This window comes from Equus asinus, chromosome 1 (assembly GCF_041296235.1).
Source record: "Equus asinus isolate D_3611 breed Donkey chromosome 1, EquAss-T2T_v2, whole genome shotgun sequence".
NCBI lineage: Eukaryota > Metazoa > Chordata > Mammalia > Perissodactyla > Equidae > Equus > Equus asinus.
The window spans coordinates 196027732-196099820 of record NC_091790.1 but is presented as its reverse complement, the minus strand read 5'-3'; the positions used below and the strand labels follow the sequence as shown (position 1 = coordinate 196099820).

The 72089-nt window shown below is 40.1% G+C and overlaps 2 protein-coding genes across 2 annotated transcripts; one reads left to right on the top strand and one right to left on the bottom strand.

Moving 5' to 3' along the window:
* Positions 1–48724: 48724 nt before the first annotated feature.
* On the top strand, positions 48725–49672 carry LOC106833895 (olfactory receptor 6V1-like). Its single transcript, XM_014845247.3, has one exon. It carries the CDS (start codon positions 48725–48727, stop codon positions 49670–49672), a length of 948 nt encoding a protein of 315 aa, XP_014700733.3.
* Positions 49673–56542: 6870 nt separating this feature from the next.
* LOC106833894 (olfactory receptor 6V1) lies at positions 56543–57484 on the bottom strand. Its single transcript, XM_014845246.3, has one exon. The coding sequence runs from the start codon at positions 57482–57484 to the stop codon at positions 56543–56545; it is 942 nt and encodes a 313-aa protein (XP_014700732.3).
* Positions 57485–72089: the final 14605 nt, after the last annotated feature.

Below are 72089 nucleotides of genomic sequence, written 5' to 3'. Positions count from 1 at the left end.
AACTAGAAGGACCTACAAACTAGAATATGCAACTATATACTGGGGGGCTTTGGGGAGAAGAATAAGAGAAAAAAAAGAAGAAGATTGGCAACAGATGTTAGCTCAGGTGCCAATCTCTAGGAAAAAAACAAAAAAGAGGAGATGTTGTTCAAAAAATTTCTTAGGGAGCTAGGGTGATCAGGGCTTCCCCTAGGGGCCACCACCAATCATGCGAGGGGGCAACTAGAGATGGGCTGTTCTGGATGATGGAGAAGTGAGGCCATAGTACTAGATGACATGAAAATGTTTGTGATTGTTGAGTCCTCCTTAACTTCAGTGGCAAGGGTAATGTCCTACAGGTGTCAAAGATCCCCAGCTACTCCACAGTTCCCAGTGTGGGGCAATATTTTAACTCTAGACAATTTCTGTAAATAGCTGGCACTCTCAAATCAGACTTCTTGGCACCAAAGAGTCTGCTTATTTCACTATTGACATGGCCACTTTCTTACACTTGTCTTACAGCACAAGGCACATAGGGAGACCCACAATGGGAAGGATTACCCCCATTAGAACAGAACCCAAACCATGTCTAGGAGATTACTCTGGTTCTGCAATTCTCTCCTTGGGATGAAAGGGAGACTCACTCTTGCAGACATTGTGATATTTCTCTTTACTCAACTAAATGTATTCCTTAACCTATGATGTATGACATTGTGGAATTTGTTCCTATCCTTCGCATGACAGATGGCAGCCCAGGAAGATCTCATCTGGCATGAAAGTGAAAATCCGGGTTTTGGGAGTTACCTATGTATGTTGCTATAGGCAGGATTCAGAATTAAAGTCTAAATATGTGCTTCTGATTTCTGAATGTATTTTTCTAAATTGCTTTGCTGCTTATTGTACTCCTGTACTTACCTCCTCGTTCCTTTGAACTTGACATTCATATCACTCCTCACTTATAACTTCAGCTGTTATTGTGATCACATGTTTTCTTCTCTGTTTCCATTCTGTATACTTAAGAACAATGCTTTCATTCCGCCTCACCCTGGTCACAGTAGCCCTCCTTCATAAACATTCTCCCATGTTGTAATTTTGTTTATACCTGCTCTTTCTCTTACTTATTTGCATAATTTTCATTAGAGGGACATGCTACCTGAGATTAATGAAGAAGTAAGGCAAAAGAATCTAGGACGTGTCCACGTGGGAAAAATCCAGGAAGAGCTCTTAGCTGGGGTTTAACTCCCTTTGAAGGCATAGCCCCATCCTTGAGGAGTACCTCCCGCATACTGCCCAAAAGGCAGTGCTCCAAAAGGGCCAGAAGACAATAGGTTGAGAAAATCTATTGAAGGTAAAGACACTGTTCTCTCATAGGTCTTCAGGGAACTGCAGTACTCAGAACCTTCAGTGTACGTGACACATTTTAAGTACTATGCTGGTCACGGCTAGTGCAGTGGTTGATTTTATGTGTCAGCTTCGCTAGGCCATGGTACCTGGTTTTTGGTTAAACACTGGTCTAGATGTCACTATGAAGGTATTTTCAAAAATGAGCTTAACATTTAAACCAATAGATGTTGAGTAAAGATTACTCTACATAATGTAGGTGGGCCTCATCCAAAGCCTTAGAGGAAAGAACTGAGGATCCCCAGGAAGAGAAAATTGACTTGAGACCGCCTTCACACTCAAGCTGCAACATCAACTCTCCCCTGGGTCTTCAGATTTTGAACTTGCCAGCCTCCACAATTATGTTAGTGAATTCCTTAAAATAAATCTCTCCCTTTATATATATGTATGTATGTAGATCCTATTGCTTCTGTTTCTCTTTTGAGAACCCTAATACAGCTGGTGTTTAGGAAGGGACAATAAATGTTGAAAGGGTTGGAATTCATATTGGTTGAAAGCACATTTGAAACCTTGGGGTAAACCAGATTCTAAACCCCTAAAATAGCATGAATTTCAGTTGGGAAGGGCAGATGGGGAGTGAAGAAGATATACTTCCTAGGTATGTTGTGATGAGTTCTGAATGACATTTTTGTTGGACTTCAGGATGTTTCTGTGTGACTTCAATAGGCAGTGAAATTCTGGGATACAAGACAGATTATTGCCTATTGAGCATAATTTTGAGAGGCACTACATGATGATATTTACCTATATATTAGTTTAAAAATCATTATTTTTAAAATGATTATCATATATTCTCAAGAATATAAGGAAAACTCATGGCCATGGAATAATAGAATATGGTGAGGATGCCTTAAGGGCCAGTAGGAATGACCATAATTTATCTTTTACTCTATCATATATGTTGGATTATAGGAATCCTGGGTTTTTTAGCCTGATTTCAATGTTTGTAGATGTTGGTTAAATAATTCTGACTTAAATAGCAATGATTCTAGAAAGTGATGTAGTTTTAGGGCCAATAATCTAGTAAATCACTGCAACATAGTTTCTTCAAGTGCTCCCCAAACTGCATAGAAGAGCTGGAGGGAGATCAACAATGTCAAGCAAACCTTGCAGCAGTGTGTTTTCTTGCATATTTTCACTGAATTTAGCTTAAAATCAGGAACTAGGCAAATCCACCAGGGACAAATCCACGTGTTCCAAATCTGTTCCATAGTTGGCACAGAGACTCAGTCTTCATGGAGCTGACTATATCTGAAAAGATTAATATTTAAGAGGTAAGATAGAATCTAAGTAGCTGCCACACTTTCGTAGATACTACGTAGGAACGTTATCAGTATGTCATTTATGACAAAAGTGAGGATAATGCCACCTTCTTCGCAGTGTTATTGTTCAGAAAACCAATCTAGCAGTTGGCTGATAGGGGGAAAAGTGAAACCCAAATGTCACATCTTTTAAGTTATGAACAAATCTAGTAGGTTTAAGAAACCAAATAGAGGTTAATAAAATCAGATTGTAAACAACTCAGGAGACTCATAGATGAGAATGTGCACAGGTGCGGGGGAAGGGATTAAGGATAAAATAGGAGCTTGCCACAGGCTATATTTGCAAAGAGCAAGGTGATCTTGGCCTGGCAGGGTTCATGAAAGAGGAATATAAAGAATGACCAGAAAGGGGCTTTATAGAAGCTAACACAAATTGAGCACATGTACGTGCATGACACTGTACTAAAGATTTTACATCTGATAACTCAATCTTCAAAACAACCCTATGAAGTAGGTTGCCCAACTTTCTCTCATTTTACAATTGGGGAAATGGGGGCACATAGCACATAAACATATTGAGCCCAGGTCACATAGCCAGTAACTGGTGGAGACAACTTTGGATCCAGGTTTTGTGGAATCTGAAAGTTTTGTTTTACAATTTTGGGAACAGCTTTCAGAAGTAGAATACAAACACTTTCAAATTTGGAATACAGCTACAGGACCTTGGAAGAGGCTGTAAATGAGCAGCCCTGAGGCTTCATGTCAACTTTATGGTGAATACATATTTAGGTGAGCCAGAATTTGAACCAGACATTCTGGTTCTAGAACCTGAGCTTTTAACTCCTCCAGTGCCTACTGGTGAGGACAAGGCTCCAGTGAGGCATGCCCAAACACTGACGGAGAGTCCTAAAGTGGGTAAATACAAGGCCCACTATAAGCATACATTTTATCTTCTATGATTGACCCTTCTAGAGTGTTTTCTCATAAAGTTGATGTGAACAATCTCAGCATTCATCCTTTCTTCTATATATTCATTTCTCCACCCTTCATCCACCCAATCCCTTCGGATAATCCATTCTACAAATATTGATTGAGTGTCTACCATGACAGAGAGGTGATGGGTATACAGAGATGAATAAGACAGAGTATAGGGGGGAGGCAGTCAAAGTAAGAAATTTAATAGGCCATGATAAGCCCTGTAATCAGAGTTTCTATTTACTGAGGACTACTTAGTACTTTGCAGGTTAAGCTAAATGGAGCTGGCAGCCTTTGGACCTGTTTCTGTTCATCCATACATTCTAAAAAACATCCAAATAAACATACCTAAAAATGATAAAATACAAATTTGATTCAAAAGTTTTGAATGGTGTCATAGATCTTTAGTTATTCTTTTAGGGGAGAGGGAGAAGTTTTACACATTGTATTCCACAGACACCTTTCTTAGTGTCTTCCTTGATCCAAATGTTCGTCTCTTAGTGGTAACTGCTGGAGATGCCCCCTTTTCTGTCTCATCAATGTAGTATGCCCACCACCACAGTGTTTCCCCCAGTCTTATCACTTTTTATACACTGAGTCCTTTTGACATATGACCCACTCTCCCACTGTGAAACATCTCAGAAGTAGAGCTCAGCTCTTTTTGCCTGATTTTCTCATGAGAATCACATACCCCAGAATTATTGTGTGGAGCTTCTTCAAATACCAAAAACAACAATAAAGAAGAAATGCTTATAGAGTGCTTACAATGTCAGACTGTATTCTAAGTGCTTAACATATTATTCACTTATTCCTTAAAATGATCCTATAACTTAAGTATTGTCCCCATTTTACAGATGGAGAATTTGAGGCCTAGAGAGAGAAAGTACTTGCTTAAGATTGCAAAGTTAGTAAATGGCAGAGTTGGGGTTCAAAACCAAATAGTCTGATACCAGAGTCTAAGCCTTTAAGCACATTTACTATCTCTTCACGTAACTTTTTACATTTGAGGAAAGGAAGCTCACAGACTTTTAATAACTTGTTCAAATCATACAGCCAACAAATAGCAAAAGTGATATTCAAATCCAGATAGAAGTGAACCTCAGGTTGGCACTCATAATGACTACTTTATATTGCCTCCTAATTAATAAAATGGTGGTCTAGTGGTTAAGATTTGGTGCTCTCACCGCCGTGAGAGCACAGGTTCGTTGCCTGGTCAGGGAATCACACCACCCGTCTGTCTGTTTGTTGTCATACTGTGGCAGCTGCACTTTGCTCTGATGCTGAAAGCCATGCCACCAGTATTTCAAATACCAGCAGAGTCACGCATGGTGGACAGTTTTCAGCAGAGCTTCCAGACTAAGACAGACTGGGAAGAAGGACCTGGCCACCTACTTCCAAAAAATTGGCCATGAAAACCCTAGGAATACCAACAGAGCATTGTCCGATACAGCGCTGGAGGGTGAGAAGATGGCACAAAAAGATCCAGCCAGGGTTCTGCTCTGCTGTACACAGGGTCACTAGGAGTCAGAATTGACTTCACAGCACTAACAACAACAATTAATAAAAGCATGAGTGCTTCAGGATTTGCACAAAAGGCATTTAACTCATAGTGAGTATGTTATCAATTACGAAGAGGAAGTTGCCTCCAAGTTGAGTTCAGAAGTATTTCATTATGAATCAAACCCAGCCTGAGATAAGCATGAGTGTGTGTGTGTGTGTGTGTATGTGCGTGTGTGCATTAGCAACAAGAATGCTAGCTGCCTTAATAGCTTCATCCTAAAATCTTAGTGGCTTAACACAATAGAAGTTTATTTGTAGCTCACATAAAATCTATTGGAGATGACAGAGGGCAGGAGTACGACCCTGCTATTAGAAGCTCTGTCATCTTTAGTGTCATTTCTAAGGTCATCCTGGCTTTTTTTTTAAATGTTCTTTTTTTTTGAGGAAGACTAGCCCTGAGCAAACATCCATGCCCATCTTCCTCTACTTTATATGTGGGACACCTGCTGCAGCATGGCTTGACAAGCAGTGCATAGGTCCACACCTGGGATGTGAACTGGCAAACCCCGGACCACTGAAGTGGAACATGGAAACTTACCCGCTTCATCACCAGGCCAGCCCCGCATCCTGGATTTAATATCCAGCTGGTAAAAGGTGACAGAGAGAATGGAGGGTTATGGAGAGTCTTTTAATGGGCCAGATTTGGAAGTGGCTTATATCATTCATCCTGCATTCCCATGGTGACAGCTTAGTCATATGGTCATGTCAAACTGCAAAGGAGACTGGGAAATGTAGACTAGCTGTGTGCCTAGGAGGGAAAAAAAATGGTTTTGGTGAAATTGCTTTGTGTATTGTATGTGTATCTTCTTTATTAGTAGATAATACCAAAATGTTTTCCAAAGATGATGTACCAATTTGCACACCAGCAAGGTGTAAGAATTCCCATTTCACTACAACCTCAACAATGTTTGGGATTGTCAGTCCTTTTAATCTTGGCTATCCTGATGGATGTGTAGGGGAGCTCATTGTGGTTTTACTTTGAATTTTGGTGATTATCATATGTTTTCTGGATATCTTATATTCCCTTTTGTGAAGCGGCAGTTCGAGGCTCTTGCCCATTTTTCAATTGGGTTACTTGTCTTTTTTTTATTGAATGTAGGATTTCTGTATATATTGCCTTTCACTCTTTTAATCATATCTTTTTATGAACACAAGTTCTTAATTTTAATATTTACCTGTCTCAATATTTTCCTTTATGGTTAATGTTTTGTCTACTCCAAGTTCATGAAAATACTCATTTTTATTATCTTCTAGAAGGTTATTTTTGTTTCTTTAGACATTTAGATCTACTATCCATGTGTATATGACTTTCATATTTGATGTGAGAAGGGATCAAGATTAATTTTTTCCCATATGGATATTCAGGTATATGTTCCATAATGTATTTGTCAGAATTTGTCATAGGGTTAGGTTGGCCTCATAAATTGAGTTGGAAAGTGTTCTTCTAGTTTCTGGAATAATTGTATATAATTGGTATTTCTTCCTGAAATATTTTGTAGAAGTGGTTGGTGAAGCTAATGGGGCTTGGTGTTCTTTTAGCGGGAGGATTTTCAAATATGGTTTCAATATCTTTAATAATTAATTATTGGATTATCCAGCCTATGTCTTTTTCACTTTTTAAAGCTGTATGTTCTTAAGCTGTACCAACAAAAAGAAATTCGTCTATGTGATCTAATTTTTCATATTTTTTGGCATAAAGTTGTACATGATATTCTGATTATATCGTTAATGTCAGTACGATCTGTAATTATATCTCCCACTTGTGCATTTTTTTGTCCTTTTTTATTAGTCTCACCCAGTATTAATCCATTTTATCAGTCTTAAGAAAATACTCCTGACACTGTATATTCTTTTTTTTTTTAGTTTGTGCTTTTATCTTTCTCATTTATTTCTTACTACTTTATATTTAATTTGCTATTATTTTCTAACTTCTTGGGATGGATGCTTAATTGATTTTTGTCTTTTTCTTTTGTAATATATTTATATTTAAAGCTATCAATTTATTTCGAAGCATAGCTTTAGCTGCATCCTATAAGTTGATATGTTGAATTTTAATCATCATTTAGTTTAAAATATTTCCTAATTTCCATTGTGATTTTTTTAGATCTATGTCTTATTTAGAAGTATGCCTTGTTTTCCAAACATAGGATTTTCCTAACAGCTTTATTGAAGTCTAGTTGATATACAGAAAACTACACATACTTAATGTATGCAATTTGATGAGCTTGGATATTTGCATATGCCTGTGAAACCATCACCACAATCAAGGTACTAAGTATAGGATTTTATTATTGATTTTAGCTTATTTATATTGAGCTTGGAGGATATAGTATGTGTGGTAGACAGAATAATGGCACTGTCAATTGTCCATGTCCTAATACTTGGAACCTGTATGTTACCTTATATAGCAAAAAAGACTCTCTAGATACCATTAAGGGTCTTGAGAGGAGAAAATTATCATGGGTGACCTGAGTGGGCCTATCATAATCACAAAAGTTCTTATAAAGGAAAGTGGGAGGCAGGAGAATTAGCGTAAAAGCAGGAGCTATGATGACAGAAGTAGAGGTCAGAGTGATACAAGGAAGGGACCACAAGCCAAGTGATGCAGGTGACTTCTAGAATCTGGAAAAGGAAATAGGCTCTCCCTTAGAACCTCCAGAAGGAACACAGCCCTTCTGGCTCCTTGATTTAGGACTTATGAGCTCTAAAACTATAAGAAAATAAATTTGTGTTGCTTTAATCCACTAAATTTATGGTAATTTGTTACAGCACCAATGGAAACTAATATATGCTGCATAATTTCCATCATTTTATCCATATTGAAATGTAGTTTTTTTTCAGTTTCTATGAAGTTATGTGTGTGCTTGAAAAGAATGTGTATTTTTGACTATCATGTTTTAGATATTATCTAAACTGCATCTATAAATATCTAATAGATCAAGTTTTAAAAAATTGTCATCAAATAGTCTATATTTTACTAAATTTATATTAATTTTTTTCTGTAAATTATTGAGTGTGGTGTGTTGAAATCTGTTTATGATCAAAGCTTTGTAATTTCTCTTATTCTGTAAAAGTTTGCTTTATGTTTTTTGAGCCTGTATTATTAGGTGCAAATAAATTTAAGATTGTTTTATTTTCTATTGAACTGAACTTTTCAATAAAAACTTTGTCTCTTTACTCTAGTATTTCTTTTGGCCATAAAGTCTATTCCGTCTAATAATAGTATAGTGACATTAGCTATATTTTGTTACTTATTATCTGGCAAATCCTCTTGCATGTTTTTGTTTGCAGTATTTTCATACTCTTAAGTTTGAAATGTGCTTTTAATAAACAGCATATAATTGAGTTTTGGAATTTTTATACAGTCTGAAAATACTAACCTTTTAATCTAGGCATTTACTCCATTTATACTTGGCTTAATAATCAATATATTTGGGGTTTAATTACTATAAAACTGTATAATTTATATTTTTCTTGTCTCCTCTATGTTCCTTTTTCTATTCTTTTTGCCTTCTTTAGAATCAATACACTTTTTATTATTAAATTTCTCTTCTATATTAGCTTTTATGTTATATGGTCTATTACTTTTTCTTGGGGTTATGCTAGAAATTTTAATATGTGTATGTCACATGACAGTTAATATTAATTACATCAACTCTCTGAATAATACAAAGTCTTAGGTCATTTTGAGTCCTTTATCCTTACTTCCAACTTTGTATTCCATTATTGCTGTGTATTTCAATTCTCTCTCTATATTTTTAAATGAAATTTTTCTGTATATATTTTTATTGAGTTATAACATACATAAAATGCCAAGATTTTAAGTAGAGCTCAGCAAATTTTTACAAAGAAATATCCCTCTGAAACCACCACTAAAATTAAGATATAGATTATTTCTCTTATACCAGAAACCTCCTTTGTGCCCACTTCACGTCAATATACCCAATGTTAAACTAAAACTCCTTATTTTTATCATCAAAGGTTGTTTTTTTTCATTTTCCTGAGATTCACGTAAGTAGAATCATTACATACACACACACACACACACACACACACACACACACACACTTTTTGGCTTTGGCTTATTTCTGTCAAAACAATTTATGCAGGATTTATGTAGATTGTTGCACTGAGTAGTAATTAAATCATTTCCATTGTTGTTTAATATTATATTATCTAAATGTACCATTATTTATTTTTCCATTCTACTGTTGATGAACATTTGGAATTTTTTTTTCCATTTGTGCTATTTTGAAGAAAACTGTTATTTTCTTTCCATCCAGGCTTTTAGTACAAATATCCACTCATTGATTTTGGATATATAGTCATGAGCCACATAACGACATTTTGGTCAACAACGGACTGCACATACAACAGTGGCCCCGTGAGATTAATACCATACAGCCTAGGTGTGTAGTAGGCTATACTGTCTAGGTTTGTGTAAGTATTCTGTGATGTCTGCACAATGTCAAAATTGCCTAACAACATTTCTCAGGAGGTATCCCTGTCATTAAGTGATGCATGCCTGTATACATGTCTGCTATAATGTGACATATGTGTTCCTAAAAATCACTGTCCTGTGCACAATGTCACAACAAAAACCACAAGCCTTATGAGAAAAATGGGAGTAAGGGCACAACACTTAACAACATTCTCAGTGATACGTAAAATAAAGAGAGGAATCAATTAAAAAATATAGTATAATATCACACATGTCAGATGGTTAAGAAATACATAAACCTTGCAATAAATATGACACTTTACCTTGAAAAAGACATGATGTTAGCTTGTGGAAGTGGGTATGAGAAGGATGGCAGCCTGTGAGTTATTCTGAAATAGTGGGAGAAGCGTTATCTGAAATCAGACAGAAAGTTGTGACACCATGGGTAGGTGTGACTCATTCTTTGCTTTTGTTTTGGCTCCTGATCTTTCACAACCCTTAAATCCTTAGGCATGCTTCTTTTTCCCTTAGATTGAAGGTCCTTCAAGGCTTATGACGGATGCCTGTTTCATCAAAACTGCAATTTTTGATCCGATGTGTAGCCTTCTTCGATTAACTTTAGTATCACTGCTGAAAATTCTTTTGTGGCTTTCTCATCCGCAGTTGTGCTTCCATCTGAGAGCTGAAGGCTTTGGAAATTGTAGTGATGTTTGAAATCACTAAAGTAGCCACTAAAAGCACTAAAAGGAGCCACTTCTGCAGGATTTGGTGATTTCTGTTTAAAGTCTTCACACATAATAGTACTGTCTTTTTTGTTTGGGTTGCTTGGCATTTTGAACCAGGTCACTTGGATGTGTTTGGGATGTTGAGTGTGTGTTTATTTACACAGAAACATTTTAAAATACAAAAGGATAATAAAATACAACTTTGTAGGATAACACACTCAGTGAATTAAGGTTGCTGGCGGATGTTTAAGGCATGTGAGTGTGTCTTGTGTATTCCTACATGAACTGGTTCAGCTTGGTACAGTTTCTATTTTTATCTTGTGTTTCTTGCTGGTGAAACTGTCCACAAGGAAACATGAAATTCTCATGATGCTCAAATTGTTCCCCAATAAATCAATCAAACTGAAACAAATTCAAGTTTTCAAAACAAGTGTTAAAGCCGAATTGACTGCATCTGGGAATGGAATTGCCTGGCCATGAAATATCCAGTATTCATTGGTATCTAGTTGTTCAGCTTTAACTATTTCCAAAAATATTTTCCAGTATTGATCCCGCCAACAATGTGTATGAAGTCCAGTTCCTCCACATACTCACCAGCACTCTGTTTGGTCAGTTTTTTTTTCTTAGCTATTCTGGAATATGTGCAGTTCAATTTCATTGTATTTTTTATTTGTATATACCCAGGGACTAATGATAATGAGGGCATTATCATAAGCTTATTATCCATTTGTATACATCCAATTGTGAAATGCCTATATAAGTCTATTCCACGTTGTTTCATATCCTTATTCATTTGGGAGTAGGCAAAGTAGCAAAGTAGTCAAGAACACAAGTATAAAATCAGTTTAAAGCCTAGCTCTGCCTCTAACTGGTAGTGTGATTCTGTACTAATTTCTTTGCCTGTCATATTAAAGTACTCAAAAATGGTACTTATTACTATTTTTAGTGGAAGCACATGGTTTCATCATATAGCTTTACCATAATTTTCACAAAGAAAGTATATTGGGGGAATTTATCTCAAGTTTGAAACCAGAATAGTTATAATGGCAAGAAGTCTTTTGGAGTCTGTCTCAGATCTGAGTGTTTGGTCAAATATTTAACAGTGTTTGGTGTTACAGGAGCCCAACTGGGGAGGAGTCTGTAGGCCTGAATAGTGCAGAGATGTCTCTAGGTAACAAATTGGAAGTATTTACTTATTTGTCAGTAGAAATTTGTGCTTCGGTGAATATTTTACTAGAATTTCCAAGATTTTTTCTTGTAGGTTTCCTAGAAGACAATAGGCCATCATTCTCAATGCAACCTGACCCACATGGAATGATACATTCCACACAGCTGTCAACTAAGTCCAGGCACTGTTTTGCTTCAAGGATGTATATTTTCCTGAGTGTGACATTGATATTTCAGGACACTCCATGTCTGGCACTGTGGGAGAAAAGGGTACTGTCCTATTCCACAGATTAAGGATGTCTCCTGTGCCTTCTTCAATTGTTAGGAAGCAATTTAAACTGCCAAATGTTGCATTTCAGTTTGGTGTGATTTTAAGTCCTCCTGAACTGTTCTTGGACTAATGACCCATTCAGATGATGTTCCTATTGGGTTAGTGATGCAAGAGTCAGAAGGATTTAACATAAGCCCAGATGCTACTACTTGCCAGAGATGCCATATTCTTTGGCTGGCTAACATTTTCCTCCCTTTGGGCCATTATGCTCACATATATCATTTTGCAATCTTCAAATTCCTCTTGAATTATTATTTTTTTATCATCACCAAGAGATATGGTACTTCAAAGTTGATGTTATTATAGATGTTCTTATATAGCCATGTATTTAATCAACCAGTCAGCAGAGATTTTAGTGCTTGAGGTTGAGAAGATTGCATTCCTTCCTCACATTGAGTTATACAAATGTACCTAGTTCATGGAAGAATGAAAGCTTCAGAGCTACATTCTTGATGTGTCTGGGAACCTGGAGAGTACCCGAGTGAGTGAGACTGGAGCAGAAGGTTGAAGTATAAATAGGACATGAAGGTGGGTGGAGGTCAAATTAGAAGGACTCAGGGTTCAGGGAGCAAGAAGTCTGAATGGCTCAGGTCCAAAAGAACCCAAGTTTGGCAGACTATATTTGTAGCTCAAAGTAGAAGCTGAATACTATGGCCCGTAGGCCAGTGTTGGGCAGGCTGTATCCAAACCTCTAGTATACCTTTAAAAATAAAACAGATTACTGGACTCCAAGCCCATAGGTTTTGATCAAATAATGTCAGGTTTAGTATTTTTGTAAAGCCTTCTAGGAGATTCTGATGTGCCATCAATGATATAGAGAACCTAATATACATAGATTAGGGTCTAGGGCTATATTCTTAGGGAGTTTGAGTGAAACCTGAAAGCTAAAAAGATAGCCAGGAAGATGGACATTTCACAACATGGTCTAAAATAAGCCTAAAGATATTATGACCCTGAACTGAGATTTAATCCATTCTCCCCTGATGATGGTTTTTAAAGAGTTTTTAGTTGTGAATTTGAGCTAAAGCTCTAATAAGTGTGGAGCTTAGGAATTTAGTAGAGCTTGGGTTCTAAAATCCCCATGTAAACAAGAACTGTTTGAGCAGTTAAAAAACAAAAAGCCAATGGAGTGCATCTTAGAAATTGTTGCTAGTGCCGTTGAATTGAATCCCACTTTGAATCAAAATCTCTGGGTATGCAGGACTTTTGCATTCCAAAATTTAGATGATTTTACTTATATTTAAGATAAGTATGTTGCTTGTTAAGGAAGTAGTTTGACATGATTCTTGCACGATTTGGATGACGTTGGAGGAAGCCATGTGGAAGCAAGACTCTGAGCGATGTAGAATTTTTACGTGCTTTTCCCACTATCGCACGTATAGACCCCACCCTCAGGCAACTAGCTTGGATGTTAGAAACAGGTTGTGGATGTGCCATATATTGAATCTATGTTCCAAACAAAAAGAACTTCTGTAATGTCCCGAACATTCCCTGGGACTTACTACATCTGAGATGTGTTGCCTACCCTTGGATTATTTACCCCATGCCCATTTCCACCTATGGGACTCCGATGCTCAAATTCCATCTTCTCCAAAGGGTCTTCTCTGCTTATCTTAGCCAGAGTGACCCCTTTTTCTTCTGGGGTCTCATTGTACTTGAAATTCATTGCAAAATTATAAATGCTCACTGTAGAAAAAATGTAAACAAACAGAAGAAAATAAAAATTAATCATAATTTTACCACTCTATATTAATTGTTGTTGTTATTCCAGTACAGGTGCTTTCAACTGTTTCTGTTTCTCTCCCTCATTCTTCATTGACCAAAATATAAATATAAATTTATAATTCTAAGATATATATATGTATATATAAATACAAATGAGAGAGAATTATATTTTTCTGTGAGAAACACCATTTTTTAATTTCTCTAAATCAGATACATCAGGAACAGCCATATCTACTAGATTTGGAAATTCTCCATTTCAGCCATAAACTTAGATTCCTATTATGTAGGTCCCACCCTTACACTAGGCTCCTTCTTTGGGCTTGCATACCCACCCTATGCACTGATCTTCCACATCTCTGAAAGATAAATTAAGGAACTCAGACTCAGAACACAAAGGCATGTCAGGATGGAAAAGAAATGATATCTCTCACTTATTCCTACAGCAGCAACAGTAACAACAACAATAAAAACCCACAAACCAATATCTCAGTGAGTTGTCCTGGCGTGTGTGTGCTCATGCACACACATACACACATGATTTAATAAGCGCATCCATACTACGTATCTTGTTTTTAATATCATTATTTACTGCATGATAGCTTATAAATATTTGCTCCTACAATTAAATTTCTTCTACATATTTTAAAGCCTACATGACATTACATTGTATAAAAACACAAATGATTTATTTAACCAATTCCTTATTTAAACAGTTAGTTGTTTTCAACTCTAACTCTTTCAACAAATACTGCAATAAGATCCTCACTCGAACATGAGTACCAAAAGGGTGGATTTATATATATACAGTTTTTTTTCTGCTACTATATTCTCAGTGTCTAGAACAGTGCTTGGGATGAAGTCTCGATAAATAGAAGGTGGAGGAAAGAATAAGTAAATTCCTGGAATTGGAATTGCTAGGTAAAAAGTTCCAGTTCCAAACTGTTTGTTCCAAAATGACACCTCCTCTAGCATTGTGTTGCATTGTCAGTTTTCCCACGTTCCTACCAACATCAAGAGTTTTAACTCAAACAACAAATGACATCTTTCTTCCCCTTACCTTATATGATGTTGCTCTTATGCCATGAATTGTGTTCTGACTTTTAGTATTTGCATGATTGTAGTAACTATGTCTCCCTTGCAGATTTTCCCCGCTGTCTCCTTAACCTCTAAATGTTGGATGACCCTCACGCACTAAGATCTTCTATCATAATGGCTTCTAGATGGTAATGATTTCCAAATTTTATCCTCAGCCCTGACCTTCCCTCTGAATTCCAGACTTGTTCATTTTAATAGCCTATATAACAGCTTCGCTGGATGTCATAAGGCATCACAGATTTAACACATTCAAAACTCTTGATTCAAGAATCAAAACTCTTCTTTCCCCACATTCCCAAACAGCTCCTCTCACAGTATTCCACAATTTTAGTAAATGGCATCTCCAAGAACCTAGGTGCTCAGGTCAAAACTTTGGAGTCATCGTTGATGACACTCTCTCTTGCAACTCACATGCAACCTGCCAGCAAATCATGTAGTCTCTACTTTATAAGTATCTAGAATGCTATCGTGTTTGCCATCTCCAATGCCTCCCCCATAGTCAAACCCAAAGTACCTGTCACCTGTACTACCACAACATTTCCTAACTGCTCCCTTTGCCTCCAATTTTGCTCTAATATATTCTACTCTATGGAGAGGAGCCAGAGTGTCATACTTTTAAAAAATAAATCATATTTTGTACTCCCCTCTCCAAGAACATAACAAAACAACACCCTTCCTGATGGCTCTCCATTATACATAGGATAAATTTCAATGCCCCTCCCCTCTCATGGCCTAGGAAGTCCTAGGAGGTCTGGCCACTACAAAATTTTCTCATTTCAGCTCTTATCATTGTTCCTCTTCTTCATTCGACTTCATTTGCCTTGGCTTTCTTGCTCCTCTTTAAACACACCAAATTCCTGCCTCAGGGCCTTTGCACTTGCAGTTTCCTCTGCTTGCCAGCCTCTACCTTAGGTATATGAATAGCTGGCTCACTCTGTTCAAATATTTCCTTTTCAGGGAGTTCTTCTATCATAACCTTGTTTAAATGATCACTTCTGGACTCTTCAATTCTTTTCCTTGCTTTATTTTTCTCTGTAACACTTATTACCTAGCATTTTGCTATGTATTTCTGTAAGATTTGTTTGTCCCTCCAATAGGACGTAACTCTTAGGGGGCAAGGAATTTCTCTCTCTCTTTTCCTGCTTTATGTAGAAGGCATAGAAAAGTAATAATCAAATTTTATACAATCAATAAATATTTGTTTAATGAATAAATGAGTGAATAAACTCTTTCCAGAATTTAAATTTCTTGAGAACTTGGGAATAATTTTCTCAGTTTGGGAGAAAGAATGGGTAAATCTTGAAAATTCAATGTAACCCAGCAGCTTTTTGGCATTTCCCGGTGGTGTCTGCTCAGAACCCCATACACCCTGCAACTTAGGTCCCTCTGGGCCTACTGTTCCCTCGGATTCATGCTTGGGGGTCAGCAACCCCCTTCCCCTCAGCCCAAAATAGCTGAGATCCAGTGAGGCATGAGAGGTATCCCTGACTGACTGCTGAGATGATGACATACCATCTTTACGTCTTGAGTTAACTATATGAGTCTTAGCTGAAAAGTTTCCTGAGAGGGCTTTGAAGGGTGGTGTGTATGTGTGCATGTGTGCACATTTTGTGTGAGGATGTAGGGGGACGTGGCATTTCAGATGATGGAGCATTGTTTGGCATTTGGGGACCTGACACTTAGGAGGGTAACTCACAGACCTCCCAACAGGCAATCTTCTTTAGCATTTATTCACACTATAGGAGGAGGACAGTGAGAAGACATTGAGGCCTAGGAGAGATGGTCAAATGCAAACATGGAAGAACCAGGAAAGCCTTAATTTTCCTACCTTCCCAGCCAGCCCAGAGAAGGGAACCTCCCATCAATCTTGTTCAAGAGACTGGCTCTCCACCTGTGGTAGCTTTATTTATTTCATGCCCACCTCTCTTCCTCAGGCTTCCCTCCTAGAAGAGACTTTTTCCAGCTTTCGTAGGTCAGCAAACTTGGTTAACTCTCTAGGAACCTGTGAAGCAGGTTGTTTCGTATAACGTCTCTTATTTGTTTCCCCTTTGCCCAACAGCAAAGAAGCCAGAGAACCAAATGGAGAAACATGGTTTTCTAGTTCTAGATTCCTCCTTTTTTGGGAGACCTGAGAATTCCTTCCATTTCATAGATTTATGCTGTAAGCTTACATTTCTAAAGAATTTCTTTAAACTTTCACTTCCAGAAGGGTGCTGGCTGTCTACTATGGGAGTCTTTCCCTGGGGACCTTCATGGTTCATGATGAGTTCCTTATGTATGGAGCAAAGTCAGAGGTAAGGATTGAGAGACAGCTGGGAGTGGCTGGAGGATCAAGCAACTTTGGCTCATTTCCATCAAGGGAACTGAGTCCCTGGGATTGGGGAGGGGATCATTTCTGACTCAATTATCCAAACCCAGCAGAGAGAGGATTTTGGAGTGGATATCTCAGAGGTAGAGATAGCTTCATGATCCTCCGGAATTAGAAAGAACAAGCTCCAGCCCCCTTTTTACAATGGGATGGAAACCACCTATTATTTTTGAGCTGGAAGTCTGGAGAGATGGAGAAGTTGAGTGTGTCTGGCCTTGGAATCAGAGCTACAGCACCCAGTTAAAATATAACTACTGAGGAAAGATGGGGAAGAAGAGAGGACTTCTACTCCTGGGGAAGATTCTAAGCCAGAGGGTCATCTGAAGACACACACACACACACACACACACACACACAGTTACACATAGTCATCTACATACAGTCACACACACAGTCCACAGTCACACACAGAGTCATAACACATGGTCACACATATAGTCACACACCCACACACTCAGTTACACACCTAGCCACACACGCAGTCATACACAGAATCACACATGCAGTCACACACAGAGTCACACATAGCCACATACATATAGTCACACACGCACAGGTTGTCAGGCCACTCTGTGGGGGAAGAAGGGAAGTTCCCTTTCTTATATATTGGCATGAGCTTGGTATTTTCATATGAAAATATGCTTGAAATTTTCATGAGGTTATGTTGCTATCTCACAAAACCCTCTATGAGATGCATATTATTAAACCAATGTTATAAGTTAATTTACCCAAGATGACACAGGTAGTAGTAGCCAGACTAAATTAAAGTCTAGGTCTCTCTAATTGCAAAAGCCATCCTCTTCTCATTATACCATGCTGCCTCTTTCAATTTAAAATTACAGTTTAATCTTTGTGGCCAGTCTCTGCTCCCAGAATTCAGGATTAATATCTAACCTGGCAGTTCCGCTAAGCACAGGAAGATGAGCAAGCATTGCCCTGTGGGGTTTCTAAAAGGGTAGGAGGAAGAGGTGGTTTGTGAGTCCCTTCAGGCCAGTTGGCAGGGGTTCCCAACACACCCTCTTAACATTTCAGGATGACCTTTTAGACATATTCTGCTTCTACAGGAGAAGCCAAAAGGTTCTGCACAATGGCACATGTCATGAATATATCCCAGGACAGGAGATAGGCTGTTCTTCCTGATTTTATAGAGCAAATAATTTCCTTGTGTCAGAGGTCAATTTAATCTTCCTGTTTCCACTAGCTTGTCACTTCAACCACTTCAATTAGATGAAACAATTGCTGTTGCCTAATTTCCATTTGCCAGCCTGGCACTGCCCTGATCCAAGCGCCTGCCCTCTCCCTCCAAACCTCTCTTCTGTCTTGTGATATCTGCAGTGATTGGACCCCAGACACTTTCCCTGGTTAGGTCTCTGGGGCTCTGGTTCTACTGGTGAATGGTTGCTGATAAAATCCCCCAGTGAACCAGGAGCTTCATCCACATGGGTTGTACACACAGAGAGCTTACCCACACCTTCCCTATAAATATCTGCTTCCCAGTCCCAGACACATTTTGAGAGAATTTAGAGAAATGTTTGACAACTATGGCATTTCTGCCTGCTTTCTTCATTCCACCCCTTTGGGGGTGACCACCTCACCCTGGTTTGCCCAGAACTGTTTTAGTTTTAACACTAAAAGTCTTGTGTCTTGGGAAATCCCTCAGTCCTGGGAAAACCAGAGCACACGTTGCTCCCCTTCTGTTTCTGGCTCACCATGTCCTTCAGCATTTCCAGGGTTTCTGGGTTGGCCGGGAATGAGGTGGTACCTTGGAAGTATTAAAATAATCCACTCCATAATTGCTGTCTTCCTTTGGGATACAGTACTTCAAATCTTCATTAGAATCTTTGCTATCATGGACTTTCAGCTCAAGATGGCAAAACTGGTCCATTTGTTTGCTTTCCTTCTCTCTGTGAAACAAATGAATAGAGCAAGAAACAAACAACAAAACATACCATAGCAAAAAGCAAGGGATCACTTTATTATAAGGCCTCTCTCTTCTTTTCTGTCTCTTTTTTTCAACCCCAGAAACAAAGACTTTTAAAAATTATTTATGGACATTATCTCTTCTCTATTTATACTTTCCCCTGCTTCGAATATCACTTTGGTGCTAGACTATCTCAATGTCCCGCCCTGACTGCGTTTTGAACTCCTGACTCTCATTCCAATTGTCTGTCATTCACTTCCATCTGGATGTGCCATTAACGCTTTAACTCAGTGTCCCCAAAACATATTCTACTCAAATGATCTCTTCCTCCTCTTGCTGGCATGTTTCTCCAGTTTGAGACTGGTGGCTCTGAGAGCCTGTGACTAGGGGACGATAATACTTCCAACGATCATTTGAATTTCACAGAATGTCAGTCGGTGGAAGGAAGTAGATAAGAATGTATTAGTGCATTTTAATGTAAAACCAGTGAAAGAATAACTAAACAACAACAACAAAGAGGTATGAAATCTAAAGCCTCTTTTCTGAGTACGAAATCTAGAGCCTCTTCTTCATATGGAGCAAGATAGATAGAAAGATGGGTCAATCAGCCATCAACTCTCTTGGAGGCCTTCCTCCACTCGATCTCCACCTTCTCTTCTTTCCTTTCCTTCCGTTAATTCACATACTTAAAACTTTTTACTGCAATTACCAGAATAGCTTTTAACTGCTGTCTCTATATTCTATTTCTTCCAATTCAAATAATCTTAAAAAACGACTGCTAAATTAATCTTTATAAAGGGATGCTCTGATTGGGTCACTTCATTGCTCAGAAATCTACATAACTGTCTTTTCTATTGAGATAAGTAAAAATTTCTCAATCTGGCACTCAGGACCTTCTACCTTGTCACCAACTTGCATTTAAAGGTTCACCTGCTGCACTCCTGGATAGCCCCTATACTGCCCAGCCACAATGGGCTTTTCATTGGTTCCTAAAGAGGCCCTGCTAACAGAGCTTTGCTCATCCTTCCAACTCTCCACAATGCCTCTGCACAGTTCACATTTCCCCCTGCATGTCACCTGCGTTCCTCTGAGGTGTGTTTCACATAATCTTTTCTGTCTGAAATATGTTCTAATCCTTCTAAATTGATGTAATAATACACATCTTAAGCACTCAGTATTTTGAGTCTACCTTTCTTATGGAACCTACTTCACTTTACCCTGAGTTATAGTTATCTGTCTATTGTGTTCATGTTCTAATGACACATAAATCTCTTGGAGGCCTAACCTCTGCAGCACCTAGAGGTATGCAATAAGAAGTTGATCTGTTGAGTATGGAAAGATGGGTAGCATTCAGAAAGGTGGAGAAAACAGAAAGGACCTAGAGGGTAAGATGCTTAAAGATGTGACCAAAGGTTGTGGGGACAGACAAAAGGATAGCTTACCTGAATATGGTGAGAAGACCAATGCTAGAGAAAAGAATTTCAGAAAGAAAATATGGGGAGATGAATGTTAAAAAAGTAAATTGGAGCCAGACTGTAAAAGTGGATTTAGGCTCTCACCAGTCATGTAGAGTACAACGATTTACCATGCTGTTGAGTTGCTGGACAACTCATTTAAATTCTATGACAGTTTTCTCTTTGAAATTTGCCAAAACTGGGTTTCTGAAGCCAATATATTAAGTGAGGAATAGACTTATTCTACTGTGGACCATTTTTTTCTGTTCTATCACTTGCAGGAACAGTATATAGTTATCTGCCCTTTCTTTGACCTTGATTCCGTGGTCAGGAACTACTGATTGGCTAAGTTGCCCAAACTTAGTACTGATGGCTCAGTTACTGATGCTTATAAACACCTGCACCTCAGTAGCAGGTCAGAGTCAAGACATAGAATAGAGCTCAGCATTCTTTGTGGAATAGATGAATATGATTAGGTGATCTGAGAAAACAAAGGGAGCTCTAACATTGAAAGTTTTACAACCTGAGTCACGGAAGACAAAAACACCTGCACCTCAGTAGCAGGTCAGAGTCAAGCACAATTAGAACAGTTTTCTGAAAGGAAGACAATTAAAAATATGTTTTTAAAGCAAAGTAAAACATACACATGTTTAAAAAAATCAAATAGTACTGAAGGTGTGTTTCACATAATCTTTTCTGTCTGAAAAGGCCTGTACTGAAAAACCATAGGCCACCACCCTTTTCTCTCTCCCATACCCAGTCCTTTTTCACAGAGAAAAGCACTTTTAACTTCTCCAGTAATTATTTCCACACCTCTTAACAATAAACTTATCCTGCTATTGACTGATTTATCAATTTTAGATATTTTCTATTCACTTTCTTTTATGATAGATGTGGATTTAACTCTTTGAGACCCCACTTATCTCTCTTATCCTCCCCCAAAGTATTATTATTTTAATTAAATTAGTGACCAGTGACTATATCATTATTATTATGAAAATTTCATTCACTGTAGGGTTAAGTATGATTTTCTTCTTTTTATGGTTTAGATTTTGTATTTTACAAAATAAATATAAAAGCAATGTTTTCCCATTTGCATGCACTTCCATATACCTATTTTAAATTCCTTTCACATATCTTTACATGTCAGGTATCATATCATATCGTCCATGGAAATGTTTTTTTCTGGAGAACTCGGTCCTGGAGTCCTACATCTTCCTGATTTATTCTGAACTGGCTACTCTATCCAAATAGTGAATGTTAGGTTAATTGGGGTGATTAACTGTAAGAACAATTTTCAAGACTAATGAATAGAAGGCAAAGCAGCTGATGATGTTAATATGATTAAGTAAAAGAAGGTGAATATTCCTAATGAAAAGTAATCCAAACTAACTTATCAGAATATGAGCTCAGAACTTCATGTTATACTTGGAATTCCTTGAGGTCAAGGTCTGTGCTATATTCTCCTTTCTATCTCCAGTTTCTGGCATAGAATAGAGCTCAGCATTCTTTGTGGAATAGATGAATATGATTAGGTGATCTGAGAAAACAAAGGGAGCTCTAACATTGAAAGTTTTACAACCTGAGTCATGGAAGACAAAAATCTTTACACTCATCGGGCCACCATGAAGACTCTTGCTGAGTTCTGAGCCTGGGTTCTCTCTCCCTCCAGCCTGGACCTCAGGATAAACTATAGGTGAGCAGTTGTGGAAGGTGGAAAACAAGAGACAGAGAGAGGGTCCTAACTGCAGGTAGCCCATCTGGAACTACACGACTTACCCAGGCTCTGGGGAAAAAGAAAGGTTATTTCAGGGTGTTGTTCAGTGCAATTCCTGAAATTATCCTAGGTGTGGCCTGGCTGTAGCCTCCAGGCATAGGCATGTGACTGATGTCCTGTCAGGTGAACTTGATCTCTGGGAGACCTTGGAGAGGGGTGCAAGGACAGGGCAGAACAGCATGCCTGTCATCACCGCAGCAACTGCCAATTCTTGGAAGCAGAGAGATGAATGGGATGACCTCTGGTAAGTAGGGTGATATGAGAAGAAGGGTGAAAAGAAGAGGTGTCCTGAATTAGGATTCTCAGCCCTCCATAGTGGCCAATGTTTCTATGGTAGCAGGGATGAGAACTTGAGAAAAGAAGTTCTCATCTTTGAAATGTCTGAACCCTGCTTTCTGCCTTCACTGTGTGGGTTCACCTTCAGCTTCTATGCCAGGAGGGGAGCTCCCTCTCTTCCACTAGGTAGACACAAGAGCAGTAGGACTGACCAGCTCATCTCCTAAAAGAAGAACATTTGCTTCTCCAGAGACAAAGGCACCACATCCCTGAACGTATAAGGCAATATGACCTGGATGTATTAGAAATAGATAGCTTTAGTTGCTCACCATATTCCCTTCTGACATGAATTTATGTGAGTATTGCTAACGAGTCACAGGGCAGGGGCGAGGAATGATGTTCTAGTCTGTGTGCATGTGACCTTACCTGTTAGCTGAGTGCCGTTGACCACAGTTTGATGTGCCTGTGCGTGTGTCTGTGTATTGGTATTTCTAATATAAGTCAGCATCTTTACGCACGTGGGTGTGTGAGTTTTAACATATGAGTGATGTACATACGCATCCCCAGAACGGTGTGTCCTCTGCTTTGCCTCATTTCCACATGATGGCTCTGGAAGTCCAAGCCCAGGATAAATATCCGGCTCCTGGCCTGTGCCAAGAAAACTTGGGCTAAATCACTTATGACATTGGGCTAATCCCACAGTGTTGTTTTTGGATTATTCAGGAAACACAAATCTTTGGGATGGAAAATTAACCCCATGACTTCTTGTTATGGAATAGCCTAGGCAGGGCTAAGTCACCCACTAGCTATGGAAGAAGGAACTGTTTCTCTACACTCCTGAGAGGGGTGCTCCAGAAACATATCCCTCCTAGTATTTTTCCAACCAGGCAGATGATCCAGACTACCTGTTTTTCTAATTTTATGACCAAATTAGGGCCTGGGACAGGGTGAGATAAGAAGATGCCCCTCACTGAGCATTGATGGAACTGACTCTGAGTCAAAGAGGGAGAAATACACATGGAAGTGAGGTGGAAGGGAGGAAGGATGTTGTCTGTCAAGGTCAGCTACACCAGGATCACTGCATAAGCCATATAGCTAATGTCAGCACTGGTTAAGAATCCAGGAATTCCAGTGAGAATTTCGCCTATCATACGCCATCCTACTTTTTCCATTAGGTCATTTCCTATTGTATAATCTGGAGTGTCTGTGTTTCTGAAGGGAGGGATATAGTTAAAAGGAAATAAGCTTCTTCCTTCCTTCGAGGCAATACCGTCTGTTTTTGGCAATATATGCCTAAGGTATGGAGGATCAGCTGAGTGTTGTTAGAGAGGATCTGGGTATGTGGCTGATGCTGTTGACCAAAGCCAGAAGGACTGCATTCGTCACTGGCTCAGGAAGCCGATCATCTCTTCTTCCGCAATGTACTAAGAGCAAGTCTCCAGCAAACTTGATGTGAGTGCACAATAAAATCAACTGGGAGCCTCACCTCAGACCGATTAATTATATGAGAGCTTCTGAGGATCGTGCCTGGGAATCAGTATTTTTAAATACATCTTAGAAGTGGTTGTAATATGCAGCCAGGGTTGCAAAACACGGAAATTATGGAACCTCTCAGTCTGGAGACATGAATCCAGAATATTCAACCAGGCACCTAGTTATTGAACAAAGAATAGAAGGGGAGACTATGTCTCCCTTGTCCATATGAGATACTGGGTTTACTGCTCACCATGTGACATGTTTATGATGGTCAGTGGTCATGTCTGAAAATTCAGTTGGGCCAATTGATTTTCTCTCTCAGGAATTTGAAAGGAGATACAAACGCAATGGTGGATGCCTGACCTGAAAGTTCAAGTTAAGTTGGGTCATGGTGGTCATTATGGATCTATGGTCTCACAGATTTATCAGGTAGGAGAGACTCAGAGGAAGTTGGTCAAGAGAGGAAAGAAGATGAAAGAGCAGCTGGAAAAGCAAAAGAGTGACATGGGGGACCCAGAAAGAGGAAGATGGCCAGGCCTGAGAGATGCCTTGATTCCTCACCTTGCTGAGGTCTTTTCCTAGACTGCATTGCAACCAGAAGAACCCTAACTAGAACTCTGATTTAGAACCCTAAGTGAGAAAGATGCTGTTTTCTCTCATGTCTTCAAGCCTGGCATATACCTGTCTCCCTGTCTCAAATGCACTTTCTTTTCCTCTCTGCTGCTCAAACACTTTACACCTTTTTAAAGAACAGTTTGAACATCATTCCTACTTGGCTCCCCCAGAGCAAGCTACAACCCACTCTTTACTCACACGGGATTTTTCTCATAGATTTATCTGTTCCTTTCCACTTTAAATTGTAATTTTTTGTTTACTTGTTTCCTGTACTTGATTTTGAGCTCCTCGAGGATAAAGTTTATGTCTGATTTATATTTTTCACCAGTATCTAAGGTAGTTCTTGGCTTACAGCAGTTGCTGAATTGAAACCTGTTAATTGAATACGTTCTTGAAGATCAAATGGGCCTGAGTTTGTTGAACTTGCTGTCTTTTCACATGCTGAGCCAAGGGTTGATAAATATAAAATCTTTCCATGATTGGATCTGAAGCTTGCAAGTTATTTCCCCCAGTAATTTCTTGTCTAAAATGTCTACTAAAAATCTCTAGCAGAAAATTCTCCTCTTCTACCTTTAAACATAATGCTTTCATAGAAAATTTTAAAAAGAACTAAGACGTAAAAAATAAGATTTATTAAACTGAACATGTTTTGTTATTTAATGGCAATTTACCTTTACAAATTAATTATCCAAACAATTAAAATGAGCCACTTAGCATAACTGTCCCAAACATGGGATTTTGAAATGCATATTTAACTGCTACTGTACTGACACAGCTATTTTCATGTACCATGACTTTCTGAATGGCATCAGCAGTTGTGTAAATACATGACACTGGAGTCAAAACTATATTTTGCATAGCTCCCTGAGCCGATACTGTGATACCTGTCACTATATCTGGAACGCCATGGGCATCATATAAACTGCATTTTATAGAGTAAGTTTTTGGCTGCAACCCTTGAGTTATGACTGGATGCCTTCAATAGGGAGTAATAGCTCCTATGCCATAATCCATGTCTTGTCAGAGAGCCAGTAATGAGCCAAATGTGAAACAACTGAATTGAAAGGGTTTTCTTTAATTAAATTTGTTTTTCCTCTTGACATAATATATCCTTTATCCCCACTCCTCACTCCCATTCTCCTCACCTTCTCTACCAGCCAGCAGTCACTCTAATCTGGTCAGTGTCTATTTTCTTGGAAAACACACTGACATTTTGTGGGCAGGTGCTCTTATTTTATTTATACTTTTAAAAATTTTATTTTAAGAGAATAGCAGATTCACATGACTTTGTAAGAAACAATAGAGAAAGATCTCATGGACCCTTAACCCAGTTTCTGCCAAGGGTAACATCTTGCAAAACTGTGGTACAATACCACAACCAGGATATTGACATTGAAAATTAAGATACAGAGCATTTCCATCACCTCCAGGATCCCTCATGTTGTTTTGGATAGTCGTATCTACTTCTGTCATGCCTCTGCTCCTTCCTTAACCCCTAATCTGTTTTCCATTTCTATAATTTTGTCATTTCAAGAATGTTATATAAATGGAATCATATGACATGCAACCTTTTGTGGTTGGCTTTTTTTTTTTTCGCTCAGCTTAATTATCTGGAGATTCATTCAGGTTGTTGTGTGTGTTGATAGTTCATTCCTTTTTTAATTGCTGGACTATCTTCCACAGTATTGATGTACCACGGTTTGTCTAACCAGTCACTGCTGAAAGACATCTGGTTTCCACTTTTTAGCTATTCTAAGTTCAACCACTATAAACATTTGTGTGCAGTCTTTTGTTGTACATAAGTCTTCATCTCTCTAGGTTAAATACCTAGGAGTGAAATTGCTGAATCATATAGCAGTTGCATGTTTAGTGTTTAAAGAAACTGCTAAACTATTTTCTAGAGTGCCTATACCATTTTACCTTCTCGTCAGCAATGTACGAGTGCACCAGTTTCTCCACATCCTCACCTGCATTTGGTGTTGTCCCAACTTTTATTTTAGATATTCTGATAGGTAACTCTGATAGGTGATATCCCATTGTGATTCCATTTTCCCGATACCTAACGATGTTAAACATCTTTTCATGTGCTCTTTTTCTTCCCATCTGTGTATCCTCTTTGATTAAATGCCTTTTCATGTCTTTTGACCATTTTTCTAATTGGATTGTTTATATTTTTAATGTTTGGTTTTGAGACTTCTTATGTATTCTATATAATAGCCTTTTTTGGGTTATGTACCTTGCAAATATATTTTCCTAGTAGCCTGACTTTGACTTTTCATCCTCTTAAAAGAGTCTTTAGCAGAGTAAAAATTTTAAATTTTGATGAAATCCAATTTATCATTTTTCATTTTATAGATTTTGCTTTTAGTGCAAAGTTTGACTCTTTTTGCCTAACCCTAGCCCCTGAAGATTTTCTCCTATTTTTTTTTTCCTATAGATTTTATAGTCTTATGTCTTACATTTAAGTCTATGAAACATTTTGAGTGATTTTTGTATAAGGTATGGGACTTTGGTCAAGATTCCTTTCTTTTTGGTCTGTGAATGTTCAATTGCTCCACCACCATTTGCTGAAAAAATTATTATTCTTTCATTAAATTTCTTCTGCATCTTTGTGGAAAAAACCGGTTAGGCATATTTGTGTGGATCTATTTCTGGGTTCTCTGTTCTGTTCCATTGATCTATGTGTCTATCTCAATGTCAATACCACACAGTCCTGATTACTCTAGCTACATAATAAGTCTTAGAATTGGGTAGACCGATTCCTCCCATTTTTTCATTTCCAAAATTGTTTGAGCTATTCTAATTCCTTTGCTTTTCTATGAAAACTTTAGAATGATCCTATAGATATCTACAAAAAGTCATGCTGGAAATTTGATAGGACTTGTGTTAAACCTGTATATCAATTTGGGGAGAATTGACATCTTTGCTGTGTTGATATTTCCTGTCCATGAACATGTTATATCTTTTTATTTGTTTAAATATTTTTGATTCTTTTCATCAGTGTTGTGTAGTTTTCAGCACACAAGTCTTATACATATTTTGTTTATTTACACTTATGTATTTAATTTTTTAAGAAATCGTACATGGTATTGGATTTTTAATTTCAGTATCTGTGTACTCATTGATAGCATATAAAAATATAATTAATTTTTGTATGTTTATCTTGTATGCTGCAATCTTGTTAAACTCCCTTACTAGTTCTAGGTGGGTTTTGGGGGTAGATTTCTTAGGATTTATACATAGACTATCATGCCATCTGCAAGGAAGGACATTTTTATTGATTCTTTTCTCATATAAATGCCTCCTATTGCGTTTTTGTATTGGGCAGAACTTCTAGTGCTATGTTTAGTAAGAGTGACGAGAATAGACATATTTGCCTTGTTCCCAACCTTAGGAGGAAAGAATTCCATCTCTAACCATTAAATATAATATTAACTGTAGATTTTTTTGAAGTTTCTCTTTATCAAGTTGAGGTAGTTTCCCTCCATTTCTATTTTACAGTGAGTATTTATTATAAATGAGAGTTGAATTTGTCAAGTGCTTTCTCTACACTGATATGATCATGTGGCTTTTCTTCTTTAGTTTGTTAATGTGGTGGGTTACACTGATTGACTTTCGAATACTGAATCAGCCTAGTATCACTGGAATAATCCCCATTTGGTCATGGTGATGATTATTTTTATATATTGCTGAATTCTGTTTGGTAAGATTTTGTTAAATATTTTTGAGCATATATTCATGAGGGATATTGCTTTGTAGTTTTCTTTTTTCATTGTCTTTACTTGGTTTTGTTATTAGGATAATATTAACTTCATGGAATGATCAAGACATATCTCTGGTACATCTATTTTCTGAAAGAGGTTGTGTAGATTTGGTGTTAATTCTTCTCTAAGTATTTGGTAGAATTATCCAATTAAACCATCTGGGCCTGAAGATTTCTTTTTGGAGAGTTTTAAAATTGTGACTTAAATTTCTTTAATAGTAATTGAGTATTCAAATTACCTTTTTCGTATTGAGTGAGTTGTGCTGGTTTGTGCTTTTTGAGAAAGTGTTCTATTTCGTGTAAGTTGTCAAATTTATGTGTGTAAAGGTGTTCTTAATATTTTCTTTTTATCTTTGTGATGTCTTCAGTGTTTAAGTGATATCTCCTGTTTCATTCCTAATGTTAGTAATTTTTATATTCTTTCTTTTTTGTCCACATTGTTAGAAATTTTCCAATTTTATAGATGTTTTCAAAGAACCAGATCTTTGTTTCATTGATTTTCTCTATTGCTTTTTGTTTTCAATTTTATTTGCTTATGTTCTTGGTTTATTATTTTCTTCCTTCTTTTGCTTTTGGCTTATTTTACTTTCCTTTTTCTAGGTTCCTGAGATGGAAGCTTAGATTGTTGATTTGAGACTTTTCTTCTTTTCTGATATATGCATTTTAGTGCTATAAATTTCCCTCTCAGCACTGCTCTAGCTGTGTCTCACAGCTCTGTTCATCTTTTCCTCTCCATTTTCTTTATTGTCCTACCTTCTAGTTTGCTATTTCTTTCCTCTATCACCTCCATTCTGCTGATGAGCTCATCAGATGAGCCTTTTATTTTGGTTGCTTAATTTTTTTATTTCTAAAAAACTGTTTGTTAAATAAATATTAATTAAATAAAAAATTTCAATGGGAAAATATAGTATCTCTAACTACTACTAAATTGTTTAAGCAATATTAGTAATTAAAAGTAATAAATAGAAATAAATAGTATTTTATTTAGAAATAAAATAAAATTTAATTTTATTTCTAAAATACTATATTTCTAAAATGTCCATTTGGTTCTTCTACAGTGTTTTCCAGGTCGAGTTTTTTTGTCAGGAAGCTAGTACCAGTTCTTGTTCTTCTTTGTAGAAAGAAGAAGTTAAATCTAGTTTGTTAATAGAACAGCATGCTATAACATGGATCTGTTTCTTTTAACATCTCTGGGAGATTTTGAAAAAATAAGGTTATATTTAGAGATACAATTGCAATATCATAACTATCAGCAAAGGACCCTTCTGATAGCTGTCCTCTAGTAATCATGCTGAAGAAGTAACACAGAGCTGTCTTCTCAAAAGGATATAGGAGCTTTCAGAGAAGGTAAAGTTGTAAAGTATATTAGATATATACGCTAGGTGATGCTACAGTAACAAACATAATAAAAATATGAGTGGATTAACACACCAAAAATTTCTCACAATGCAGAGTCTACCTCAAGTCCAGGGCAGTTATCTCCTACCTAGATATGGCTTAACATTCTAGGTGCCTTTCTTGTGCATATCCATACAATTACATGTTTTCTTAGTCAGTGTGGTAGGGGAGTAGAACATGGAGTCTCTTAAATGCTACCACTATGATTGATTCATGACATTTCTATCCATATGTGACTGATCAGAGCAAGTCACATGACCATGCCCAAATTCAAGGCTGTGGGAAGAGTATGTATGTGTGTATGTGAGAGAGAGTGAATCGTAATATATATTATGCACTTTGTTTGGCAATTGTATAGATATTACAGTGCATATTACTTTCAATTTACACAACATCCTTGTGAGGTGTTTCTTATCTCCAATTTTACTGAGAAGAGAATGGGAGATCAAAGAGGTTGCATAAATTGTAAAGATAGGATTTGAACCCATCCAAAGTTTTCTGACTTCAAAACTGACGCTTTCTTTTCAACACGTATAGTGATAAACAGCCTATAAATGCTCAATCCAACATCCTCTCTATTAATTCTGACTTGTTTGAGCATCTGCAATAGGCTAGGGCATGAAAAAAAAATCGTGTTAGATGGAGGCAATAGAGTATAGTAGAAGAATTCAGTTTAAAAACTTTTAGTCAGCTCCTTCTATGTACTAGGCACCAGAAAAGCTCATAGTCTAAAAGAGATATTAGCTGATAGATATCACTTAGTAAGTAATATGGTAGAAATTTACAATGGAGTTGAGAAGATCAAGTCATACCAAAGTGTTGAATGGATTATCCACACAGACATAGAAGTTACCTGGAAGGATGGCATAACTTGGAGTGAAAAAGATAATTCTCAGCCAGATGCCAAAGTCCTCAGTGAGTGAGGGGGACTGTTTGGGAGATCAGTAGGTTACAGGGAAGGTTATGAGGAAGTTGAAGAGAAATTTAGTCTATAATCTGTAATAGCTGTGCCAGAGTTTCAACTCCACTTCACTATGCAACATCTTCCAAGTTGCTTTCTTAGTCCAACCTTAAATGATTCTTGCTCTAGCTAGGTAAAATGGCAAAGGACTACAAAATAAATTATCAAAGAATGAGCAATAATAAAGAGCCAGTCCAAATTTTACAAAATAAAAAAGTTTGTTAAAACAAATAAAAAGTGTGTTTGTGTGTGTGTGTGCGTTTTAAGTTATACCAGACTTCACTAGAGAAGAATGAGGTGAAGTTTACAAAAATGTCTTAGGGCTACATAAACCTAAAACTGAACTGAAAACCTATTCTATTTTTTGATACAACACTTGTAATTAAACAAAAATGAAGAACAATACATTTAGCCCAGAAAAATAGGGTTGTATGTTGAAAGTTGATGCTTTGGAAAAAGTAGATTAATAAATAGAGAATGAGGACAGAGAGGGGAAATTTCCTGATTCTCTGAAAGGATCTTCTGCATATGTCTAAGGGGCTATGGGATAATTCCTCAGATTCTTTGTCATTTCCAATTTGATTCAAAACCTATGAGTTTCCAAATGGTAACTGTCATTTTCTTTGGGCAGATGCATAATAGGTGATTTTTATTTCTACCTTTTGGTAATCAGAAAAAGCCCAAATTATTTCTATAAGAAATTGTTTTTCTTTTTTCTTGTTAGGCTCATTAACTACCACCAGTCTAATAAATCTTGGTCCTGGCTTGGATGGTTTTAGACCAATAGAAAGGCAGTAGAGAGAAGGAGTGTTATCGGAGTCAGAAGTTGGGTCAAATGAAGACCCAGATGTGAATGTGAGAAAGAATGTCTAAGGTCTGTAAGAGGTGAGAGAGGGTAGAGAGGTGGGAGGGAATGATTTGTGGTAGCTCCTCTGTAGAGGGAGAAAATAGGTGGCTGGAAAGATGTTTATCAGATAATTTTTATTTTAGCTCCTGCCCAAGGAGAGATGGATGTGTTAGGGAGGGGTAGGGATAAACAGGCTCATGATGTTTATAAGACATTTGTAAATTTGGTTCACAATCACAGTCTTCTTATCTTATGACTCATATTTTTATTATCTGAACTGAAATTTCTTGAACCAAAGCTACTATTGCCTTATATCATTGAACTTTCCATTTGTATCTAAGTGCATTTCCTGAATAATGCTCAATTATTTTCTCGGAAGCTACAGTCAGACATACATAATTTTGCTGTAATATGTGTTTAGCACCCTTTTGGGAAAGCATAACCCCTCCACTGTGAGCTCACTGTTAGGATGTGTAATATATGGTGATAATGATGCTAAAGTCCTTTAGAAATAGTACCGTGGGCTGAAAACTAAATGCTGAGTGAGGAGCTGCTGAGACCTGCCTCTTCAGGAGGTTCTGCGGGTTGCTTGGGATGAGGAAAATTCTTAGTGAGCACTGTATTCTCATTACAGGGTAATTAAATTTCCTGGATATCTAAGAACAACGGTCTACCAGCTCCTTTATTAATTCTCACCCATTTATAATTTCCTGCTGATTTCATTTTCTTCTTTCATCCCAACATCCATAACGTCTTAAAATGGGTTTGAGGCTGGTGTAATCTAAATCTCTAAGTGCTAAATGGAAGATCAAAATGAAATGACATGGTCACTTAGGATTTTTATGACAATGGAAAGAAACTGTCAAGTTTTTTACTTTTAAAGATTTTATTTTTCCTTTTTCTTCTCAAAGCCCCCAGTACATAGTTGTGTATTTTTAGTTGTGGGTTCATTCTAGTTGTGGCGTGTGGGACACCGCCTCATCATGGCTTGATGAGCCGTGCCATGTCTGCCCCCAGGATCCAAACTGGCCAAACCCTGGGCCACCAAAGTGGAGCACGCAAACCCAACCATTCAGCCACGGGGCCGGCCACAACTGGCAAGTTTTTTATGTGTAGGATGTGAGGTGAGGGAGAATGCTGTGATGCAGCATTTCTAGGAGGAGGAAATGACTAAGCAGCAGTTCCAAGGTGAGAGAACCTGTCATGATAAAGAGGGGAAACTGATTTGCTTGATTAGGGGCAGAGATTTTGTTGGTCTGTGGAATGGGAGCACGGATGAGGGATGTTGTTGGATCAGGCGGTGGTAAGGAGACGGTTCTAACAGAGCTTCTGCCAGAGGGAGGCTTGTGAATTTGATTTTAGGATTAATAAGGAACCCAAATCAGTTTTGATGCTGCTGCTATCTACTTGAAGTTACCTAGAGGACTATGGAGGAAGGACGTTTGATGTCTCAGCCTTGGGCTCAAACCACCCATTGTGAGAAAAAGATCCAGGGCCCCAGGGAGAAAATGGAATCGTGTGTTGTGTGTGTGTGTGTGTGTGTGTGTGTGTGTGTGTGTATGCACTGATGGAAGAGTGCTCACTGGGGGGGATTATTATTTCAGAAAAGGAAGAAATATGCAAAGGATGTTCCATCTCAGATGAGATAATTGCTTCCACATAATTCTTTGGGATGGAAGTCCACTAGAACGTAGTGTAGTTAGCCCTATGAAGGGCAGAACACAGAAACTGTACCCCCACTCACGGCCTCATCTCCACCAGCCCCCAATTGTCCAGAATTCCTGAGATAATGCTCAACCATGACATTGACCCACCTATCATGTATTCCCCTCCAAGGAGGCCAGAGATTGACCAAACCATCCCTAAGCAGCCCCAAAGCCAAGATACTCTCCCAGGCAGATTTTTCACCCCCTTGGCTTTGGGACATTTTTCTATTGCTTACACAGTAGGAAGGGGGAAGACATCAGAAACATGATTTTCTTTTCCTATAGCAATGTCCTGCAATTCCCATCTCTCGCCGTTTCTCTTTTATATGGTTTATCCAACCATCCACCAAGCCATAGGAAGTGCGAAAAGCTCAGAATCTGCTTACAGTCAAAACAGCCTAAGGAAAATGTAGGCAGAGTTTACATCAGTTGAGATAAATTACAGCTGCCTCATCTTTACTCAGCAGAACCTGGAAGCAGTAGCCAGTCACTGGTGTACTCCGTGATTTTAGTCTCCCATCAGCGTGATTTGGTGTCCTATTTTTTTCTGCTTAGGACATCTCTATTGCTTTAACTCTCTTTTTCTAGCCTTCTTCTAAATCTGTGAGAAAAATATTTTTTCTGCCAGAGCTGCAAATCCATCTGTGAACTCTGCCCTTGGACTTTTCCTCAAACTTTTGAGCAGCATCTCTTCAGATTCTGGGCACTCAGAACAGCACTTATGTTCTCTTTGCCAAGCATCCTACCTTGGTCAGCACAGACCAGAATCTCTGGTGGGTTTTCTCCCTTTCTTCTCCCGTCCTGTCTTCTGTGTTTTTCTTGCAGGAGGATTATCACAGCACCTCTACTTCACTCAGCTATTCTAGTGTTCTTGGTGATTACTTTCTAAATCCAGTTTCTTTAAACAGTCCTCACCCCTCCGACTTCTCCCCCTCAGTCTGTCTACCACCATTCCTTCAGTCTCGGATGGGCCACTCATAGCTTCTGGACACACATAACATATGTTACAAAACTGCTTACAAAGAATTTGGGGGTTCAAAGCCACCCTCTATTTTTGTTACACTTTATTGTTTGCACTTTAAAGTGATGATGGTTCTGCCCATCACTATATTTAACATGAACTTAACCTAGTATTTGCATTTACAGCAGGAAAAACTTATTTTTCCTATAAATTGGGAAAAAGGATAAGAAGTCTAGAAAAAGAGAGTGACAAATATCTCACAGAAGCATGACTGTTATATTTCCTTTAAATTCTGCCTTCAGATCTTTTCTTCCAAAGCTTAGAGACATGTTCGTGAAACTCCATCCTGGGATCAATCTTTGAGACAGAGGTACTGTGCCTTTTTTTCTCCCAAAATTTTTATGTAAATTCATTATGCAAATAGAAATTCACCCAGTGTGGGATATTTGCCTCACAGGTATATGGGGAACAAACTCTGTAAACCAGATCTTTGAATGGGAAGATCTATTCCATATCAGATGATGGAGAGTTAAAAAAACAAAAAGATGACTAAGAGATCAAGATAAGAGAAACCAAATGGAAAGTGGGAGAGGTTTGAATAGAGGATGGAGAATGAAGAAGAAAAGTCATGGAGAATGGGAAGCCTGGTAGGGAATTCTAATTATCAACAGTCGATGTCAAAGTATGTTCTAATGAAATGCACTTGTTGTTGTAACACAACAAGTTCACTGTTACAGGCAACTCAAAACCATCTCATTGCCTGTGCATAGGATGTGATATCTAAGTGTAACCATACTGTATCTTCTGGATATGTACACAATCTAACAATGGGAAAGGAGGAGTTTCCTCTTTCATTCCTCCAGGAAGATCCAAGGAATCCTGGAATAAGGGAGGAAATATATCAACAGGGATGTAATTGAGGAAAGTTGGAGAAAGAGAAAATGGAGAAAGAGAATTAAGTAGCATGATGGAAAATACGCTCTGTTTTTGTGATATAATGGAGTTGGACATCCCTACATGACCTCTCAGTGGTTATCCCCAATTCTTGGCGTAGGGCTGAGCGTAGTCTACAATCCTTGTTGGGAGGGTCACAAGCACAGAGCGGCTTTTCTGTGGATATGTCTCAGGTCTTTCCTTCACTCTATACCACAGGTCATCTTTCCATTATTGCCTTAGCCCTCATGTCTACACATTCCCTTTCAAAAAATGTTATTAAACTCCCCTTTTGTTGCATGAGCTCAGAGAAATGTATTCCTGTCTCTCCTTAGTTATGTTCTGATTTCTAACACTTGGGAAGTTAAGGAATAATTGGGGAATTCCTTTCAAAAGCTGCAACCCTGGGCATCTGTTTCTTCTCCTTGGGCCTTACCTGCGTAGCAGTTAGTCCAAATAATAAAAGTTAACAAACTGCTTCAATGACAGAGGAGTTTAGTTGAATACGAGGAGATCTGGGGACAAAGAATAAGCTCAGCTTAGTCCTTGAATCCAATGAGACTTGCCTCAGAATTCAGTGGTTAAGACTTTTGTGGTTCCAGCCACTCTTCTCTCCCATCTTCCCAAGACAGACAGCCTCCCTTCATTCAGGTCTCTACTGAATCACTTTCTTCCTGACGACCCACATTACTCTCCACCCCTTAGTTGGCTTTATTTTCACTCTATTTCTTCTTACTATCTGAAATTCTATTATACATTTGATTATTTGCTTGATACCTGTGACCCTCACTAGATTGCTGGCTCTATGCAGGCAGGAATTTGTGTTTTTCACTGACCTGTGTCTGATACCTAAAATAGTACCTGGTTCATGGTCCAGCTCGACAATTCTTTGTTAATTGAAAGAATGCACCTGGCTACCCTTTATAATGATTTTATGAGACTCTTTTTCTGTTTACTATGCTCTAGTTTTAACCTTTTATTTCAGATAAAAATATTTTAAAATTGTATACATAGTATGAAATGAATAAAACTCATAGTTGGGCCTTTTCTTTCCTTTCAGCACACCTTTAATGTGATGTCTGCTTCCTTTTCTACCTCTTTTGATGGATTTTCCTAAAAAAGACCTCTCTACTCTCAAATTATTTCTAGCTTATCTATTCCTTGTTAGATAATGCAGTTCAGAATTTTAAAAATTGTATTTAATTTTGTCCCTTTTCTCTTATATTTGAAGTTGCAACCAGCCAGCTTAAGTTCAGTGGGCTTTGGATTGAGTCTAAAGATGCTCCACTCTTAATACATCTAATGAACCAACTTTGTTTTATTTGATTACATTTATGAGGCATACTGTTTTCTTTATTACAGGAATCATAAATTTTCAGTTTTCCATTTTCACTTTGTAATATTTTCCATTAAAATGCTTAAATAATTGTAGAGACAAAACTGATCTGTTAGGTGGCAGGGGATGCTATGTTGGATACTTGAAATGTCCATAGACAAGCAGATATATGCATTTGCCATGTGAAAGGTGAATTAGGTATGTCAGTGTAGAGTATGTAAGGTCAGGTGCTACAAATACCTAAAGTACACAGATCAAAGATCATCTGTACAGGAGTGACATCAGCATCATGGTGGAGTGAGTTTTTCCCTCTCTCTCTCCCCTCTAAATTACAACTAAACAGACATCCATTAATCAACAGAGGATTCCCCCTACAGCACAACAGGATGCATGAGAGATCCATGCAGGTATACATGTGAAGGTGGGTGGACTGGATCTCTGGGAGGCAGTGAAACTAGAGGAGTGGCCCCCTTCCTCTCCCTGGTGGATCCTCCCATTGCAACCAGTGTGACAGTGAGTCGGGGTGGTGGCAGCCCAGCCACCAAGCAAATACTTGCAGAGTGGCAGTAGCCAAGTCCACAGGAGCACCCACCCTGTCTTGGCAGCCTCACCCACACGAACACTCCCTACTGAGTAGTTGTGGCTCAGACCACATGAAGGCACCCTGCCCATTGGCTGTGGTCTGGCCTGCTTGAATGCAGAATGACAAAGAAGCACAACTACAAACAGATTGGGGGAAGTGGGAGAACAAACAGCCCCTGTCCACCTCCCCCACCAATGACAGCTGGAACTTGCAATGAGAAGCAACAAGAACCACAGCAGAACTGGTGACCCAGCCTGCAGTGTTGGTAACCATGACGTGAGCTCCACCAGCAGTGGGGAATATATATCCCTAAGTGCCCAGGCCCAGACCAGTGAAAGTGACACCAGTGGACCCAGCATCCCTGGCAGGGGTGCAGCCTACACCCAAGACAACCTGGGAAGAGCAGCACATGGGGTGCATGGGACAGCAGTGTCTGCGTTTGCAGACAGCCAGTGGAGCACCACAAGACCCAGGTGACCAGAACCAAAGTAACCAAATCTGTACTCAAATAAGAAAAAGTGATTACTACCACAAATATGCTGACAGAGGACCAATTCATCAAACACCCTGAAGAATTACAGTAACACTGCAGAACAGAAGATAAATGACAACTTTCCAGAAACCAAACCTGAAGTCACAGAATACTACAGTCTAACTGATAGAGAATTCAAAAAAGCTATCATAAAGAAACTCAATGAGTTATAAGAAAACTCAGACAGACAGTACAATGAGCTCAGGAATGAAATGAGTGAGCAGAAGAAATACTACCCCAATGAGATTGAAGCTCTACCAAAATACCAAAGAGAAATTCTGGATAAGAAAAACACAATTAGGGAGATAAATGATAATGTAGAAAGCATAAAAATTAGAGTAAACCTTATGGAGGAGAGAATCAGTCACCTAAAAGATAGAAACCTACAAATGATTCAGGTGGAAGAGGAGAGAATCAGTCACCTAAAAGATAGAAACCTACAAATGATTCAGGTGGAAGAGGAGAGAAAACTAAGTTTCAAAAAAAATGAAGAAATTTTTCAAGAAATATCCAATTCAATTGTGAAAAGTAATGAAGGTTATAGGTATCTCAGAGGGAGAAGAGATGGAGAAAGGAGCAGAGAGCTTGTTCAAAGAAATGATAGCTAAGAACTTACCAAACCTGGGGAAAAAACTGGACATACAAGTACATAAAACTAATAGAACTCTTAATTACATCCATGAAAAAAGACCTTCACCAAGGTTTATAATATCAAAACTATTAAAAGTCAATGACAAAGAAAAAATATTAAGGGCAGTAAGAGAGAAGAAAATAACCTACAATGGAACCCCCATCAGGATTTCAGGGGATTTCTTTTTTTTTTTTTTTTTTTTTAAAGATTTTATTTTTTCATTTTTCTCCCCAAGGCCCCCCGGTATATAGTTGTGTATTCTTCGTTGTGGGTTCTTCTAGTTGTGGCATGTGGGACGCTGCCTCAGAATGGTCTGACGAGCAGTGCCATGTCCGCGCCCAGGATTCGAACTAACGAAACACTGGGCCGCCTGCAGCGGAGCGCACGAACTTAACCACTCGGCCACGGCGCCAGCCCCTCAGGGGATTTCTCAGCAGAAACATTACAGGCTAGGAGAGAATGGAGTGATATATCAAATGATATATAAAAATACTGAAAGAAAAAACTATCAGCCAAGAATACTGCATCCCAGTGAAATTATCCTTCAGATATTACAGAGAAGTAAAAACTTTCCTAGACAAATGAGCTTAAAGAGTTCATCACCACTAGATGTGCCTTACAAGAAATGATGAAGAGAGCCCTCTTACCTAAAACAAAAAGGGAAAGGTTTACAAAGCTTTGAGCAAGCAGATACAAAGACAGACAAAATCAGAAAATATCAGCTCTATGTCACAATAGGTTAGCAAATGCTAAATTATAAAATAAAAAATAAAGGGAAAGAAAGCATCAATAATAAGTATAACTACTTCAGTTTGGTCACAAACTCACAATACATAAGTGAATAATTTGCAACACATGAAAACATAGCAGGGGACAAGGAAAAGGGTGGAATATGCACAGGCTAATGGAGATAAGAGGCTGTCAGAAAAACGGCTTTCTCATCTATGAGATCTTGTATACAAACCTCTTGGTAATCACAAGACAAAAAATCTGAGCAGAGTCACAAATCATAAATAATAGAAAACTGAGAAAGCCATCACAGAAAACCACCAAACTGAAATGGCAGATAGAAATACAAGGAAAAAGAAACAATAGAAATATAGAACAACCAGAAAGCAAAAGATAAAAAACTGCAGTATTGACCCCTTATATGTCAAGAATCACTCTAAATGTAAATGAATTGAATTCACCAGTCAAAAGACACAGAGTGGCTGGATGGATAAATAAACAAGACCCAACAATATGCTGCCTCCAGGAAACACATCTCAGCTCTAGAGAAAAACATAGGCTCAGAATGAAGGGATGGAAGATGATACTTTAAGCAAAAGGGCAAGCAAAAGAAAGCAGATGTAGCCATACTTGTATCAGGTGAAATAGACTTCAAGATGAAAAAGATAATAAGAAACAAAGATGGGTGTTGCATAATGATAAAAGGACACTTGACCAAGAAGATTTAACACTTACTAATATATATGCACCTAACACAGGAGCACCAAAGTATGTAAAGCAACTCTTAACATAACTAAAGGGAGAATTATCAGAAACACAATAGTAGGAGGGGACCTTTACACCCTACTTACATCAATGGATAGATCATCCAGAGAGAAAGTCTAGAAGGAAACAGTGGCCTTAAAGGAAAACACTAGACTAGATGGACTTAATAGACCTATATAGTAGCTTCCAACCAAAAACAGCAGAAGACACATTCTTCTAAAGTGTACATGAAACTTCTCAAAGATAGACCATATGTTGGGAAACAAAACAAGCCTTAATAAATTTAAGAAGATTGATATCATATCAACCATCTTTTCTGACCACAATGCTATGAAACTAGAAATCAGCTACAAGGAAAAAGCTGGGAAAGTCACAAATATTTCAAGACTAAGTAACATGCTACTGAACAAGTGTTTGATCAATGAGAAATAAAAAATATCTAGAGACAAATGAAAATAAAAATACAACTTACCAAAACTTATGGGATGCAGCAAAAGAGATGGTAAGAGGGAAATTTGTAGCAATACAGGCCTATGTCAACAAACAAGAAAAATCTCTAATACGTAAGCTTGTCCTATACATAAAAGAACTGGAAAAAGAAGAACAAACAAAGCCCAAAGTCAGTAGAAAGAAAGAAATAATAAAAATCAAAGCAGAAATAAATGAAATAGAGACTAAAAAAACAATAAAAGGAATCAATGAAACTAAGAGCTGGTTCTTAGAGAAGATAAACAAAATTGACAAACCCTTAGACAGACACCCTAAGAAAAAAAGAAAAAAAGATTCAAATAAATAAAATGAGAAATTAAAGAGGAGAAATTACAACAAACACCGCAGAACTACAAAGCATTCTAAGAGAATACTATGAACAGCTATATGCCAACAAACTGGATAACTTAGAAGAAATGGATAAAATCTTAGACTCATACAACCTCCCAACACTGAATCAAGAAGAAATAAAGAATGTGAATAGACCAATCACAAGTAAAGAGATTGAAACAGAAATCAACAGCCTCCCAAAAAACAAAAATCCAGGACTAGACAGTGTTTTTGATGAATTCTGCCAAACATTCAAAGAAAATTTAATTCCTATCCTTCTCAAACTTTCCTGAAAAATTGAAGAGGATGAGATGATTCCAATTTCTTTTTATGAAACCAACATTACTCTGATACCAAAACCAGACAAAGACAACACAAAAAAGGAAAATTACAGGCCAATATTGCTGATAACATAGATGAAAAATCTTCAACAAAATATTAGCAAATCGAATACAACAATACATTAAAAGGACCATACACCATGATCAAGTGGGATTTATTCCAGTGATGCAGGGTTGGTTCCACACTCACAAATCAATCAATGTGATACACCACATTGATAAAATGAAGAAAAAAATCACATGATCATCTCAATAGATGCTGAGAAATCATTTGACAGGATCCAACATCTGCTTTTGATAAAAACTCTAAACAAAATGGGTATAGAAGGAGAGTATCTCAACATAATAAAGGCCATATATAACAAACCCAGAACCAGCATCATACTCAATGGCAAAAAACTGAAAGCCCTTCATCTGTGAACAGGAACAAGACAAGGCTGCCCACTCTTGCCACTCTTATTCAACATAGTACAAGTTTTGGCTATAGCATTTATGCAAGAAAAAGAGATAACAGTGATCAAAATTGGAAAGAAAGAAGTTAAACTCTCACTGTTTGTGAATGACAGGATTCTATATATAGAATGCCCTAAAGAACACATTAAAAAACTATTAGAATAGTCAATAACTACAGCAAAGTTTCAAGATGCAACATCAATGTACAAAAATCAGTTGCATTTCTATACACTAATAACAAATTAGCAGAAATAGAAGTCAAGAATACAATACCATTTATAATTGCAAAAAAAAGAATAAAATAGATAGAAATAAAATTAATGAATGAGGTGAAAGACTTATAAACCAAAAACTATGAGACATTATTGGAAGAAATTGAAGAAGACATAAGGAAAAGGAAAGATAGTCCACGGTCATGGATTGGAACAGTAAAAATGGTTAAAATGTCCGTATTACCCAAAGAAATCTACAGATTCAACACAATCCTAATCAGAATCCCAATGACATTCTTCACTGAAATAGAACAAAGAATCCTAAAATTTATATGGAACAACAAAAGATGCTGAACAGCCAAAGCTATGCTGAGAAAAAAGAACAAAGCTGGAAGTCTCACACTCCTTGACTTCAAAATATAGTAGGAAGCTATAGTAATCAAAACAACATAGGACTTGTACAAAAACAAACACATAGATCAATGAAACAGAACTGAGAGCCCAGAAATAAAACCACATGTCTGTGGACAGCTAATCTTTGACAAAGGAGCCAAAAACATACAGTGGAGAAAGGAAAGTCTCCTCAATAAACCGTGTTGGGAAAACTGGACAGCTACATGCAAAAGAATGAAAGTAGGCCATTATCTTACATAATACACAAAAATTAAGGCAAAATGGAGTAAAGACTTGAATTTAAGACCTGAAACCATAAAACTCCTAGAAGAAAATACAGGCAGTACACTCTTTGACATTGGTCTTAGCACTATCTTTTCGAATACCAACTCTTTTCAGACAAAGGAAACAAAAGAAAAAATAAACAAATGGGGCTACATCAGACTAAAAAGCTTCTGTAAGGCAAAGGGAACCAGGAACAAAATGAAAAGGCAACTGGGAGTAAATATTTGCAAATCATATATCCTACAAGGGGCTAATTTCCAAACTATACAAAGAACTCACACGACTCAACAACAAAAAAATTGCAACCGTATCAAAAAATGGGTAGAGGATATGCACAGATATTTTTCCAAACAAGACATATACAGGTGGCCAACAGGCACATGAAAAGATGTTCAATGTCACTAATTATCGGGGAAATGTAAATCAGAACTACAACGAGATAGCACCTTACACCTGTCAGAATAGCTATAATGAACAAGACAATAAATAGCAAATGTTGGAGAGGATGTGGAGAAAAGGAAACCCTCGTACACTGCAGCTGAGAATGCAAACTGATGCAGCCACTATGGAAAACAGTACGGAGAGTTCTCAAAAAATTAAAAATAGAAATGCCATGTGATCCAGCTACTACTGGGTATTTATCCAAAGAACATGAAATCAACAATTCAAAGAGATTTATGCATCCCTATGTTCATTGCAGCATTATTCACAATAGCCAATACATGGAAGAAACCAAGTGCCTATCAATGGATAATAGATAAAGAGGATGTGATATATATATATATACACAGAAAGTCTCAATGCTAGGTTATTAGTGATTCCTTTTTTTCTAAAAGACATGTTTTTACTACTTTGGCATCTCTCTAATTCCTAGTTTATAGGAATAATAGAGAGTTGGACCCTGTTTTTCCCTCCAGGGGAAACAGAGATAAGGAGAATTTTTAGCTCCTTGTCTTTGCTCCTGCATTGTCTGTGTCTAAAGCAACTGGTGCCAAAGTCCTTGCCCCCACTCTCCTTCTCCTCACGCCAGAGCCCAGATCTCAGGGCTGTGATGGCTACACTGAGCTCCATGCCTACAGGACACCGGAGAGAGTGAAAGAGCAGTCCCAGTTCCCAGGAGGCCCATGTAGACTATGAGTTGCCTGCCTGCTCCCTGGAGCACACATTTCCCAAAATGAAGATGATGCTGGGATGTGCCCAAGTCCCCAGTGGAGGCAACTGCTCCCCAGGAACCACTGTTGTGCTCCTAGTCAGCCCTGCTGGAGCACACTGTAAGTGCTGAGAAGAGCTGGAGGCTTCCAATTTTTCCATGCATTTTGGTTTCAGATCTTCCATCAGGAGGTGCTGAGTAGCAGGCGGAAGGGGATTCAGAGAGAAGGACCAAGGCAGGGTGAAGCGTCTCCTTCCTGGGGTTGTGTTCTGTTTGCTGCAGACTGCCCCAGGGATCCCTGGTTTGGGAACTGTGCCTGCAGGGAGTTTGAAACTGACCACTTTGCTCCATTCAACCCATTGCACTTGCCTGTTGTCCACTGGATGAAGGCTACCACCACTGAGTCCTGCATTTGGACCTGGGTGGCAATTTGGAGGCTAACATCCGTGAGTCCCTTACCTTCCACTCAGTCTCTGTCATGCCCCCTTCATTGCCTGCATAGCACTTATCAGTTTGCAATTTCAACTTATTTACTGTCTCTTTTTCCAACTTGACTGTAAGGCCTGGGACTATTTTCCTCACTACTGTGTTCCTTGAGCACCAATAGTATCTGGCAATATCAGTCAAATTTTTATGAATGAATGAATGATTCTAGTTGCCTGTGTCCTCTTGCTCACTATGCTATTACTGATTTTGGGGGCAGCAATGAATCACATCATGATAGGATTTCACTCTCTGCATCGGTCTCATCTTGCTTTCCCTCTTGAGAGAAGCTAAGCGTCTTCTGCCCCACCCCACTCCTTTTGCCCCTTCCTCAGAGACCCAGGTTCAGGGGAAGCTCAGCCCAGGTGTCTTCCCGATGTGTCTCTCTCCTCTCTTGGATCCTTCATAGACCCTTGGCTGCCTAGCACCTGGACTTCTTGCCTCATTCCTTGCCTCGAATTCTTGCTGCCATCTGATCTGCTCAGCTCAGTGTGCTGTTTGCCTCTGTATCCTCCCTCTGTCACTTGCCACTTGCAAAGGCTTGTGGATCATAAGGGGATGTTCAGGTACTTTCCCTGCCCACCCTTCTGTCCCATTCCTCACCCCTGTTCTTCCCTTTACTTGAGAAGCTCTGCATGTCCCGGAACACTGATGATCAAAATCACTGCTACAAACAACCAGGGTGATGGAACTGCTCTCGTAGTTCCCTCCATTTCCATTTAATAATTTCCAATTCTCAGAAAGAGAGTCATTTCTGGTTTAGGAAAGTTGTTCCAAAAGTCAAAAAGCATGAGGATAATTCAGTCAGAAGAATTGAGAGGGTTGATGTGGAGAGAGAAACATGCGTAACAAGGAGGGGGGCTTTCAAATGGATTCCAAGTCACTGGAGGGTTATTATACAGGGACAGGTGAGCTCTCTGCTAGTTGACATTTTCACAAGAGATCTGAACTGCAAAACCTACGGCCTGAAGGATTTGGATAGAGATGAACAGCACCTCTTATCAGCGAGTATCCTTATCATGAATGTGTGAGGGAAACTGAGAACACATCAGGGAGTCCAGATGATCAAGCACAGATAATGTGGGGCCCAGTCCAAAGCGTGTGCTAAATGGCCAACCAAAGCCTTGGTCAGTGGACTTCGTGAGAGCTAAGGCTGCACTTGGCCTGTTTTAATGGGAACTGCATTGTCTCCTGCTTGGAAAAGCTGAGTCTTCCCCGGTTAGGGCCATGCCAGACTCCTGGGCCTGAGAGAGGATCTCTTCTGTAGCAAGGGAGGGGAATTTCTCAAGGCCTGCTGCAAAGGCTGCACTGGGGAAAATCTGGTGTGTAGAAGACCCTGATGCAGAGAAAAGTCAATCCTACATTCAAGTTAAACTTTACCTATTTCAGTTTTGCTTGTATTAAACAATCAGTTTTGACAAATAAAGACTTGGGATGTAAAATTATTCAACAAGTATGGCAGGTCCTAAAATGTACTCCAAGAATGTTGTCATGGGTGGTGGGCTCCAGATTGCTGAGCTATGTCAGGGGAGTGGTGGCTCAGTTTTGAAGCAACAGGCAGGGATAGGCATGCACCACAGACAAAGAGCGGGGCACCAGACATCAGTTCTAAGAAGGGAAGCAACATCTTAAATAGGAGATAAAAATCTAAAAGTGAAAAGTCCAGTAGACTGGAAGCAGGAAGACGAGCTGGGTGGCAGTGAGGGTGTAGTAATGGGGGCTGTGCTGGAGGCCTGTAGAGATTGGCTCCAGCTAGGGTGGGAGAGGCAAGCCTGCTGCACTGCATGGAGGATTCCTGACTCCAGGGTCAGCCCCGGATCAACTCTTTATCCTCTGATTCCAGGACCTCAAATATTTTAGACTGTGGGACCTTAGGACGTGATGTCACACAAACCTGTCAGGTAAGAAATATATTGCTCTCTGGGTAGCAGCGATGGTAAATAAAACATAAAATAGGTCCATGGGTTGAATTCCTCATTCTTGTTCAGGCGTTTATAACACCTGCAGAATGTGATACACATCAATAGGGGGCCGGGGAGGGTGAGATCACAGTCAAGGAAGTGGTAAGTGGGGGAGCAGCAGCCTCCCAGGGGCCCGACTGTGGTGGATTCCCAATGAGGGATGGAAGACTGAGGGCTGAGCTTGTTTGGGGGACTTGTAACTGGTCCTCCAGTAATGTTAGAGACCCAGGTTAGGTCCTTTCCATGCAGGGAAAGGGACTCCCTCCCTGTCCGCTGGGCATCACTGAGAGTCAATAGCCAAACATGGGAATTCACACTTTAATACATTCCTTAATTTACCATCTATTAAATACTTTCTCTACTTGCAGTCCTAAGCAATAGGCTTTGAATTCTGTGTCCGGAGTTTGAAACATGTTTGAAAATTTTGACAATTTCATGTATTTGGCATTTTAACTTCTGTAAACAAATAGGAACTAGAGTTGGAAAACCTCGGGCTCAAATCCCAGCTGTACATTTGTTAACTCTATGACTCGGGATTGAGATCTTTAACATCCTGAGGCTCAGTTTGTATCACCTGTGAAATGGAGATGGTAGCTTTCACGGCTTTGTTGTGACATAAGAACCAGTGCATGGCGGGCCTCGCTGAATAAGGCCTGCCCAGTCAGCACCCCTTATCCACAATTCTGTAATCAAAATGCTTTGACAACCGAAAGTTCTTTTCTAATTTTGTGTCGGAATAACTAGTCAGCTAAACCTGGTCTGAACTTACAAAGTGAGGCTATTTATAGTCTTTATTTATTCCTTTTAGTGTGAATATTTATGTATTATGCTTCAGAATTAGTATTGTATGTGGTCACAGGGTGCTGCCAGGATCCTTCTGGGATTAAATCTGAAACACACCTGGTCTCATCTTATCTTTCTGATACGAAATTATCATGGCATTATTGCCCCATTACCTTCCATTAAAGCCCAAAATGCACACATACACATAATCATTAAAGAAAATGCGAGTTTCCGTGTGGAAAAACCCAATTGATGTACTCCTTCATTCACATACCCAAAATTTACTAAGCCCTTAGACTGTGTAGGACATGTTGCTAGGTATTGTGAGGGCTATAAAGATGAAAAGAGAGTCCTACCACTAAGAAAACAGAAATCTAGTGTTGGGGATAAACTTGGCAGAAGGCTAATTATAATGAAAGGCAGAATGTGCTAATTTCCCTGGTTCGTAATTCCACACAGGACGAGTTCACATCTGGATAGAGGATGCAGCTTCATAAAGAAGGGACACTTGAGACAGTCTCTGAAGGGTGGGTAAGAACTTGCCAGGCAAAGATGGCAGGAGAGGGTATTCCAGGCATAAAGAACAGCAAGGAAAAGGATGTGAAAGCAGGGCAGAATTAACAGATTTGTTGACTAGCGAGTGGTCCAGTTTGGTGGTAACACAAAGGATGTGGTAGGAAGGAGGCGAGAGTAAGGCTAGAGGGATAGATAGGCAAAGCTGTGGAAGGCTGGGATTGCCAAGGCAACTTGGTGTTTGATTCAGCAGACAAGGGAAGGAATAGCCGCTGTTGTTTCAATTTTGTTTTTTTTCTGATCGCTAAAATAATACATGTTCAAATGCAAAGAATTTAGAAAACAAAGAAGACATATATACAGGAAAATATTTACATGCCTATAACCTACACCCAGAGATAGCCATTGTTAATATTTTTAAATGCATCCTTCTAGTGTTTTACTGTATGAAGGTAGATAGATAGCTAGTTTGATTAACTTTTAGAGTAATGTGTAAATTAAGTTACATTGCCTAAAATTATTAAAAAAACAGCTGAAGAACATAATATTTTAGAAAAATAAGTGTAACAGCATATGTGGATAGGTTGGATATAGGGAAATGTATGAATAAGAAAACCATTAAGAATGCTGTTACAATGATCAAGAGGAAATAAATACTTGAAACTGCGTGGTGGCTGTGGAAAAAGACAGGGGGACTGGATGAAAAAAAAACCCCTAAAGATGGCAATCCAAGTGGTCTAGAAGAGAGAAAGAAAAATCAGACACCTTCCAGGTTTCAAACCTGGATGATTTGGGTCATGAACATGATATTGGCTTTGGCGGAGGGGAGGATTGTGTGTTTTTCTATATGTATTGAGTATGTGGTGGTGGTCGTCAGGCAGTTAGAGATGTGTGCTGGGAGGAAAAATGCAGTTCGAGGTTCATTTACATTTTTAAGATTGCTCTGGTTAAGGAAGACAGCGAGATTTCTGAAGGAGAGAATAGAGAGATAAAAGAAGAACGAGAAGAGAAATATGAGGACATCCAGATTTAGAAAGACAAAGAGCCAGATGAGGAATGGTCAGAATAGTCAGAGAACTAAGAGACTGTCCTTGAAGTCACGGGTGGAAGTGGTTTTAAAAACATGTTTTCATAGCCTGCAATGTCACAGAGAAGACAAGGAGGATGAGGATTGAGCACATAAGATGAAAAGAAGTATTGTATAAGGTACCTGGCCCAGTTCCTGGGACATGGAAAGAGCTCAGCTAATAGCAGGTGTTACTATGATTAAAAGACTCTTAAATTGGGCAGTTAGGCAGTGTTTACAGGACCCAGTACAGAGTTGAGGCTTAATAAATGTGTTGAATGAAATAATGAATGAGTAGAAGACAAAAGGGGAAGAGTCTAGGAGTAGTGACAATGTGGGAGTGGCAACTCCTAATCTGTTCATCAGAACCAGTCGTCTCCTTGCCTCTTGGGAACTTCTGCCCTGTAGGAATGTGTCTCCTGGCCATTGAGATTAACCATGCCTAGAGGCTGGTGTGCTTGGGGAGCCAGCGCAGCCATCAGAGAGCACGATCAAGAGAGAGGTTGATGCCCATTTCCGACTAAGAATTCCTGGTTTCTCACAGGTAGTACAGAGAACTGGTGTCAAGTGCAATGGGTAACTTCAGTGTCATCAGGGAATTTGTGCTCCTGGGATTTTCTCATCTCCATGAATTTCAGATCCTCCTGTTTGCTTTGATCCTATTGATATATGTGCTGACAGTGCTGGGGAACCTGGCCATTATCACCCTCACATGCCTCAACTCCCGTCTCCACTCACCCATGTGCTTTTTCCTCTGCAACTTCTCCCTCATGGAGATGTTGGTCACCTGCACTGTGGTTCCTAGGATGCTGGCAGACCTACTGACCACTCACAAGACCATGTCCCTGGCAGAATGCCTGACCCAGTCTTTCTTTTACTTTTCCCTGGGCTCTACCAACTTCCTGATCCTCACAGTAATGGCCTTTGATCGCTACATGGCCATCTGCCACCCTCTGCACTACCCAACCATCATGAATGGTCCAGTCTGTGTGAAGCTGGTGGTGGTCTGCTGGGTGGTCGGGTTCCTCTCCATCATCTCCCCCACCCTGCAGAAAACCCAGCTCTGGTTCTGTGGCCCTAATGTCATTGACCACTACTTCTGTGACTCTGCCCCACTTCTCAAGCTTTCCTGCTCTGACACTCGCCACATTGAGCACATGGACTTCTTCCTGTCCTTGGTCTTTGTGCTGGCCACCATGCTGCTCATTGTGGTCTCCTACATCCTCATCGTGGCTGCAGTGCTGCACATTCCCTCCTCCTCTGGGCGCCAGAAAGCCTTTTCTACTTGTGCTTCGCACCTCACTGTGGTGGTACTGGGTTATGGCAGTGCCATCTTCATCTACGTGAGGCCAGGCAAAGGCCACTCCACACACTTGAAGAAGTCAGTGGCCCTGTTGACTGCAGTGGTGACCCCATTCCTCAACCCCTTCATCTTCACCTTCCGGAATGAGAAGGTCAAGGAGGTCATTGAGGATATGACCGAAAGGATCCTCCTCAGAGACCCAGCAGCTCACAGATGAGAAGGCCAGAGAGCATCTGTGAAGCGTGAAGGAGGAAGCAACTTTTGCTGCAGGTGGACACCCAGGTGCCCATGCTAGAGCTCCTCAGTCTCCTTCTTCTTCGTCTCCCCTGCGCCCTCGCCCCATGGAAGACTCCGTTCACTCACTACAGAGAGCTAATGAGCTCACATCATCTGAGTATCTCAAAGGCAGGTGTCTGTTTGTCTGTTACAGGGAAAAAATGGATAATTTCGGGGAACTATGGAGTGAAAGAGTGAAGACAGTGCGATAATATCAATTAAAAGAGAGAACCCAAGTAAAGATCTTAGTCCAGGGTCTGTTATATAGTAAGAGCTCAGGAAATGTGCCAATTATTATAAAAATGTGCTATTAAAATCCTTCCTCTTCAGTCTGACTCTATCGTTTGTTTACAGTCCTTTACACTTCTTTGTGTGCAACAATTTTTTGGCTGTGTTCCTTTCTCTGGAACTATCTTGGATGGGGTTCTGAAAGTGAGAGATTCTTTGAGAAGGGCAGAGAGGCCTGGCATGCGCCAAATAGAAGAAATTATGGGCCTTCCATTAGCACCCCCTTTATGGGTCTGCTCCTGGAGTAGAAACACCAGTCACACCCAGGCTGCACACTTCTCCTTTCCAAGTTCCCAAACCTCTTACTTTAAACATAAATGACTCTCTTGGGGCCACTTTCCCAACCCCCTTACACAGAAAATTCATGAGGGCCCCATTCCTAGACGTTGTCTTTTTCATGCACTCCAGAAATAAGAGGCAGCTGGGATCACTGCTCCCAGACTTGCTGCCTTGAAGCACCTAGGCCAGGATATTCCTGGGGGTCCTGGGTGGTAAAGGAAAGTTGGCAGAAGCCAGATGAGGTGGAGGAATGAAGTGGGCCTTGTGTTGTGGGTAATGGAGTGAGAGGGTTGATGCGAGAAGTCATTCCTTGGAAATCTGGGAAAGGTTTAGGAAGTCATGGGAACATGGTGGGGGTAGGAACACCTCTAGTGTCTGATTTCTTATACTAGACTGAAGCCTGGGCTGGGATTAGCAAAGCAGGACAAAGAGTAGATGCAATTTTTCTCTTATTGCTGAAGCTAGCTCCATTCACAGGATTTCTGGAGGAGAGGCCCTGGTCCTAATTTGCAGTATCACAGTAGAGGGTCCACCTCTTAGAGCCACAGCAGCAAGAGATAGGTGGTGGTGGGAGGGGAGAGCTTCCTAGCATGTGCACCTAGAGGCATGAGTCTTTTGTTATTGCCAGGTAGCGTGATCTCCAATTAAGATTTTTTTTAAACTACCACAGGACATATTCTTATCTGTGGGCCTCTCCAAGAAAGTGGGTAGATACTTTTGATTCTGCAGTAAATGCCAGCTGGTAAAACATTTTTCTGTCTAAGAACTTTCTCTCCTCTACCCGTCAAGGGACTAATTACTTACCCTCCTTGCAAACTTTGTGAAAAGCTGAAGAGCTAAATGGGAAGCAATTATCTCCTTCTGACATGCAAACACTTTCCTTCAGCTCATCCTGAAATAATCTGCACACAGATCCACTCAGTTTTTCCTCTGGAGAGACTCCCTTCCGCCACTCTCCCATCCCTGCACACATTTGCTTTTAAAACAATTAAAAATAATCAACAGCCTACAGCAGTCTATTGCCTGATTTTACAGTGTTCTCTTAGGAGTGGAATCTCTGTCTGGTCAGTTTGGGGAAGGTATAGCTTGCTCGGGCCTCCACAATAATCAGCCATCAGCCAGCATCACACAGGTGCGACATTCTCAACAAACTTGCCTGTGGTCCCTTACTACTCAAAGGGTGATCCTTGGAACACCACTGGCATCTCCTGAGAGCTTGTTAGAAATTCAGAATCTCAGACTCCACCCCAGACCTACTGAATCAGAATCTGCATTTTAACAGGAATCACCCTGGGTGATTCACATGCACATTAATATCTGAGGAGCCCTGATCTGGGCAATCTGCTGGTGGAAGTTTCAGTCAGGAAATTGTGTAAGAAAGTGCTTGTTCCAGTTTCAACAATGTGAAGGGAACTAGAAGAGGGAATTTGAGGATGTGTTTGCGATTATTGGAGCCATCCTTTCTTAATCACTTTCATCCCTGGTCCTATTTCTAAGGACAGTAACCAGAATTTAGGCCCCCCAGATTTTCATCCTAGTTTGACTTTAAGCTTCTTGAGTGACTTTGGCCAAATGGTGCAGCCTTGGACTCACTGTGAGAATCCTGTGTGGACAGGACCTAGATGTTTTGGTTCCATACGTTTTTCTTGATATGACAGAGACCCTCGGTGTGCAGAATGTCAAATGAGGCTCCTGCTTAGACATAACCTAGAAAATAATTTTAGCATACTTTTTCCCCTTGCCAGAAGGAACCTGGGGATTCCCGTTTAAGACAGTCTGGCTGTATGAAAGTGTCCCCACATTTAGAGTCATGATGTCACTAAATTAGAGCCTCATGGAATCGGAAGGGAGTGTGTAGCTCACCCAGATGCACCTCCTCTGAAGGCAGGCACCCCCACTGCAACACACACCCTTCTCAGGTGAGCGTGGAGCCCCTGCCTGCACCAAGTCTAGGGGATGCAGCACTCACAGCTGGGAGGCAGTCCCCTTCTTTGCTGCAGTGTTCTAAATTTTAGGATGAAACCCTTATATTGAACCTCACTGTGGTCTCTCTAACATTCACTCACCCTGCAATTTTGAGTTACACAGGCAGACTCACAAATAAACAAGGACGGCTACATATTCCCCTACAAAATATTCAGATTTACAAGTGGGATGTTGCCGTTGAACAATTTCTAGACCTCTCACCATCCACATTGCTTCTTCTTGTCCCTGTTGTTATGTGGATCTTGGAACTGGTTGTGCTACTAGTTTAGACAACTAACTAGATAGAGTGCAGTGGGATAACTTTTTCCCGTGCTTTATTTGTCACACTTCTACTGTCACCTAAGATGGCATTCTGTGTTCATTTTATAGTGTTTACTCATGTTCTGAATTCATCTACGAACCCTGTTACTAAAGAAATGGGGGTTTATTCAACTTCTACTGTGTTCTAGGCACAGGAGATACAAAGACATATAAGGTATGGTACCTAACTTGAGTAGCTGAGAATTTATTGTGGTTACAAACTATGCGTTAGTTTCCCTAGTATGCAAAGCACTGTGGGAATACAGGGAGGAAGTGGCTTATTCTCTTTGGTTAAATTGAAGGTCTTTCCAAACACACCGTCATTTGAGTTGAGCTTTGAAGTATGTACAGCAAGTTCGCAGGTCAAGAAGATGAAAAGTGAATTGCAGAGAGAGGCAACTAAATGTATAAAACAATGTAGGCATAAAAATGGCATATTATTTAGGCAACGAAATCCTGGGGAGATGGAATTAATGAATGCGCTCTGGAGAGTGGTCATGGACATTTTCACTAATCAGATCCAGGTCTCATGTGGGACTTGTAGGTGTCCTCTGAAAGATGTTCCACTCTGAAATTACAGGACATATCTGATTACAGTAAACCTTGTAATGGATACAGAGGGCACTGGTGTGGAAAACTTTGCATGCTAGGGCAATTATATTGTATTCACAAAAGGTGTTATTTACCTTCAGTGCTGTAATTTTATTGCCTTCAGTTTTGAAAATGACCTAAGTGAGTTCAGAAAGAGCTTAGGAATAGTTCTGTTAAAGGGTAATTTCATGAGGTTTGCTTCCATGGGGCTTGACACATATCTAACTCCCGGGAAGGAGAATGACAAAGATTCTGGGTTGAATTGGGAAGAGGATCTAAGGAAAACCCAAAGACAGAATGCTCTGGAGCGCTTCTCTGGAGGCCTCTTGAGAGCTACTTGTTAAATGATCAGGAATTAAATATAGCCATTATTAACAATTAAATAATAGAAACGTATAACCAAATAGATTATGTTAAAATCACAGGTTATAAAAACTCTAAACTCCTAATTACCTTGCTACATTTTACTTTTACCTATGTCATTGAAGTCATTTGTATCTCCTTGGTGAAAATACCGTATAATGGTGTGCTACTAAGCATGTCTTCCCATCTCTAAGTTCAGTGATGTCATGTTGATAGTTTGAAATTATGCATGATGGGAGTGAAACTCACACCGGGAAAACTGGCAAATGCTGGAAGTCAGAAAATGCTGCAACTAGACAGCCAGTGTTAAATGTTTACCAACAGACCACTAGATCACTATCACTTTTCTTCAGTATCTATTAGGCACTGTTGCAAGGACCATTTTGAATTTCCATCAGGAAATTCAAAGCTTGAAGAATTGGCGAGCTAGATTGACATGAATATGGTCCTCTATAGGCAACACTAAAATTTTGCAACTTAACCTGAGAGGGTTTTACACTTCACCAAACTCTTAAAATCTTATGTACACAGGGCCTTTATGCTACTACTGGTCACTATAGGACCTAGGCTTGGCTTTTATTTGAAAAATTGTTATATTCCTTTATCTTCTCTCATCAAGAGTTCCTTAACTTTAATTTCTTGCCCCTTAATCCTCCCAACAGGAAGGAATAAATCTACTTTTCAGATTCCTACTGGATTTACATGTATGACAATGGATTCTTGTGTTAGCTATTTAGAACCTTATATTTCTAATGGTTGCTTGCTAGCACACTGCATTTCTGGGCAAAGAATGTCAGACAAATGGAGGGTGGGTGGCGAAGATGCAGGTATTTTAGAGTCATGAAATATAGCCATAGATTCTACATATATTCTGGGTGTTATAAACAATCTCATCGCACTCCCCTTCAGTTGGTTCCAGTGTAAGCTACTTCTGTGGAGAGGCAAGGCTGTTGCCTTCTGTCAAATGACCTTATATCAAATGACCTTATGTAGACCAACAATCAGATCAATTGTTTCCATCTCCTGGGAAATATGGTATTTTAACAAAGGGAGTGTAGATCCACCATGCAATTAACTTTCTGTATGGACTGAATAAAGATATTACTTGGATGTGTGAGTGTTATTTGCTATCTTTCAAATGTTTGTAAGTACTATTGTGATAAATAAAACACAAATCTTTAAAAGTGACACTAAATCCATAGTTGCTGACAATATGTGTTTCTTTCAAGTGAGGATATTAAACATACAATTACTGTTATGAAGGGGTTCCTAGAATAATTGCAATCACAATTTTATAAACTTGATGGGAACTTGATGGATACACACTAAATAAGAGGCTGGATGAGTCTATCCTGAGTGGCTCCCAATCCTGGACATTCCAACTTTTAATTAACCCAACGTTGATCCAGATGCAAGAAAAATTTCCAAAGATGAAAAAGTCAAAATGAAGTTTGAAGAATCAGATTCTACTGTCAGTTCTGCCATTGCTTTGACTAATTCACTTTTCCTCACAATCATTGTTCCCTTATCTGTTAGTGGGTCAGAAACTGTTTGCAGCCCAAGAACCGATATTTCCCTTCTGGGCTCTCAGGCACTCATTATAAATAGGAAAACCCCTTACCAAAATGTGTTAGAATTAATTGTACTTTTTCCTCTCTCACACAGATGGAGAAATCTTTGAGGTTAGAATCTACATTTGTTTGATCTCTAGAAGTCAGTGCAGAGCAGAGTGCTCATGGTGAGTGATCTGTGAATATTTATTTAATTGAATTACTATGAGGGTAAAATCAAATGGAAAATGTATGTAAAAGTGTTTTTTAAAGTGAGAATATATATATATATATATATATGTATGCATACACACACAAAAGTTAAGTATTATCAGTGGAATTATTTTTAATTTCTTCATCATCCTTTCATTTATTCTAGAAATATTTGCTCTTCGAGGTGGTAAACAGAGGATAATTAGAGAAAATAAATCAATTTGTGCAATAGCCACAGCAAACACCAGCCTCATTGCTCTGATGTGTAATTGGAGGAGACAAGATTTTCGACCAGAAGCTGAAAGTAAGAACCTAAAGACACCCTCTGATTTGGGTGAGGGGCATCTCAACAAGAAAGAAAAGAACTTTCAGAAACTCAGAGAAAGGGGTACTTTGGTTAGGACGGGGTCAGCCTGGGGTGACAACAGAAGCAAGTAGTGAGAACCAATGGACCACTAAGTGAGCCACGTCCCCAAAGCTAGACACTCTGTATTCACCAAATGAGCCTACATGTCCCTGTCTTGTTCACTTCCACATAATAGGCTTTTAAAAAGCTTGGAATTTGCAGTAAATTAGTAGTTTCCATTGACTTAAAGTAAGTGGGGCTAAGAGTACACTCTTGATGAGTGAAGTCACCCCAGCTTACTGGCAAAGGTAGTTTGGTAAATTAAAGTGTATTTGCAGAAACAATTTGGCAGAATATTTAAATTGAGGCTGTTTTCAGGATAGGTAGAAGCTAAGAAAACATCATGATTCTGAGGACAAAGTAACTGGAGAGGTTTTTAAAATTTCAGATTATAGTTGGGGGAGAGAAGGGCAGTGGAGCTGATGTTTCATTCCAAAGGGAGTATGGGACCTAATAGACTTTATGGAATTTTACACACACGTGCACACACAGACTAGGCCTGGATAATATCTCTTGATCAGAGAATTCTTCCTGCCTGCCATTCCTTGAATGGAAAGTCCATGTACTTCCTTCTGTTGAAAGCCCCACTCCTGGCTCCCAGGTTCTGGGCTACTTTCAGAGTTCTTGTAGCTGTTGGTGGGTATGGAGGCACTTTCATGGTGGCCTTTCAGAGCTTTGGGCCACACAGGGTAACACTGAGGACTTACTGTGGTTGTTACTCAGAGGCACAGAAGAAAAAACCTGAAGAAACTCGACAGTGGTCATCCCACCCAGCCTGATACTCTACCTCCTCACAGAACCACTTGATTGAACCTAGCCAGGTCCCTCAGGCTCATCATAGGCCCTTGTGGAGGCCTTTCAACCTCTGTATCTGCCCCCATACCACTGCCTTGACTGTCTCATTGCGAAGGGTAAGAATAAAGGGATTGAGAAAGGGGGTGAAGACTGATGTCACCAAGGCTACAGTCTTGTTGACTTCCACAGAGTGTGCTTTGCCAGGCCTGACATACAGGAAGATAGTGCTGCTGTAGCCAAGGAAGACCAGAGTGAGGTGAGACCCACACGTGGAGAAAGCCTTCTGGCGGCCTCTGGCAGAGGGGATCCGCAGCACAGTGGTCACGATGTAGCCATAGGAGATGAGGGTCATCAGGAAGGAGCTGAGGACAAAGGCCAAGGCCATCAGGAAGTCCCAGAATTCTAGCAGGCTGGTGTCTGAGCAGGACAGCTGCAGCAGAGGTGCATTGTCACAGAAGAAGTGATTAATGATGTTGCCATGGCAATAATTGAGATGAGCCCGGGAGAGAACAGTGGGCACCATGGCTAGGAAAGGAGCTGCCCAGGCAGCCCCTGCCAGCCGGGAACACACAGCCCAGCTCATCAGAGTGCCATAGCGCAGAGGGTGGCAGATGGCCACAAAGCGGTCAAGGGCCATGTCGGACAGGATGAGGAAGGAGGTGGAACCCAGGGAAAAGTAGAAGTAGAACTGAACCATACAGCCAGTGAAGGAAATGACTTTGTGGGGGACCAGCAGGCCTGAGAGCATCCTGGGCACTGTAGTCACGGTCACCAAGATCTCCAACAGGGAAAAGTTGCCCAGGAAGAAGTACATGGGAGTATGTAGGTGGCTGTCGGCTATGATCATGACTATGATGACAGTGTTTCCCATGAAGGCAAGAAGATAAAGCAGGAGGAAGGGCCCATACAGCAGAACCTGCAGCTCACCGAAAGAGGAGAAGCCCAAGAGGACAAATTCAGAAGGGTGGCTCAGATTTGCCATGATCCAGGGGCTAGGTGTCTATACATGGAAAGGCAACAAGAGACAGAGTTGGAGAGGCAGAGATAGTGACACAGAGCTAGAGAGAGAGAGAGAACCAGTGGCCGTGAAATCAAGATAGAGACAGAGAAAGAGAACAGGGAGAGAAAGACAAATAGGTGGTCAGTGATAAACAGAAGGACAGAGAGAGAGATAAAAAGCAATAACAACATGGGGATATGAGAATCATAGAGAAACAGAGTTAAGGAGTCATAGAAGTAAAAGCACAGAAAGCCATTGATAAGGAGAGAGAAAAACAGAGAGGAGCAGATTAAGGGAAACAACACAGCCACAGACATTGACATTTAGGGAGAGGGCCAGAAACAAGCAAAAGAGAAATGGAGAGGCAAGAGAGGGAGACCAAATCTGTGAGACAGAGAAACAGAGAAAGAGGGAGGGGAGGGAACATGGAAAGAAAGGGTGAGAATTAGAGTAAGTCACCCAGAAGCTCTCGAGTGTTGGTGCTGGGGGGTCTGAATCATGACTCAGTGATTGTGCACCACGACCCCTTTTAAAGGGTCCTTTAGGATCTTTCGGGCACTCTCTCTCTCTTGAAAACCTTCCCTCATTCACATTTCTCCAGTTCTGATCATAAAATTAACGGAAAGTCAGAGCTTTGAGTCAATAAATGAGCTTCCTTTAGGGAGGCCCTCTGGTATGCATTTGCAAAGACAGAGAGCAGAAAGGACACAGAAGGTCATGGAGATAAGCCTGAGAACCAGGTGGCTGCCCTGCCAGCTACTAGAGGGCATTAGTGGTCTACCTAATGGCCCTGCTCTGCCTCCACAGGCCTCCCCTGCACCTCCCCTACTCTCCTCGCTCGCACCGAAGCCGGGACCTGAGCTATGGACCTGGGTTTGAATTCTGATCTGACACTTGCTTGTGGAACACACTACTCCTCCCTTAACTTACCATCTCTGAGCCTCAGTTTACTCAGCTCTAGAATGAAGATAACAAGAGAACCAGCTTCTAGGGCTGTTACAAAGATCAAAGAGTAAACTGCTTTGTACATGGACCAGCATGTATTCTTATGCTCAACAAACAGTTATGGTCATTGTTGTCCTTGTTATTGCATGGCTGCCACTGCCCTCAAAGTTTCTTGGCTCATCACCTCTCTACTTTCTTGAGGGCCAACATGTGTGAAAGGTGTGTGTGCGTGCGAATATTTCCACAGCTTTATGTTTTTCCCTCGAATTTAAGGTCACTAAAAGGATACTTTAAAAAACTTCCAATAGTCAAAGAAAATAAAGATTACAATACAAACTATCAAGAAAGAGCATAACTGCATAGAAATATACTCTGTTCCTCTCTCTGGCCTCATAAAAGCTGTCCTGACCTCCAGCAATGGCACTCCAATTAAACACTCCCTCCACCCACTTTGTACCCATCCTACTGACAAACCTTAACAGTAGGGCTAAACCTACACTCAATGCTGAGAAATTCAAACCCAATCCTTGTGTCCGTGCTGCACAAAAGCCTGACCCATATACAAACCTAAGCCACTCACCTTAGCCTCTTAGCACAGTGCCTTCTCGAGATGTTCACATTAAGAAAGTCATGTCTAGAGATTCCTGCCTATTGGGTCCACTCTGTGACATGAGTGACAAGAGATATGAGGTTCATCGCCCTTGCTTGTATGTTGCAGCAGAGGAGGACAGGGGCTTCAGCACAGCTGGAATGGGGTGGCACTGCTGAGTGAGTGGCTTCACAAGCTACAACATCTCCAATCCTTATGCCAATTTCCTAATTAAAGGCTCACCCTGTGTTATCACAAAGCCCAGGGTGGCAACATTGATGTGGGGCTGGAACATGGGAAAGAAGTCCTTCTGGAGACGAGAGGGGAAAGGTGCTGTTTGTGTTCCTTCTTTCCCAAGGATGAGCGTTCGTGGTTCTCTCTATTCGCCCTGTCTCCAAGCCCTTGGTTTCTTGAAGTGGTTTAGAGCTGAGCTTACACTGGATGGAAAAGTTAGATTCCTGCAGAGCATTCTCTCTGGGAATGATGGGAAAGCAAGGAACCTTCTGGGGATTATGAGGTACTGGCGTTACTCCTTAGAATAAGAAGTCTCATGTTCTGAGGAAGTAACATTTGAAAAAAAGATCTGAATGAAGAAAAAGCTAGAGACTAGATACACCTAAGCAGCTGATTGGTTCCATGGCAGTGCCTGCCTCCTGGCCCTTTCCTTCCTCCTAGAATTGTTGAACAAAAATGGGAGAATGGAAAAAGCACAAAGGAATTTCCCCGCCCGACTTAGATTATGGCAGACTGTGTACATGGCCAGGGTTAGATCCAGAATTCCCATTTGGAGATTTTGTCACCCTCTCGGATCCAGAGTTTGAGATCGGGGAGTCGGGGAATGTAGACCATGGACCACAGCAGCCTCTTGTCTGAATTCTCTGGTGCCATCTTAGAAATTGAGGAATCAAAACAGCAAGCTTAAAAGAAGGTATCTGCCTCTCAGAGAGATGCCTCTGGGAACTGGCCAGACTGAGGGCTTGCAAAAATAAATAGTATTTTATTTAGAAGTAAAATAACTTTACCCTTTGTTTCTAAAATGTCTGTTTGGTTCTTCTATCATGTGTTCCAGGTTGATTTTTCTGCTCAGGAAGTTAGCACCAGTTCTTGTTCTTCTTTATAGAAAAAGTAAGCTACATCTAGTTTATTAATAGAGCAGTATACTGTAAGACTGCCCTGTTTATTTTAGAATCTCTGGAAGGATTTCAAAAAAAAGATTATATTTAGAGATACAATTGCAACACTGTAGCTATCAACAAAGGACCCTTCTGATAGCCATCCTCTAGGAATCATGCTGAAGAAGTAACAGAGAACTGTCTTTCCAAAAGGATATAGAAGCTTTCAGAGAAGGCAAAGTTGGAACATGTATTAGATACATAGACTATATGATGCTAAAGTCACAGATATGATAAAAATATGAGTGGATTAATACATCAAAAGTTTCTCACTATGTAAAGTCTACTGCAAGTCCAGGGCAGCTATCTTCTCCATGGATATGATTCAACATTCTAGGTGCCTTTCTTGTGCATCTCCATCCAGTTACATATTTCTTTAGTCAATGTCGGAGGAGTAGAACATGGACTCTGTTAAATGCTTCCACCATGATTGACTCATGAGATTTCTATTCACATGTGACAGCTCAAAGCAAGTCACACGACCATGCCCAAATTCAAGGGTGTGGGAAGAGTGTGTTTGTATGTGAGAGAGAGAGAGACAGAGACAGAGAGAGTGAATCCTAATATATATCATGCACCTTGCTAGGCAAATGTATACATATTATAGTGCATATTACTTTTAATTTACACAACATCCTTGTGAGGTGTTTAATATCTCCAATTTTACAGAGGAGAGAATGGAGGCTCAAAGAAGTTGCATAAATTGTAAAGTCAGAATTTAAACCCATCCAAGGCTCTCTGACTTCAACATTCATGCTTTCTTTTTAACATATGCAGTGATAAACAGCCTATAATGCTCAATTCAAGATCCTCTCTATTCTAACTTGCTTGAACATCTGAAATAGGCTAAGGCATGAAAATAAATCACATTACATGGGGGACGATAGAGTATATCTGAAGAGTTCAGTTTAACAAATTTTTGGTCAGCCCCTTCTATGCATCAGGCACCAGGAAAGCTCATAGTCTAAAAGAGGTGTAAGGTAATAGACACACTTGGTATGTAAGACAGTAAAAATATGCACAGAGTGCCATGGAAATATTAAAGAACTTACTTAGTATAATTGGTGGAGGCAGAGTCAGTGTAGGCTTCCTGAAAAAACTGATGTCTGAACTGAGTCTTTTAGACATTGATTATCTCTGCTACTTTGGGGCTAATTTTATTCATTATATTCTTCTCTATCACTCCTTCTCCCTTGTAACCTATTGATCTCCCAAACAGTCCCTCTTACTCATTGAGGACTTTGGCATCTGGCTGAGAACTATCCTTTTCACTCCAAGTTATGCCATCCTTCCAGCTAACCTCTACGTCTATGTGGATAATCCATTCAACACGTTGGCCTCTCTTGATCTTCTCCACTCCATTGACTTCTACCTAAACTTCACTCCCATGACTTTCTTGCCTTGTTGTCATCAAGTGCTCAGAATTGCAAATATTCAATTTTCAGAATCAAGTCCATAGAACTCATAATTCTAGTCTTGCTGTCAGTTAGCTGGGTCATTCAGATCATGTGCTGCTGTACCTTTTTCTACCTCCACAATTCATTATTTCTAACCAGGCGCCTGAAGGACAGAAGGGACAGCAGGGGTTCATGAGCAAGACTGAAGCTTGAGGACATGGCCCCTGCAGATGCATAATTTTATTTAGGGACAACAGCAAGAAAAATGAGGAAGCTGATGAGAAATTTAATCTATAAACTGTAGTAGCTGTGCCAGAGTTTCAACTCCAATTTTTTGTTGTAACATCTTCCAAGTTGCTTTCCTAGCCCAATCTTAAATGGTTCTTTCTCTAGCTAGGTGAAATGGCAAAGGAATACAAAATAAAATTATAAAGAATGTGACAAAGTATCCTGAACTAGATCCCCGGAGTTGGGAACAACTGGTGCCAGCTGAGTAAAAGAGAAAGTTGATTCCATTTACTTTACCACCTCATTTATTTCTGGGGCAAGACAGACAAATAATAAAATATATACATATCAGCAAAAAAAAAAAAAAGAGCAATAATAAAGAGGCAGTCAAAATTCCATGAAAGGAAAAAATTTACTAAAAAAAGTTTTTGTTTTTTTAATTTTATACCACACCACCCCAGAGAAGAATGAGAAAGTTTCCAAAAATGTCTTAGGGCTAAATAAACCTAAAACTGAACTGAAAACATATTCTTCTATTTTTTAATACAACATTTATAATTAAAAAACTCTCAAGAATAATAAATTTAACTAAGAAAAAAAGTGTTGTATGATGAAAGATGATGCTTTGGAAAAAGTAGATTAATAAATAGAGAATGTGGAAAGAGATGGGAAATTTCCTGGTTCTCTTCAAGGAGCTTCTACACATGTCTAAGGGGCTACAGGTTAATTCCTCAGATTCATTGTCATTTCCAATATGATTCAAAACCTACGAGTTTCCAAAATGGTAACTGTCATTTTCTTTGGGCAGATGGATAACAGGTGATTTTTATTTCTATCTTCTTGTAATGAGAAAATGCACAAACTACTTCTAAAAGAAATTGTTTTTCTTTTTGCTTGTTAGGTCTGTTAACTGCCACCACTTTTATACATCTTGCTCTTGGCTTGGGTGGTTTTAGACCAATAATAGAAAGGCCGTAGAGAGAAGGAGTGCTATCAGAACTCAGAAGCTGGGTCAGATGAAGACCCAGATGTGAATGTGAGAAAGAATGTCTAGGGACTGTAAGAGATGAGAGAGGGTAGGGAGGTGGGAGGGGATGAATTATGCATAGCTCCTCTGTAGAGGCAGAAAATTGACGGCTGGAAAGATGTGTTTTTTTTGAAGATTTTATTTTTCCTTTTTTCTCCCCAACATCCTCCAGTACCTAGTTGTATATTCTTAGTTGTGGATCCTTCTAGTTGTGACATGTGGGATGCTGCCTCAGCATGGCTTGATGAGTCGTGTCATGTCCGCGCTCAGGATCCGAACTGGAGTGGAGCATGTGAACTTAACCACTCGGCCACAGGGCCGGCCCCTGGAAAGATGTTTATCAGATAATATTTTATTTTAGCTGTTGCCCGAGGAGAGATGGATGTGTTAGGGAGGAGTAGGGATCAATAGGTTCTTGATGTTGGTAAGACGTTTGTAAATTAGGTTCATGATCACAGTCTTCTTATGTTATAACCTGTATTTTTATAGTCTGAACTGAAATTTCCTGAACCAAAGCTACTATTGCTTTATATCCTTGAACTTTCCATTTATGTCTAAGTGTATATCCTAAATAATACTCAATTATTTGCTAGGAAGCTAACATCAGGCATACATAATTTTGTTGTAATATGTGTTTAGCACCCTTTTGGGAAAGCGTAGCCCCTCCACAGTGAGCTCACTGTCAGCATGTGTAATATATGGCGATGATGCTTCAGTCCTTCAGAAATAGTACCGTGGGCTGAAAACTAAATGCTGAGTGAGGAGCTGCTGAGACCTGCCTCTTCAGGAGGTTCTGCGGGTTGCTTGGGATGAGGAAAATTCTTAGTGAGCACTGTATTCTCATTACAGGGTAATTAAATTTCCTGGATATCTAAGAACAACGGTCTACCAGCTCCTTTATTAATTCTCACCCATTTATAATTTGCTGCTGATTTCATTTTCTTCTTTCATCCCAACATCCATAACGTCTTAAAGTGGGTTTGAGGCTTGGGTAACCTAAGTCCCTAAGTGCTAGATGGAAGATCAAAATGAAATGACATGAGCACTTAAGATTTTTATGATAATAGAAAGAAACTGGCAAATTTTTTATGTGTAGGATGTGAGGTGAGGGAGAATGCTGTGATGCAGCATTTCTAGGAGGAGGAAATGACTAAGCAGCAGTTCCAAGGTGAGAGAACCTGTCATGATAAAGAGGGGAAACTGATTTGCTTGATTAGGGGCAGAGATTTTGTTGGTCTGTGGAACGGGAGCACGGATGAGGGATGTTGTTGGATCAGGCGGTGGTAAGGAGACGGTTCTAACAGAGCTTCTGCCAGAGGGAGGCTTGTGAATTTGATTTTAGGGTTAATAAGGAACCCAAATCAGTTTTGATGCTGCTGCTGCTATCTACTTGAAGTTACCTAGAGGACTATGGAGGAAGAACGTTTGATGTCTCAGTCTTGGGCTCAAACCACCCACTGTGAGAAAAAGATCCAGGGCCCCAGGGAGAAAATGGAATTGTGTGTGTTGTGAGTGTGTGTGTATGCACTGATGGAAGAGTGCTCATTGGGGGGGGATTATTATTTCAGAAAAGGAGGGAATATGCAAAGGTGTTATCCACCTCCGAGAAGATAATTGCTTCTACATAATTCTTTGGGATGGAAGTCCACTAGAAGGTAGCATAATTAGCCCCATGAGGGGCAGGACACAGAAGCTGTACCCACTTGTGGCCTCATCTCCAGCAGCACCCAAGTCTCCAAAATTGTTGAGGTAACGCTCAACCATGACATTGACCCACCTACCACATATTCCCCTCCAAGGAGGCCATAGACTGACCATACCATCCCTAAGCACCCCCGAACCCAAGATACTCTTCCAATCAGATTTTTCACCCCCCAGGTTTGGGACATGTTTCTGTTGCCTACATAATAGGAAGGAGGAAGACATCAGAAGGGCAATTTTCTTTTCCTATAACAATGTCCGGCATTTCCCACCTTTATCCATTTCTCTTATCTACAGTTTGTCTAACAAGCCCCAGGAAGTGCAAGAAGCTCAGAATCTGCTCACAAGCAAAACAGCATAAGGAAAATGTAGGCAAAGTTTACATACAGTTGAGGTAAATTACAGGTGTCTCATCTTTCCTAAGTAGAAGCTCGAAGCGGCAGCCTGTCACTGGTAGACTCCTTGATTTCATTCTCCCTTCAGCATGATTTGGTGTCCTATTTTTTCTGGTTAGGACATCTCTCACCCTCAAACCCAGGAAGAGCTCATTTACCTGTGCATGTTATTTCTTTCTGTATTGCTTTCACACTCTTTTTCTAGCATTCTTCTCCTCCCAAATCTATGAGGAAAACGTGTTTTTTTCTGCTGGAGCTGCAAATCCATCCATGAGCTCTGCCCTTCGAGTTTTCCTCTGACTTTTGAGCAGCATCTCTTCAGATTCTGGGAACACAGAATAGCACTTATGTTCTCTTTTCCAAGCATCCTACCTGAGTCAGCACTCACCAGAATCTCTCTTGGGTTTTCTCCATTTCTTCTTCAACCTTATCTTTAGTGTCTTTCTTGCAGGAGGATTATCACAGCACCTCTACTTCACTCAGATCTTCTAGTGTTCTTGATGATTACTTTCTAAATCCAGTTGCTTTAAACAATCCTCACTCCTCCAATTTCTCTACATCAGTCTCTCTACCACCATTTCTTTAGTCTCAGATAAGTCACTCACAGCTTCGGAACACAATTAAATATGTTACAAAACTACTTACAAATGATTTGGGGGTTCAAAGCCACTCTTTATTTTTGTTACACTTTATCGTTTGAACATTGAAGTGATGATGGTTATGCCTGTCACCATATTTAACATGAACTTAACCTAATATTTGCAACTTCAGCAGGAAAAATTTATTTTTACTATAGATTGGGAAAAAGGATAAGAAGTCTAGGAAAAGAGAGTGACGGACCTCTCACAGAAGCATGACAGTTGTATTCCCTTTAATTTCTACTTTCCGATCTTTTCTTCCAGAGCTTAGACAATGTTCATGGGACTCTATGCTGGGATCAATCTTTGAGACAGATGTACTGTGTTCCCCACCCCCCCCCCCAAATTCTTATGTAAATTCATTATGCAAATAGAAGTTCACCAAGCTTGGGATATTTGCCTCACAGGTATATGGGGAACATACTCTGTAAACCAGATCTTTGGATGGGAAGACCTGTTCCATATCAGATGATGGGGAGTTAAAAAAGCAAAAAGGATGATTAGGGGACCAACATTAGAGAAATCAAATGGAAAGCAGAAGATTTTTGAATAGAGAATGGAAAATGAAGAAGAAATGGCAAGGAGAATGGGAAGCCTGGCAGGGAATTATAGTTGTCAACAATGCATGCCAAAGTATGATTTGTAGTGAAAAATCAATGAGTTCGCTATTACAGACAACTAAAGCCATCTCATTGCTTATGTGTAGGCTATGGTATCTAGGTGTAACCATACTGTATTTTCTGGATATGTATACAATCTAACAATGGAAAAAGAGGAGTTTCCTCTTTGATTCCTCCAGGAAGATCCAAGAAGTCCAGGAATGAGGGAACTAGATCAACAGGCATGTAATTGAGGAAAGTTGGAGAAAGAGAAAATGTTAAGTCCCCTAGAAGTTAAGTAACATGATGGAAAATCTACTCAGTTTTTGTGATGAAATGGAGTAAGACATCCTTAAATGCCTTTTCAGTGGTTATCCCCAATTCTTGGCGTAGGGCTGAGGGTGGTCTCCAATCTGGTTGCAGGGTTGCAAGCACAGAGAAACTTTCCTCTGGACGTGTCTCGTGATCTTGACTTCACTCTGCACCATAGGTTATCTTTCCATCATCACCTTAGCCATCATATCTGTGTATTTCCTTTCAAAAAATGTTATTAAACTCCCCTTTTGTTGCACGGGCTCAGAGAAATCTACTTCTCCTACTTCTCCTTAGTTATGCTCTGATTTCTAACGCTTGGGAAGTTAAGGAGTAAGTGGGGCATTCTTTTCAAAAGCTGCAACCCTGGGCATCTGTTTCCTCTTCTTGGGCCCTATCTGCATGGCAGTTAGTCCAAATAATAGAAGTCAACAAATTGCTTGAATGACAGAAGTGTTTGGTTGAATACGAGGAGATCTGAGGACTAAGAATAAGCGTAGTTTAGTCATTGAATCCAATGAGATTTGCCTCAGAATTCAGTGGTTAATCCCTTTGTGGTTCCAGCCACTCTTCTCTCCCATCTTCCCAAGACAGATAGCCTCCCTTCATTCAGGTCTCTGCTGAATCACCTTCTTCCTGACAACCTACATCCCTCTCCTCTCCTTAGTTGGCTTTATTTTCCTTCTGTCTCTTCTTACTCTCTGAAATTCTATTATATGCTTGATTCTTTGTTTGTTACCTGTGACCCTCACTAGATTGCTGGCTCCATGCAGGCAGGGATTTGCCTTTTTCACTGACCTGTGTCTGATACCTAAATAGCACCTGGCACATGATCAAGTTCAATAACTCTTTGATAAATAAAAGAATGCACCTGGCTACCCGTTATCGTGGTTTTAGGAGACCCTTTTCTGCTTATTATGCTCTAGTTTTAACCTTTTATTTAAGATAAAATTATTTTAAAATTGTACACATATTTATAAAATCAATCAAACTCATAGTTTGGCCTTTCTTTTCCTTTCAGCACATCTTTAGTGTGAAATCGTCTTCCTTTTCTTCCTCTATTAATCAATTTTCCTAAAACACGACCTCTACTCTCAAACTATTTCTAGCTTATCTATTCTTCATCAGATAATGCTGTCCCGAATTTTAAAATTGTATTTAATTTTTCCCTTTTTCTCTAATATTTGAAGATGCAAGCAGCCAACTTAAGTTCAATGAACTTTGGATTGAGGCTAAAGATGCCCCACTCTTACTATGCCTAATGATTTCTACTTTGTTTTATTTGATTACATTTATAAAGCATACCTTTTTTTATTACAGGAATCATCAATTTTCATTTCTATTTTTACTTTTTAATATTTTCCTTTAAAATACTTAAATAATTGCACAGACAAAACTGAGTTGTTAGGTGGCTGAAGATGCTATATGTAATACTTGAATTGTTCATAGATCAGCAGATAAATGAATTTGGCATGTGAAAGATGAATTAGGTATGTCAGTGTAGAGTGTACATAAGGTCACATGCCACAAATATCTAAAGTACACAAATTAAAGATCACCTGTACTGGAGTGATGTCAGCATCATGATGGAGTGAGTTTTTCCCTCTGTCTCTCCCCTTTACATTACAACTAAATGGACATCCATTAACCAACAGAGGATTCTCCCTAGAGCACAACAGGATGCCTGAGAGATCCCTGCAGGTATACATCTGAAGGTAGGTGGACTGGATACCCAGGAAGCAGTGGAAGCAGGGGAATGGCCTTCTTCCTCTCCTTGGTGACAGCAATCCATATTGCAGATCCTCCCACTGTGGACAGCATGACAGTGAGTGGAGGTGGTGGCAGCCCAGCCACGATGCAAATGCTTGTGGAGCAGCGGTAGCCCAGCCAACAGGGGCAGACACCCTGTCTTGGTAGCCCCGCCCACATGAATACTCCCTGCTGAGTGACAGTGGCTCAGCCCACATGAAGATACCCTGCCCATTAGCTGTGGCCTGGCCTGCATGAATTCAGAGTGGCCAAGAAGTACAACTGCAAGCAGACAGAGTGGGAACAGAAAAAACAGACCCTGCCTCCCTGCACAATGATAGTAAGGATCTGCAATAAGAAGCAACAGGAGCCACAGCAGAACTGGTGACCCAGCCCCCAGTGGCAGTAACCCTGACACTAGCTCCACCAGTAACAGGGAATGTATACAACTTCTTGGGTACCCCAGACCCTGCCAGTGAAAGTTATACCCATGAACCCAGCACCCCTGGCAGTAGTGCAACCTGCACCTGAGACAACCCAGGAACAGCAGCACGAGGGTGCATGGGACAGCAGCGTCTGAGTTTGCAGAGAGCAGGTCAAGCACCACAAGACCCAGGTGACCAGAACCAAAGTAACCAGATTGTACCCAAACAAGAAATTTGATTAATACCACAAATATGCTGACAGAGGACCAATTCATCAAACACCATGAAGAACTACAGTAACGAGGCAGAACAGAAGGAAAATGACAACTCTCCACAGACCAAGCCTGAAGTCACAGAAGACTACAATGTAACTGTCAAAGAATTCAGATAAAGAAGATGTGGTATATATATACAAAATCTTGACGATCAGGTCCTGGTGATTCCTTTTTTTTCTAAAAGAGATGTTTTTACTGCTTCAGCATCTCTCTAATTCCTAGTTTATTAGAAATCAAGAGAGTTGGACCCTGTTTTTCCCTCCGGGTTGAATAGAGATAAGGAGAATTTTTAGCTCCTTGTCTTTGCTCCTGCATTGTCTGTCTAAAGCAATTGGAGCCCAACTCCTTGTCCACACTCCCCCTTCTCCTCACATCAAAGCCCAGATCTCAGTGCTGTGAGGGTTGCACTGAGCTGTATGACTACAGGAGACAGGAGAGAGTGAGAGAGCAGTCAAAGTTCCCAGGAGCCTCATGTGGACTCTGAGTTGCCTGCCTGCTCCCTGGAACCCACATTTCCAAAACTGAAGATTGTGCTGGGGTATACCAACGTCCCCAGTAGAGGCAGCTGTTCTTTGGGAATCATTGTTGTGCTCCTATTCGGTGCTGCTGGAGCACACTATCAATGCTGAGAACATCTGGAGGCTTCCACTGTTCTCTTTGCATTTTGGTTTCAGGTCTTCCATCAGGAGTGGCTGAGTAGCAGGAGGCAGAGGATACAGAAAGATGAACCAAGGCAGGGTGGAATCTCTGGGGTTGTATTCTGTTTGCTGCTGACTGCCCCAGGAATCCCTGGTTTGAGAAAGGTACCTGCAGGGAGTTTGAGATGGACCACTTTGCTCCATTCAACCCATTGCACTCACTTGTTTTTCACTGGGTGCTGGGCACCACTGCCCAGTCCTGCATCTGGACCTGGGTGGGACCTAGCACTGGTGAGTCCCTTACCTTCCACACAGTCTCTGTCATGCCCCTTTCATTGCCTGAACAGCACAAGTCACAGTTTGTCATTTTAAAGTTATTTACTATCTCTTTCTAATTTGGCTATAAGGCTTGGGACTATTTTGCTCGCCATCGTATTCCTTGGGCACCTATAGTGTCTGGCACAATCAATCATATTTTTCTCAACGAATGAATGATTCTAGTTGCCTGTGTCCTCTTGCTCACTGTGCTATTACTGAATTGGGGGGCAGCAATGAATCTCATCATGATAGGATTTCACTCCCTGCATTTGGTCTCATCTTGCCCTCCCACTTGGAGAGAAGCTAAGCGTCTTCTGCTCCACCCCACTCCTTTTTCCCCTTCCTCAGACACCCAGGTTCAGGGGAAGCTCAGCCTAGGTGTCTTCCCGATGTGTCTCTCTCCTCTCTTGGATCCTTCATAGACCCTTGGCTGCCTAGCACCTGGACTTCTTGCCTCATTCCTTGCCTCGAATTCTTGCTGCCATATGGTTTGCTCATCTCAATGTGCTTTTGGCCTCTGTATCCTCCCTCTGTCACCCGTCCCTTGCAACGGTCTGTGAATCATAAGAGGATATTCTCGTATTTTCCATATCCACCCTTCTGTCCCATTCCTCACCCCTGTTCTTCCCTTTACTTGAGAAGCTCTGCATGTCCCGGAACACTGATGATCAAAATCACTGCTACAAAACCAGGGTGATGGAACGGCTCTCGTAGTTCCCTCCATTTCCACTTAATAATTTCCAATTCTCAGAAAGAGAGTCATTTCTGGTTTAGGAAAGTTGTTCCAAAAGTCAAAAAGCATGAGGATAATTCAGTCAGAAGAATTGAGAGGGTTGATGTGGAGAGAGAAACATGCGTAACAAGGAGGGGGGCTTTCAAATGGGTTCCAAGTCACTGGAGGGTTATTATACAGGGACAGGTGAGCTCTCTGCTAGTTGACATTTTCACAAGAGATCTGAACTGCAAAACCTACAGCATGAAGGATTTGGATAGAGATGAACAGCACCTCTTATCAGTGAGTATCCTTATCATGAATGTGTGAGGGAAACTGAGAACACATCGGGGAGTCCAGATGATCAAGCACAGATAATGTGGGGCCCAGTCCAAAGCATGTGCTAAATGGCCAACCAAAGCCTTGGTCAGTGGACTTCGTGAGAGCTAAGGCTGCACTTGGCCTGTTTTAGTGGGGAACTGCATTGTCTCCTGCTTGGAAAAGCTGAGTCTTCCCCGGTTAGGGCCATGCCAGACTCCTGGGCCTGAGAGAGGATCTCTTCTGTAGCAAGGGAGGGGAATTCCTCAAGGCCTGCTGCAGAGGCTGCACTGGGGAAAATCTGGTGTGTAGAAGACCCTGATGCAGAGAAAAGTCAATCCTACATTCAAGTTAAACTTTACCTATTTCAATTTTGCTTGTATTAAACAATCAGTTTTGACAAATAAAGACTTGGGATGTAAAATTATTCAACAAGTATGGCAGGTCCTAAAATGTACTCCAAGAATGTTGTCCTGGGTCGTGGGCTCCAGATTGCTGAGCTGGTGTCAGGCGAGTGGTGGCTCAGTTTTGAAGCAACAGGTAGGGATGGGCATGCGCCACAGACAAAGAGCTGGGCACCAGTCATCAAATCTGAGCTGGGCGAGGGAGGTGGCAAGATCTTGAATGGGGAACGAAAAATCTAAAAGTGAAAAGTCCAGTAGACTGGACAGAGGTTGGGAGGAGGAAGGCAAGCTGGGTTGGAGTGAGGGTGTAGCATTGTAGAAGGACTTCAGCTAGGGTGGGGATGAGAGAAGCCTGCTGCACTGCATGGAGAATTCCTGACTCCAGGGTCAGCCCTGGATCAACTCTTTATCCTCTGATTCCAGGACTTCAAATATTTTAGACTGTGGGGCCCCAGGATGTGATGTCACTGAAACCTGTCGGGTAAGAAATATATTGCTCTCTGGGTGGCAGTGTTGGTGAATAAAACATAAAATAGCCCCATGGATTGAATTCCTCATTCTCACTTAGGCATTTATAACATCTGCAGAATGTGATATATATCAATAGGGGCTGGGGAGGGTGAGACCACAGTCAGGGAAGTGGTAAATGGGGGAGCAGCAGCCTCCCAGGGACCCGACTGTGGTGGATTCCCAATGAGGGATGGAAGACTGAGGGCTGAGCTTGTTTGGGGGACTTGTAACTGGT

What these genes read in the sequence shown, in the direction of transcription:
- LOC106833895 (XM_014845247.3), top strand. Translation starts at nt 48,725, where the DNA reads ATGGGTAACTTCAGTGTCATCAGGGAATTTGTGCTCCTGGGATTTTCT.
- LOC106833894 (XM_014845246.3), bottom strand. Translation starts at nt 57,484, where the DNA reads ATGGCAAATCTGAGCCACCCTTCTGAATTTGTCCTCTTGGGCTTCTCC.